Raw genomic sequence first — 72,089 nt, forward strand, 5'->3', positions numbered from 1 at the left:
AAGAAGAACTTATTCCCGGGGAATAATTAACTTAAGAGAAGCTTCCACGATAAGATCTACATCGTGTCCATGGGCATGAACACAAAGTTCAAGGTCGACTCCCACTTTTCCAATGCATAAACTTTCATTCACTTCTCGTTTTCGACGAAGTTGCGGTGTTGAAATTTTACCTGGCATAACACCAGTACAGTATGACCTGTAGAAGTTTCTGGGTTTACACAGGTTAGAAAAGGTATAGGTTCAACACATCGGTGCATCTTAGAATCATATACCACAATCTTTAGGAGTAATTTAACTCAAGCTCGAAGGCAGAGCATGGTCGAGAAAGCAGAGGATACAATTTACCAAAGGCATTATGTATCCGAGAATAGGCTCGCATGGTTATTGAATATGAAGGGCGTTGTCAGATAAAATCCAACAAAGGATCTGGTGGTCCATAAGGGATCTGATGTGAGCATCGGTACTCAACCAGAAGTATAAAGAATGCAAGGAGATCATATGATAGAAACAACTGACTAATTCAAAGCTCAATCACAAAGGATTTATGATTTCCAATTCAAGTGATCAGAAGCAAATGCTCTGATTAAGGAGGGAATAGTTGAATAGACTTAGGGGTACAACCGACGACAATTTAATTGGTTGAGAACCAGCTCATGTTCAAACTGACACTGAGCCGGAAGGATGAATTCTAGGATTCAGTTGAGGGATGCGAGCATCCTCAACATATTGAATCAATGGACTTAAAATGATAAAGACAAGGGATGCCAATAAGATTACTAGACTTATGGGATTAACCATAATGCAAGTAAGCAAGAATTTCAAGAGCAAAAGGCCCCTCAGGATTTTCGGAAGATCGAATGGTATTTTGAAGACTTATGTGAATTGCTTGAATCAACTGGGGATGAGCGGATACTCGACAAGTGTGAGGATTTATCCGTAGGGGTATTCACGTGACAAAGAACTGCAAGTCGGTAGGCACCAAGTATTCATCTAGAGTAAGGGGCTCTCCGGGAGAAAGTGTTTTCGAGAACCTAAAGTTAGATTTTAGAAATTCATTTAACCCGAACAGAAGAGAGATCAGAGTGCTAGAGTATAGACGAGGAATAAAAGATCCTAATACCACCCAATGGCGACGTGGGCCCATGGGCCGCGCAACCATGTTAGTCAAAACCTTTTCAATGACTAGACTCAACTTCGGCCAAGGAGTTGTAAAGGGGGGTTCCTACAGGCAGTCGGCTCTGATACCAACTTGTGACGCCCCCGATTCAATCGTACACTAATCATACACGCAAACGTGTACGATCAAGATCAGGGACTCACGGAAAGATATCACAACACAACTCTACAAATAAAATAAGTCATACACGCATCATATTACAAGCCAGGGGCCTCGAGGGCTCGAATACAAGAGCTCGATCATAGACGAGTCAGCCGAAGCAACAATATCTGAGTACAGACATAAGTTAAACAAGTTTGCCTTAAGAAGGCTAGCACAAACTGGGATACAGATCAAAAGAGGCGCAGGCCTCCTGCCTGGCATCCTCCTAAACTACTGGTCGCCGTCAGCGGGCTGCACGTAGTAGTAGGCACCTCCCGAGTAGTAGTAGTCGTCGTCGACGGTGGCGTCTGGCTCCTGGGCTCCAACGTTTGGTCGCAGCAATCAGGTATAGAAAGGGGGAAAAGAGGGAGCAAAGCAACCGTGAGTACTCATCCAAAGTACTCGCAAGCAAGGAGCTACCCTACATATGTATGCATTGGTATCAAATGGAATAAGGATATCATATGAGGACTGAACTGCAGAATGCCGGAATAAGAGGGGGATAGCTAGTCCTCCGAAGACTACGCTTCTGGCAGCCTCCGTCTTGCAGCATGTAGAAGAGAGTAGACTGAAGTCCTCCAAGTAGCATCGCATAGCATAATCCTACCCGGCGATCCTCTCCTCGTCGCCCTGTTAGAGAGCGATCACCGGTTGTATCTGGGACTTGGAAGGGTGTGTTTTATTAAGTATCTGGTTCTAGTTGTCATAAGGTCAAGGTACAACTCCAAGTCGTCCTGTTACCGAAGATCGCGGCTATTCGAATAGATTAATTTCCCTGCAGGGGTGCACCACATAACCCAACACGCTCGATCCCATTTGGCCAGACACACTTTCCTGGGTAATGCCCGGCCTCGGAAGATCAACACGTCGCAGCCCTACCTAGGTGTTGGGTTTCGTAGTAATTTCAAAAAAATTCCTACGCACACGCAAGATCATGTGATGCATAGCAACGAGAGGGGAGAGTGTTGTCTACGTACCCACGCAGACCGACTGCGGAAGCGTTGACGCAACGTAGAGGAAGTTGTCGTACGTCTTCACGATCCAACCGATCAAGCACCGAAACTACGGTACCTCCGAGTTCGAGCACACGTTCAGCTCGATGACGATCCCCGGACTCCGATCCAGCAAAGTGTCGGGGAAGAGCTCCGTCAGCACAACGGCGTGGTGACGATCTTGATGCACTACAGCAGCAGGGCTTCGCCTAAACTCCGCTACAGTATTATCGAGGACTATAGTGGCTGGGGGCACCGCACACGGCTAAGGAATAGATCACGTGGATCAACTTCTGTGTTTCTGGGGTGCCTCTGCCTCAGTATATAAAGGAGCCAAGGGGGAGGGGGGCGCCGGCCAGGAGGAGGGCGCAGGAGGAGTCCTACTCCTTCCGGGAGTAGGACTCCCCCCCAATCCTAGTTGGACTAGGATTCCCCGAGGGGGAAAGAGGGAGAGGGGGGCCGGCCACCTCTCCTAGTCCTAATAGGACTAGGGGAGGGGGAGGCACGCGGCCACCTTGGGCTGCCCCTTTCTCCTTTCCACTAAAGCCCATTAAGGCCCATATGGCTCCCGGGGGGTTCCGGTAACCTCCCGGTACTCCGGTAAAATCCCGATTTCACCCGGAACACTTCCGATGTCCAAATATAGGCTTCCAATATATCAATCTTTATGTCTCGACCATTTCGAGACTCCTCGTCATGTCCGTGATCACATCCGGGACTCTGAACAACCTTCGGTACATCAAAATGCATAAACTCATAATATAACTGTCATCGTAACCTTAAGCGTGCGGACCCTACAGGTTCGAGAACAATGTAGACATGACCGAGACACGTCTCTGGTCAATAACCAATAGCGGGACCTGGATGCCCATATTGGCTCCTACATATTCTACGAAGATCTTTATCGGTCAGACCGCATAACAACATACGTTGTTCCCTTTGTCATCGGTATGTTACTTGCCCGAGATTCGATCATCGGTATTCCAATACCTAGTTCAATCTCGTTACTGGCAAGTCTCTTTACTCGTTCTATAATACATCATCCCGCAACTAACTCATTTAGTTTCAATGCTTGCAAGGCTTAAGTGATGTGCATTACCGAGAGGGCCCAGAGATACCTCTCCGACAATCGGAGTGACAAATCCTAATCTCGAAATACGCCAACCCAACATCTACCTTTGGAGACACCTGTAATGCTCCTTTATAATCACCCAGTTACGTTGTGACGTTTGGTAGCACCCAAAGTGTTCCTCCGGCAAACGGGAGTTGCATAATCTCATAGTCATAGGAACATGTATAAGTCATGAAGAAAGCAATAGCAACATACTAAATGATCGTGTGCTAAGCTAATGGAATGGGTCATGTCAATCAGATCATTCTCTTAATGATGTGATCCCGTTAATCAAATAACAACTCATTGTTCATGGTTAGGAAACATAACCATCTTTGATTAACGAGCTAGTCAAGTAGAGGCATACTAGTGACACTTTGTTTGTCTATGTATTCACACATGTATTATGTTTCCGGTTAATACAATTCTAGCATGAATAATAAACATTTATCATGATTATAAGGAAATAAATAATAACTTTATTATTGCCTCTAGGGCATATTTCCTTCAGTCTCCCACTTGCACTAGAGTCAATAATCTAGATTACACTGTAATGATTCTAACACCCATGGAGCCTTGGTGCTGATCATGTTTTGCTCGTGGAAGAGGCTTAGTCAATGGGTCTGCAACATTCAGATCCGTATGTATCTTGCAAATTTCTATGTCTCCCACCTGGACTAGATCCCGGATGGAATTGAAGCGTCTCTCGATGTGCTTGGTTCTCTTCTGAAATCTGGATTCCTTTGCCAAGGCAATTGCACCAGTATTGTCACAAAAGATTTTCATTGGACCCGATGCACTAGGTATGACATCTAGATCGGATATGAACTCCTTCATCCAGACTCCTTCGTTCGCTGCTTCCGAAGCAGCTATGTACTCCGCTTCACATGTAGATCCCGCTACGACGCTTTGTTTAGAACTGCACCAACTGACAGCTCCACCGTTTAATGTAAACACGTATCCGGTTTGCGATTTAGAATCGTCCGGATCAGTGTCAAAGCTTGCATCAACGTAACCTTTTACGACGAGCTCTTTGTCACCTCCATATACGAGAAGCATATCCTTAGTCCTTCTCAGGTATTTCAGGATGTTCTTGACCGCTGTCCAGTGATCCACTCCTGGATTACTTTGGTACCTCCCTACTAGACTTATAGCAAGGCACACATCAGGTCTGGTACACAGCATTGCATACATGATAGATCCTATTGCTGATGCATAGGGAACATCTTTCATATTCTCTCTATCTTCTTCAGTGGTCGGGCATTGAGTCTTACTCAATTTCACACCTTGTAACACAGGCAAGAATCCTTTCTTTGCTTGATCCATTTTGAACTTCTTCAAAATTTTGTCAAGGTATGTTGTTTGTGAAAGTCCAATTAAGCGTCTTGATCTATCTCTATAGATCTTAATGCCTAATATGTAAGCAGCTTCACCGAGGTCTTTCATTGAAAAACTCTTATTCAAGTATCCCTTTATGCTATCCAGAAATTCTATATCATTTCCAATTAATAATATGTCATCCACATATAATATCAGAAATGCTACAGAGCTCCCACTCACTTTCTTGTAAATACAGGCTTCTCCAAAAGTCTGTATAAAACCAAATGCTTTGATCACACTATCAAAACGTTTATTCCAACTCCGAGAGGCTTGCACCAGTCCATAAATGGATCGCTGGAGCTTGCACACTTTGTTAGCTCCCTTTGGATCGACAAAACCTTCTGGTTGCATCATATACAACTCTTCTTCCAGAAATCCATTCAGGAATGCAGTTTTGACATCCATCTGCCAAATTTCATAATCATAAAATGCAGCAATTGCTAACATGATTCGGACAGACTTAAGCATCGCTACGGGTGAGAAGGTCTCATCGTAGTCAATCCCTTGAACTTGCCGAAAACCTTTCGCGACAAGTCGAGCTTTGTAGACAGTAACATTACCGTCAGCATCAGTTTTCTTCTTGAAGATCCATTTATTCTCAATTGCTTGCCGATCATCGGGCAAGTCAACCAAAGTCCATACTTTGTTCTCATACATGGATCCCATCTCAGATTTCATGGCTTTAAGCCACTTTGCGGAATCTCGGCTCACCATCGCTTCTTCATAGTTCGTAGGTTCATCATGATCTAGTAGCATGATTTTCAGAACAGGATTACCGTACCACTCTGGCGTGGATCTTACTCTGGTTGATCTACGAGGTTCAGTAGTATCTTGTTCTGAAGTTTCATGATCATTATCATTGACTTCCTCACTAACTGGTGTAGGTGTCACAGAAACAGTTTTCTGTGATGTACTACTTTCCAATAAGGGAGCAGGTACAGTTACCTCGTCAAGTTCTACTTTCCTCCCACTCACTTCTTTCGAGAGAAACTCCTTCTCCAGAAAGTTTCCGAATTTAGCAACAAAAGTCTTGCCTTCGGATCTGTGATAGAAGGTGTATCCAATAGTTTCCTTTGGATATCCTATGAAGACACATTTCTCCGATTTGGGTTCGAGCTTATCAGGTTGAAGCTTTTTCACATAAGCATCGCAGCCCCAAACTTTCAGAAATGACAACTTTGGTTTCTTGCCAAACCACAGTTCATAAGGCGTCGTCTCAACGGATTTTGATGGTGCCCTATTTAACGTGAATGCGGCCGTCTATAGAGCGTATCCCCAAAACGATAGCGGTAAATCAGTAAGAGACATCATAGATCGCACCATATCCAGTAAAGTACGATTACGATGTTCGGACACACCATTACGCTGAGGTGTTCCGGGTGGCGTGAGTTGCGAAACTATTCCACAATTTTTCAAATGTACACCAAACTCGTAACTCAAATATTCTCCTCCACGATCAGATCGTAGAAACTTTATTTTCTTGTTACGATGATTTTCAACTTCACTCTGAAATTCCTTGAACTTTTCAAATGTTTCAGACTTATGTTTCATTAAGTAGATATACCCATATCTGCTTAAATCATCTGTGAAGGTGAGAAAATAACGATATCCGCCACGAGCCTCAATATTCATCGGACCACATACATCTGTATGTATGATTTCCAACAAATCTGTTGCTCTCTCCATAGTACCGGAGAACGGCGTTTTGGTCATCTTGCCCAAGAGGCAGGTTCGCAAGTACCAAGTGATTCATAATCAAGTGGTTCCAAAAGTCCATCAGAATGGAGTTTCTTCATGCGCTTTACACCGATATGACCTAAACGGCAGTGCCACAAATAAGTTGCACTATCATTATCAACTCTGCATCTTTTGGCTTCAACATTATGAATATGTGTGTTACTACTATCGAGATTCAATAAGAATAGACCACTCTTCAAGGGTGCATGACATAAAAGATATTACTCATATAAATAGAACAACCATTATTCTCTGATTTAAATGAATAACCGTCTCGCATCAAACAAGATCCAGATATAATGTTCATGCTTAACGCTGGCACCAAATAACAATTATTTAGGTCTAATACTAATCCCGAAGGTAGATGTAGAGGTAGCGTGCCGACTGTGATCACATCGACTTTGGAACCGTTTCCCATGCGCATTGTCACCTCGTCCTTAACCAATCTTCGCTTGATCCGTAGTCCCTGTTTCGAGTTGCAAATATTAGCAACAGAACCAGTATCAAATACCCAGGTGCTACTGCGAGCATTAGTAAGGTACACATCAATAACATGTATATCACATATACCTTTGTTCACCTTGTCATCCTTCTTATCCGCCAAATAATTGGGGCAGTTCCGCTTCCAGTGACCAGTCTGCTTGCAATAGAAGCACTCAGTTTCAGGCTTAGGTCCAGGTTTGGGTTTCTTCTCTTGAGTAGCAACTTGCTTGCCGTTCTTTTTGAAGTTCCCCTTCTTCTTCCCTTTGCCCTTTTTCTTGAAACTAGTGGTCTTGTTGACCATCAACACTTGATGCTCCTTCTTGATTTCTACCTCCGCAGCTTTCAGCATCGCGAAGAGCTCGGGAATAGTCTTGTTCATCCCTTGCATATTATAGTTCATCACGAAGCTCTTGTAGCTTGGTGGCAGTGATTGAAGAATTCTGTCAATGACGCAATCATCTGGAAGATTAACTCCCAATTGAATCAAGTGATTATTATACCCAAACATTTTGAGTATATGCTCACTGACAGAACTGTTCTCCTCCATCTTGCAGCTATAGAACTTACTGGAGACTTCATATCTCTCAATCCGGGCATTTGCTTGAAATATTAACTTCAACTCCTGAAACATTTCATATGCTCCATGACGTTCAAAACGTCGTTGAAGTCCCGATTCTAAGCCGTAAAGCATGGCACACTGAACTATCGAGTAGTCATCAGCTTTGCTCTGCCAGACGTTCATAACATCCGGCGTTGCTCCTGCAGCAGGCCTGGCACCCAGCGGTGCTTCCAGGACGTAATTCTTCTGTGCAGCAATGAGGATAATCCTCAAGTTACGGACCCAGTCCGTGTAATTGCTACCATCATCTTTCAACTTTGCTTTCTCAAGGAACGCATTAAAATTCAACGGAACAACAGCACGAGCCATCTATCTACAATCAAACATAAACAAGCAAGATACTAATCAGGTACTAAGTTTCATGATAAATTTAAGTTCAGTTAATCAAATTAATTAAAGAACTCCCACTTAGATAGACATCCCTCTAATCCTCTAAGTGATTACGTGATCCAAATCAACTAAACCATAACCGATCATCACGTGAGATGGAGTAGTTTTCAATGGTGAACATCGTTATGTTGATCATATATACTATATGATTCATGCTCGACCTTTCGGTCTCCGTGTTCCGAGGCCATATCTATATATGCTTGGCTCGTCAAGTATAACCTGAGTATTCCGCGTGTGCAACTGTTTTGCACCCGTTGTATTTGAACATAGAACCTATCACACCCGATCATCACGTGGTGTCTCAGCACGAAGAACTTTCGCAACGGTGCATACTCAGGGAGAACACTCCTTGATAATTTAGTGAGAGATCATCTTATAATGCTACCGTCAATCAAAGCAAGATAAGATGCACAAAAGGATAAACATCACATGCAATCAATATAAGTGATATGATATGGCCATCATCATCTTGTGCTTGTGATGTCCATCTCCGAAGCACCATCGTGATCACCATCGTCACCGGCGTGACACCTTGATCTCCATCGTAGCATCGTTGTCGTCTCGCCAAGTTTGTGCTTCCACGACTATCACTACCGCTTAGTAATAAAGTAAAGCATTACATCGTGATTTCATTGCATACAATAAAACGACAACCATAAGGCTCCTGCCAGTTGCCGATAACTCGGTTACAAAACATGATCATCTCATACAATAAAATTCAGCATCATGTCTTGACCATATCACATCACAACATGCCCTGCAAAAACAAGTTAGACGTCCTCTACTTTGTTGTTGCAAGTTTTACGTGGCTGCTACGGGCTTAAGCAAGAACCAACCTCACCTACGCATCAAAACCACAACGATAGTTTGTCAAATAGACTCCGTTTTAACCTTCGCAAGGACCGGGCGTAGCCATACTTGGTTCAACTAAAGTTGGAGAGACAGTCGCCCGCAAGCCACCTATGTGCAAAGCACGTCTGGGAACCGGTCTCGCGTAAGCGTACGCGTAATGTTGGTCCGGGTCGTCTCGTCCAACAATGTCGCCGAACCAAAGTATGACATGCTGGTAGGCAGTATGACTTATATCGCCCACAACTCACTTGTGTTCTACTCGTGCATATAACATCAACATAAATAACCTAGGCTCTGATGCCACTGTTGGGTTTCGTAGTAATTCCAAAAAATTTCCTACGCACACGCAAGATCATGTGATGCATAGCAACGAGAGGGGAGAGTGTTGTCTACGTACCCACGCAGACCGACTGCGGAAGCGTTGACGCAACATAGAGGAAGTAGCCGTACGTCTTCACGATCCAACCGATCAAGCACCGAAACTACGGCACCTCCGAGTTCGAGCACACGTTCAGCTCGATGACGATCCCCGGACTCCGATCCAGCAAAGTGTCGGGGAAGAGCTCCATCAGCACGACGGCGTGGTGACGATCTTGATGCACTACAGCAGCAGGGCTTCGCCTAAACTCTGCTACAGTATTATCGAGGACTATGGTGGCTGGGGGCACCGCACACGGCTAAGGAATAGATCACGTGGATCAACTTCTGTGTTTCTGGGGTGCCTCTGCCTCAGTATATAAAGGAGCCAAGGGGGAGGGGGCGCCGGCCAGGAGGAGGGCGCAGGAGGAGTCCTACTCCTTCCGGGAGTAGGACCCCCCCCCCCAATCCTAGTTGGACTAGGATTCCCCGAGGGGGAAAGAGGGAGAGGGGGGCCGGCCACCTCTCCTAGTCCTAATAGGACTAGGGGAGGGGGGAGGCGCGCGGCCACCTTGAGCTGCCCCTTTCTCCTTTCCACTAAAGCCCATTAAGGCCCATATGGCTCCCGGGGGGTTCCGGTAACCTCCCGGTACTCCGGTAAAATCCCGATTTCACCCGGAACACTTCCGATGTCCAAATATAGCCTTCCAATATATCAATCTTTATGTCTCGACCATTTCGAGACTCCTCGTCATGTCCGTGATCACATCCGGGACTCCGAACAACCTTCGGTACATCAAAATGCATAAACTCATAATATAACTGTCATCGTAACCTTAAGCGTGCGGACCCTACGGGTTCGAGAACAATGTAGACATGACCGAGACACGTCTCTGGTCAATAACCAATAGCGGGACCTGGATGCCCATATTGGCTCCTACATATTCTACGAAGATCTTTATCGGTCAGACCGCATAACAACATACGTTGTTCCCTTTGTCATCGGTATGTTACTTGCCCGAGATTCGATCATCGGTATTCCAATACCTAGTTCAATCTCGTTACTGGCAAGTCTCTTTACTCGTTCTGTAATACATCATCCCGCAACTAACTCATTTAGTTTCAATGCTTGCAAGGCTTAAGTGATGTGCATTACCGAGAGGGCCCAGAGATACCTCTCCGACAATCGGAGTGACAAATCCTAATCTCGAAGTACGCCAACCCAACATCTACCTTTGGAGACACCTGTAATGCTCCTTTATAATCACCCAGTTACGTTGTGACGTTTGGTAGCACCCATAGTGTTCCTCCGGCAAACGGGAGTTGCATAATCTCATAGTCATAGGAACATGTATAAGTCATGAAGAAAGCAATAGCAACATACTAAACAATCGTGTGCTAAGCTAATGGAATGGTTCATGTCAATCAGATCATTCTCTTAATGATGTGATCCCGTTAATCAAATAACAACTCATTGTTCATGGTTAGGAAACATAACCATCTTTGATTAACGAGCTAGTCAAGTAGAGGCATACTAGTGACACTTTGTTTGTCTATGTATTCACACATGTATTATGTTTCCGGTTAATACAATTCTAGCATGAATAATAAACATTTATCATGATTATAAGGAAATAAATAATAACTTTATTATTGCCTCTACGGCATATTTCCTTCACTAGGCACAACAGAGAGGCCAGCACGCCGGTCTAAATCCTATGGCGTAGGGGTCTGGGCCCATCGCCCTTTGCACACCTGCACGTTGCGAACGCGGCCGGAAGCAGACCTAGCCTAGCAGGCGTTCCAGTCCAATCCGGCGCGCGCCGCTCAGTCGCTGACGTCACGAAGGCTTCGGCTGATACCACGACGTCGAGTGCCCATAACTGTCCCCGCGTAGATGGTTAGTGCGTATAGGCCAGTAGCCGAACTCAGATCAAATACCAAGATCTCGTTAAACGTGTTATCTTGAAATAACCGCGAACGCCGACCAGGGCCAGGCCCACCTCTCTCCTAGGTGGTCTCAACCTACCCTGTCGCTTCGCCACAAAGATCCACTCAGAGGGCCGTCGGGACAAACGTCCTTTCGGACCCAATCCGTGAATCACTCGTGGGTACTCCTATGAGCCGACACGTCTTTAGTCATCACAAGTATCATATATTATGTATAGGTATATATCCGTGATCAACTCCCGAGTGATCACGGCCCGATAGTATAGCATGGCAAACAGACACGAATGTATGGCCATTGATGGTAAACTAGCATCCTATACTAAGCATTAGGATTGCAGGTAAGGTATCAACAGTTGTAGAAACAATGACAGGCTATGCATCAGAATAGGAGTAACGAAAAGCAGTAACAGGCTACACTACTCTAATGCAAGCAGTATAGAGGAGAGTAGGCGATATCTGGTGATCAAGGGGGGGGGCTTGCCTGGTTGCTCTGGCAAGAGAGAGGGGTAGTCAACACCGTAGTCGTACTGGGTAGCAGCGGCGTCGGTCTCGGTGTCTAGCGAGAGAAGAGGGGGAAGAAACAATAAATATTTAAGCAAACAGATGCATAGCGATGCATGACATGACAAGTATCGGTGCTAGGGGTGCCCTAACGCGGTATGAGGTGATACCGGCGAAGGGGGGGAAACATCCGGGAAAGTATCCCCGGTGTTTCGCGTTTTCGGGCAAAGGAGCCGGAGGGGGAAAGTTGCGAGTTTGATAGGTTAGGGATGCGTGGCGGACGAACGGGCTGCGTATCCGGGTTTGTCTCGTCGTTCTGAGCAACTTTCATGTACAAAGTTTTTCCATACGAGCTACGGTTCATTTTATATTAATTTTAAAAGGTTTAAATCAATTTTAGCATTTATTTAATTAATTTAATTCAACATTATCCAGAACAGTGCACGCCGACGTCAGCATGATGTCAACCTGACGTGTGGGTCCAATGGGACCCACCTGTCATACACTGTTAGGTTGATTAGGGTTTAGGTTAAAGTAACTACTGCTTAATTAAACTAACAGGTTAATTAGATTAATTAAATACGATTAATTAACTTAATGAGTTCATTAATTAATTGTTTAATTAAATATTTTAAATATTTTTTATTTATTTATATATTTATTTATTTTTTATATTTTTTTCTTTCATTTTCGTTCTCGAGGGGGTGGGCCCCGTTTGTCATAGGGCCAGGGGCCTTAACGGGTTTTGGCGCTCGGGTGCGGGTGTCACCCGAGGGGGCGCTGGGCAGCGGGCGCTGTTGCAGGCGAGGCGCCCATCGGGCGGACGAGCACGGGGCGGCAGTGAGCCGCAGCGGCATAGCGGCAGGGGGCGCCGCGGTGGGGCAAAGCGGGCCCGCGACGTGCGCGTGAGAAGGAGGGCGCGGGCGGCGTGGTCAGAGAAGCGGGGCTGGCGCGCGACGAGGAAGATCCGGGGCGCGGGCGACGCACGAGTGCGCGCGTGCACAGTGCGGGGCGAGCGGCGACGCTTCGGGTGGAGGACGCGGGCAGGTACGGGGCGCGGCCAGCGCGCGCAGCCATGGCGAGGGCGCTCTCGGGCGCGGCAGCAGCGAGCAGAGGGCATGCCGCACGCAGGGGGAGGGCGCAGTGGTGAGCGCGACCACGGTGGGGTGGGCGCGCGGTCGACGCGAGGCTAGCTGAGTGGCAGCGAGCGCGGGTACGCTGGACGAGGCATGGTCCAGGGCGCGGCGATTGCGAGCGTGGCCGCGGGCGACGTCGAGCAGTGCGTGGGTGAGGGACAGAGGGGAGAGGAGGAGCGGGAGGTGCTCACGGCGGCCGTAGGGGACGGGCAGTGGGGCGTGGGGAGGACGACGGGGATGACCGGGCGACGGGGGAAGCAGTCCCGCGAAGGCGTCCGGCGAGGTGGCGTTGGCGACGGCGGAGCGGTCCTCGGGCGGCGGCGGTGTCCTGTGGTGGCGTTGGGGAGGACTACACGGTGTAGGAGGGAGACGAAGGAGACCGGGAGGGGCGGCGCCCGGTGACCAAGCTCAGCGGCGGGGCACGGGACCGGGTGCCGGAGACGACGAGCGGCGTGGGGAAGGGGGGTTGGGGCCCTCTGCCCCGATCCAGACGGGGAAGGGGAGAGAGGCGTGCGGAAGGGAACGAGTGAGGGAAGTGGGGTGGGTGGTTAGGGTTTCCCCCCAGTGGGGTGGATATGGGGGGTGTGGGGTACGGCTGGGCCGGCCTGGCGGCCCGATGGCCTGCTGGGCCGTGGCCCAGCGGGGGGGGGGTTCTTCTATTTCCTTTTTTATTCTTTGTTAGTTTTGTTTTCTGTTTTTTATATTTTCTTTTCTTTTTTTGTAGTTTCTTTTAGTTTTAGTTTTATAAAAATTACCACTAGTGCCTAAATTTGTATTTATCAACAAACTACTGTGAGATTAATTCATAACCCATAATAAAATAGTTTTAGCATTTTATAAATTCAATAGGCATTTGTTTAATTGTTTTCACTACTGTTTTAATTGTTTTAGAGCCTTTAAAGATTTTATCAAAGTTTGGTTTCTCCACCATAATTACTTACGATTTATTTGACACAATCCGAACATTTTAGTTTTGATATTTGAAAATTTTACTATTTGCCTTTAATTAAATTTGAATTTGAATTGGTTTCGAACTAACATGAGATTAGCGATAGTAATCGAAGTGACGTGGCATCATTAGCAGAGAATTACTCTAGCTTAATTATCCGGGCGTCACAGTCTCGTCGCCGGCGGCCGGGGTGCCCGAGAGGACCTCTCCTGTGCTCCGCTGTGACGTAGGCCGAGCAAATTTCCAGGTACCCTTCTCCAACGTCTAGAGGACGACTTCGATCCACCCATTCTCCACAGGTGGCTCCTTGATCTACTATTTGTCTTACCCCATCCAGCCATTCTCCACAGGTGGCTCCCCCTCCCCCTGCGTTCCTAGCTCCGACATCTGCTGGTGGCAGAGAAGAAACCTCGAGTCTTCAAGAATGCAGGTTTGCCATGCTCTAGATTGGTTCTGTCAATTTAGATGAAATTGGGAAAATAATACAATCAGCCATTCTTGTTCCATCATATAAGAATCTTGAGCTCTACTGCCCAACTTTTGTTAAACAAGGTATCCATTATAGTAGTATGAAATTGGTGCACAAGTCATTACTAACCATTCTAGTTTTTCTAATAGGAAAAATCACACATTTTTTTTCAGGATCTCTGGAGACCCCTGGTACATGTGATGGAATGTAGATCAAAAGAGCATGAAAAATAATAGAATGGAGTGTCATTTTTGGGCATAGAAGATCATTCAATGGGTAAGTATCTTCCAATTGGATCTGTGGGTGTTTTTTCTTATTCCCAGTCAGCTTGCTATAGTTTGCTTGGACTAGATTTTCAAACAATTCGGTATTGTGAAACTTTATTAACTTGCTAGAATTGTACATGAGAACAAACTAATCTCATCTACCTATTAAAGTACTTGAAAGTCAAGTGCTTGTCAGCACAAGACTGAAATTTACACTTGCAATATGTAGCACTTCACTGTTTTTTTAGAGTTTACTACTTCCTCTGTAAAGAAATATAAGAGCATGTAGATTACTTCTCTAGTGGTCTAAATGCTCTTATATTTCTTTACGGATGGAGTATCTATTTGTCCAGTAATGTTACTGAAACAAAACATCATGCTAGTTTTGCTGTTGTGAAACAATTGTGTTAGCTCTTTACTCTTCCTCATTCGGTTGTAATAAGTATAACACTCCGATTGTAAACTAAATGCAGCTTTGCTAGTTGTTCATTTGACTTTTTTGACTGTCATGTCGGCTATATGTGTAATGTGCTACTAAGAGATCGATGCTACTTAGGAGTTTCAAGTATGAAGGAGACATGTCTACTAGCGTATCAGGCATCCTGATCAAGTGGCTGAGCGAGTTTGTCTAGTACAAATTTTAGGTTAGTTTGCCCCTTGCAGAAATGAATTGCCCAGGCAAAAATTATCATGTTTGTTCTAGATAGTAACAATATCCAAATGATTTAGCATGGTTATATTGCATTGGAATGAGCTTTCCATTCACATATTCGAGAGAACGCTCTAAGAAATTTCATCTCCCCCTATGGCAGAAATTATACCTGATCAAATTGTTATTGCAAGTTTAGTGATGAAATTAAGTAAAGTGTACAAATGACTATATGCAGCATACAGTTCTCTTCCTCGATTCCCGCTAGTGAAACGGTATTGTTAATGCATACTCATTAGATTATCTCAGGAGCAAAATATTGAAGTATGGATGAGTGACACTCACACGGTCTTGTGCTCGAACTAATTCATATTTGTTTGGTGTCATCTTTCCAGCACATAAAGCTTGATGAACAAGAAGCACCAGCACCAGCACATAAATCAGGAACTTTTCTGTTATGTGCATTCACGATAGCAAATCACTGGAAATGCTCATGTGCAAGGGCAAAGCAGCCAAATTACGAGGAGAGAGCAAGTCTTGCTTGATGCCAAACCCCCTGTAATTGAGTGGTCTTTCCACTCTGCTTTGCACTTTGACTTTGTATAAGACTTGTAGATCATGGACCAGCCCTTGCTGTTTCGCTTCCGGAGAAATGAAATGAGAATAATGTAATTCTGCATATGGTAGTTGGTAACCTTCTGCAACATGATTTTGTATGCCGACTTGTTTTTATTGTCATGTGTGACCATTCTGATGCTTTTATTTCGCCTTTGTCTTTGCTTTTTGCTTAATTCTTCTTATAATAAGTGTAGATTAATGCCGGATCTTGGTTGCTTCGCTTCCTGCAAAGTTTTTGATGTTGGAAAGAAGTATTGTGTTCCTGCATATAGGAGCTTTGGATGATGCATGTTTTTTTAGCTTGGATGAGGCATGTGCCTACTTGCCTCAGTTTTGTTCATTTGGTTGCCGATTTTGCATTGGGTAGTTTTTTTTACAGTCAGTCACAAAAACATCTTATGAGTTGGGGCTCGGTCTGCAGGTAAGTTTGCTGAAATCTGAGCTACTACCAGCTTTTTTTTGAGAGAGAGAGAGAGCGAGAGGGAAGCTACTACTCTGGTTCTTGCTCAACGATTTGTGCCTGGGATGGTCCAATTGAATATATGCCTGAATGAGATGGCTTAAATTTCAAGTGTATACAAATATTGTGATAGATGTTGACAAAAAAAATTACAGGCCAAAATGTTCAATTTTTTTGGGTAATCAGTGATCTAGTAGAAGCCACTATTGTACTGTACTTAAGTATCATCAACGTTGAGAGGATTTGAAAGCTAGTGTTATTTACAGAGGACGAAACGACTGAATATGAGAAGGCTGAGGTGATTGCTATAAAAGTCATGTTTTACATATACATATTAGCAGGGGGGGTTTCCATAAAATGTCCATTATGTGGCCTGGGATGTCTCCACTAGAATCTGTACCATACATGTTCGATCCGGCGGTCCAGGATGATTTTTCTATTTTTCTTACCTAAGCCTGTTTTGTATTGTAGTTGCTCCCGATTGTTCCATACTATGATTTTATATCGGGCGTACACCAACTTGTGCGGCGAAAATATTTCTACTACACAAACTTACAATGTGAAATACTTTTTTTTGGCGGGTAATTTTTTTAAAATATTTTGAGCACACAAACTTGCAAAAAGCGATAAACCGGTGGGAAAACTTGCTAACCGGGTAGTACAAAACAGTCCAAATCACTATGAATCAATCATAATCGCACGCTTTTTTTTTTGCTAAAAGGGACTAAGCTAAAAAATCACTAACAAGGTCCGCGATTAGGCCAATTAGAATTTTCTATTTATTACCCCTTGGTTTTTCGTAAATCTCGCTTCCGCATGAGGCATTCGCTAGCCAGGTTGCTAACGATCAAAATGTAGATTTATTGAAAACAAAAAGGGCCAGTTTCAAAAATAGAAATATACAGCTACATACAACACGAGGGGTCGGCCGGGGGTATCAAGATTTTCGTATGGAGAGCATTGCATCATGCAGTTCCGGTGAAACCCATCCTAGTTAACGAGGAAATCGATAATGACGGTCAGTGTTCGATGCTGATTGTTTCATATGATTTTATATACACATTTGTTCTGCGGTTGCGGTCTGACACGGGAACTAACTCCTCGAACTTGAACCACTCAATGCTACTGCCTCGGGTTCGATAGATCGGGGTAAGCTATTTTGGAGGCCCTAAGTGACTCGGCCTCTGGTTATTATCCAAGTTTGTCACTAGTGAGATTATCGGAAGTTATTGTTGTTTCTATATGGTACCTTCTGTGGATTAGATGAATGGTCACACATGAAGATGGTACCTTTTGTGGATTAGACGAATGGTCACACATGAAGATGGTACCTTTTGTGGATTAGATGAATGGTCACACATGAAGATGGTACCTATTGTGGATTAGACGAATGGTCAAAGATTAAGATGGTACCCCCTCCAGTAGGAAACTGGAAACTATTTATATGAGCTATGTGCACTGACTTTGCAAAGACTGCTCCGAGAGCTAACACATGGAGAATGTCAAATGGTGTAAACCGAGGGTTGATCTGCTGAAACTCAATGTTGATGCATCTTTTCACATAGATGAAGGACTTGGATCGACTGGTGCCGTGATCCGAGATAATCATGGAAATTTAGTGGTCGCATCTTGCTCTTTTTGTTCCTTATGCATCGAAAGCTTCTGCCATGTAGGCACTTGCAATAAAAGAGGGACTTTCTCCGATGGTGTCCCTGGTATCATCAAATTATTGCTTAATCCAACTGCTTTGAAGTTATTGAGATCTTTGGGGGGAATGACTAAACGGTGGACCGAGAGGGGCAACATTGTTTTCCAATGGCACAGAACATGAGATAGCTGATAATGTTATGAGAATCATATTTCATGTAATTGGGTAGATGATTCTCCCTCTTTTATTCTTGCATCTATGTTCTGTAACTGTTTTGTGTTGATCATAAAGCAAGCCCTGATGACGTTCTCATAAAAAAGAAGCTAAATAAAATAATCAGTTGCTTCCAATAAAATGTAGACTAATAAGAAATGATAGTGACACTAGACATGAAAGTGAACAAATCTGAACCTTTTTTGAAACTTTAGCACAAAATGAACCGGATCCAAAAAACATCACAAAATAAATCCATTTGCATGACGCAAAGTCAGGGCACCATGCTAGATAGCACCACGCCCTCAGTAGAGGTAGCCCCATCTAGCATGACTCCCCGGGCGTCGTGTAAATAGGTCATTTTGTTTTTTATGCCACTCATTTTATGCTAAAGTTTTAGAAAAAAAATGCTAGATTTGTTCATTTTCACACACGCTAGACAGGAACAAAGCGCAGGGAAAGGCTAAATGCCTCGTTCGGTCCTTCCCAACTAACTGAGCCTGACAGGCACGAGCATTGGAGATGCATGCACATCAACCCTTCGTAGGTCAGGTCGCCATTAAAAGGGATCTGGCTCTGGCCTGCACAGTGCACATTGCTCTCTGCATGTGAACACTGAAAACGATCGAATGTAGAGGCATATGGTTATGGTCGAACCGAAGGGAACATTCCATCCACCCCAAATTTAACCAAAAGTTGATAGCCGCACACTAGAAAGCAGGTGGTGCAGGCATCAGCTTTACAGCAAGCTAGCAGCATTTTTCTAAAGGGAGCACAGTACATTCCTAATTCCTTGTACTAGATGCACACATGATATAAAGCAATTTAAGAGCACACATTACTCCCTGTTCCACAATGTAGTGCATATACATTTCTCTCAAAATTCAAACTTTACAAATTTTGATCAAGTTTGTGGTGAAAACATATATATCTAGAATACCAAATACATACCATTAGTTACATCGCAAGACGTACCTCCATATTGTACATATTTGGTATCGTAGAGATAAATAGTTTTATTTATAAACTTGATTAAAGTTTGCAAAGTTTGACTTTCCAGAAAAATCTATACGCACTACATTGTGGAACGGATGGAGTATTACATATAGGGCTCTTTTATGGTGCCAAGGAGTGAATATGGGCCTACTGTTTTTGTCAATTCGATGGATGATATTGAATGGTATCGATTTGCTCCAACACAAATAAGATGGAGTACCACCCCAAAAATAATAGGAGTACGTTGACTTTGGGGGTAAAAAAGGCAATTTCAATATTAAAAAGTGAAAAGCGAATCGGAATTAGTAAAAATATTTTGATATTTTATTATGCTCACATCACATTGCAATTAATTGAAAAAGTCCTCATGTCAAATCCCAAGAACCTATTTTAATCATGGATATCGATCTGCTCCGTCGGAAAGGAATGCCACTATTCTTTTCAGTTATTGCACATGGACAGCTGGCGACATCACCCAAGCCCATTTCGGCATGTGAGCGAATTTGGCACAAACCCACCCCATTTGTAAAGACTACCATTTATCATATATAGAAAGGTGGGGACGGGAGGGTGTTAATAGATGCTAACAAAGAGGAATTGGATGATGGCGGCGCCAATGGATAGAGAGGGGAAGACGAAGATCAATTCATCGATTCAAATGACTATCCCCCGACCACTTTCAATGGAGGCGACGGCGAGGACTCGCTCTGGATGGCAATGTAGATAGATAGATAGATAGATAGATAGATAGATAGAGATAGAGATAGAGATAGAGATAGATATTGGACAAAAGGAAGGGTGAGGCGATCCCAGCGCATTCCTTATCTGCAAGAATGAAGTACCTCGATTTCATGAATTGCGGCGATGGCGGATGGAGATGCAATCTCTGCGGAAGTTTTCGACTGTGCACTGCACGAGTTTGGCATGAAGCATATTGGTGGATAGGGCGGTGCACTGTGAACAATCTAGAATGGTTGGTGTCCAGTAAGGTGTCAAGCAAAGATGCGCCCGTGTGGGGAGGGGTAGGTAATTACCCCGGCAAGTGGGTCAAACCTGTTAGCATCACACACGGGCCACGACCAGCCGTGCGATGAAGGCATATCACACACGGACCGCAGCCCACCGTGTTTTGCTGGGCCGTGCGCATAAGCAACACTTCCATAGTGACTGGCCCGATACCTGTGTAAAATTAGTGCTTTTGCCCTTGCACGATTAAGGTATTATAGTTATATACTAGTTATCTATAGTTCTATACTAGTGCTACCAAATTTTATCTAGAATGTTGTGACCCAGTAAAAGAAATCAGATTCGAAGTTGATTGGAGTAATAAAAAACAAAGAGTCGAATGAGCTAGCTGTATGATCACCCCGATACTCTGCATATGCAGAATCTCAAACATATATATACATCCACAACAAATTAACCCTGCTAGGCTGCTAGCTAGCTAGAAAGTCATAAAAGTTTAGGTTAATACAATACTACCACTATCAAATTGCTACAGTACATGCCAAGGGTCAAGTAGATCAAACAGATAGGCTGAAGTTAATTAGTTGGGCATAAATTTTTGCCATGAGATCGAGAATTGCACGGGCCTGTCCAATAATGAGGCGCAGTGCAAAATCAATAGCAAATCCTATCATCAGGAGAAAGCGTTGTACTCCATGCATGTCTTTGATCAATACCGGCCTCAGCCTGTAATAGGCTGAAGATCCAGCTCGGTCTCAAGGGACTCTGCAGGAGAGTATCGGTCAATCAGCTGGAAACCCTAGCTATGGGTAGCTGCTTGGTTATCTGCCTTCCCTGATCTGAGACATGTCATGACTTCAGAGTTCAGATATAGACAGTAGGGAGATAATTCTGCATAAACGGAAGTAAAAATGAAATCAGAGTAGGTTAATTACACCATAGAAACATGCATACATGTGCATGATATGCATGTCTGAGATAAGAGAGAGAGAGAGAGAGAGAGAGAGAGAGGGAGAGAGAGAGAGAGAGAGAGAGAAAGAGAGAACAAACAGATCTATAAAAAGGGTGTAATTAAACACCAGAAAAACATTGGTGAAAACTTGGGACAGGATATGTTGTGCTTTAGTACACGGTACAACAACTATATACTACCTAGTGCATGGAATGGATAGTACATGCATGTATTTATGTAGTACACTATATATTATACGAACTTGTTGTCCAATCAATTAATTCACATGTACTATACATATTGAAGATCTCCGTGTAAATTGGTTGCAGCTGTATGCATATATACGTATCATCCATAAATACATGGCATGCCATATTGATCTGACAATATGTACATAGCTGGTCCCAGCTAGCTAGCTAGATACTGGAGTACAGTAGTACTCGTGAAGTCGTGATATATGCAACCGCAAGGAATTAAAGCCCTACTACACAAATGTATAATTCTATATCCAACCAACTACTAGTATATATCCATACATAACACGTAACCAAAGCCCTATTGCACAATTTAGTTGTTGGATGGGAATATTTGGTTTTCAGTGTGAAACATCACTGTAAATTTTGTGCAATAGAAGATGAAGTGACTAGCAAAATCTGGGCAAACAATTAGCATATCAGGAAGTCAAAAAAGAATTGAGGGAAATAGCCAACTAATCATTCATGTGTTAACTCAACTGAAGTATGTGACGATAAATATTTTAAAGCCTCCACCATGGAAAAAATAAATTAAAACATGTGCTTATATACATAAACTATCTCACAAGGTTGCACATTTTTCAAAGTTATTTCGGAGGATCCATTATCAGCTTCCTGGATTTTTCTTAAATCTCAGTCTTCTAAAATTGTGTACTAATTATTTGGCCTAAAATTGCAGTGCTCAAAGTGCAAGATTTTAAGAGAATTGAAATTGCTATAAACTTTAGTCTGTAGATGGAGGAAATATGTTTGGATGATCCAACTATTTACAAAGCTTGTAAACTCTTAATAATTACCATTATAGGTCGTCATCCATTTCTTACTCCTGGAGGCACGATGTCGCCAAGCAGTCCCATGTCAAACGAAACATCTGGAGGCACCAACGAGGACGGTGTCTGCGTCGCGGAGGCCATGGGGCTATAGCTAGTCGACCTTCGCAGTTCGTCGCCGCCGTTGAGCTGCTGCAAAGACGGCGGCACGGAGCTAACGGCGGATTCCGACGATGCAGGATTCATCTGTTGTCGGCGCAGGGGCGGCAGGTTGTACAGCTGCTGAGTTGACACGAACGACATCTGCTCCGCGAGCGCGACGGTGGCGCCGCCGTGGAAGTGCATGCCACCGCGCTGGAAGGAGGTCTGGTGGTGGCAGTGCTGGCCCTCGTAGGTGGTGATCACCACGGAGGGGTCCTCCGACGACCGCTCCACCCGCTTCTTCACGGTGCACTTGCTGTTGGTGCACCGGTAGTAGCTCCTGCTCAAGATCGAAAGCCAGCTCGGTGAGAAGAGAAAAGATGGAAATGAACCACCACAAGAAGATTGCATGCTTCCTATGCCTCATCTCAAATATCCTCACTCCTCATTAGTCACCCGTATCTACTCTTCAGATTCTGTAGCTACATTGGGTAAGCTCTTTGCCCTGCGGATTCTAGAGCTACATGGGGTAAAGCTCAGTTGGGAAAAAAAACATTCCATAGCTGCTACATGGGTTGGGCAATCAGACCTCTTTCCAGTACGGTAATTAACTGAAAATCTTATATATACTGTCTATATGGAATAACTGATCAGAGACAAAAAAAGTCCAAATTAATCGCCAACCGCATCTGATCAAACAGCAATTCCATGATCAGTCAAGGTCGATCGTTATAAATTGCTTGCGCATGATTTTCTCTTAGAAAATGCTTGTGGTTTTCTTTGAGAGAAAAAGGAAGTGCGCCGAAATAAGAAACCAAAAGCTTTACCCTTGCCCATGTGTGCAAATAACAAATACTATTAGAACACTATAAGCAACACAAGTGAAGTGATGGATAGATGTGGATCATGTACCTTGGGAAAGGGCTGTTCTTGACGGCTTTCTGCCCATACTTCCTCCATCTGTACCCATCCTCGAGGTGATCAACTTCGCTCTTGGTCACGAAGGCGAACCGTTGCTGCCGCGCCCGCTTCTGCCCCTTCTTCCCCGCCGTCGTCGGCTTCATGCTCCTGCGCGCACACATACATATCAACGCTTGATTTTTTAGGCAGAATTCTTCAAGATGGTTAGCTAGTACTCTCTCCGTAAAGAAATACCGGAATTACTGGCTAGCTAGCATGCTTTGCTCAACATGTATATTTCGAAATTAACATGTAGTAGTATGATCAAACGATCAGATCTAGAAGTGATGATGTATAGTACGCACGCGCAGTAATACATGCGTACGCGTATACGGATTGCGTACCAATACGTGAGGAAAGGGGACAGAAGAATAAACAAGGAACCAAGCGGCCGCTGTAGAGTAGAGAGTGTGGAGAGAGAGAGAGAAGAAAAAATAAAAGAGAAACCGCGTGAGAGTGAGACCGGGAACGATCTACTACGTAGTACGCACGCGAATCACGGCGGATCCGCGTGGACACGTCGCGGCCCGCCCGCGCTGCCGGAATTGCCCCTCGCGGACGCGCGATCCGCGTAACCATGTCGCAAGCAAAGATGAGAGGTGGACGGGCCGCTAGACTCACGCTGCGTCGGCGGCGCACTGCGGCTTGTCGGCGTTCTCCGCGGTGGCTGCGGCGCCGCCGTCGCCGCTGGAGCAGGAGGACGTGGCGCCGGCGGGCTCGCCTGACGCGGCCGGCATGACCTCGTCCGACGGCGCCAGCTGGACCTGCGCGGACGCGCTCGCCGCCGGCAGATCCAGCGGCGGCAGGTCCCCGGCGCCCGCGCCGAGGCCATCAGACCATCCGCCGAGCTCCGCGAACACCGACGACGAGTAATCCCCGAAGGCGTCGCCGGCGAACGGCGGCCAGTCCCCGCCTCCGCCCACCCCCTCCGGCCCGTCGCCCGCGGCGCCGGCCATGGCCCCCGACGACACCACGAGCACTCCGATCCGGCGGCGATCAAAGCTAGCTAGCTTCCGGGCTGTCGCTGCGAGAGAGAGAGAGACGAGCTACACTGGGTGTGCACTGCACCGGGGCTTGGGTTGGTTCTAGTTGTAGCGTGCGGCCGGGCCCTGGACGGTGGTGCGGCTGGCTGGGCTAGGACTAGGAGTAACAACTGGGGAGAGTAGGACTGGGGTCGCGCATCATTTTTGGTGCGGAGCGGAGCGGAGCAGACGCGTCGATAAGGAACGGATTTTTGGAACTTTCTCACGGTCTCGGTCTCCGTCGGTAACGTCTTGGTGGGTGGGTGACAGACGACTTGACGCTGGTGACCGCTGACAGAGAGAGCGCGCGCAAGTACCGGTACTTACTCAACGAATTACCGAAAATTACTGGATGGCATGGTAAAATCTCATGTAACAACCAATGGGATTGCACCAATCATCGGTGCGAGCCAGCCGTTGGTATCCCCGGACCCCGGACCACCTGGGTAAATATCCATGCCGGAGAAAGTTAGCACCCAGCAATGAAGTAGAGTCATATATACTACTCCCTCTGTTTTTATTTAGTTCGTATATTAGCTTTGGTCAAAGTCAAGCTTTACAAACTTTGACCAAGTTTATATACAAAAATATTAAGATATACAATAACAAATCAACAACATTAGATTTATTATTAAATGTACTTTCACATCATATAGATTTATTATGATAAATGTCTATATTGTTTTCTATAAACTTGGTCAAACTTTATGAAGCTTGACTTTAGTCAACTCTAATATGCAGAGTAAATAAAAACGAAGGGAGTACCTCTCTCTCAGTTTATAAGGCGTACGTGTGCTTCTAAGTCGTCAATTTGACCAACCTAATACAAGTCATATATTATAAAAAATATACCAATATAAACTTAAGATGTTCTATTTTCGAACCGTATAATTTTTGTGTTATATAGTTTATATGAAGGTGATAAAATTGGCAATCTAGGTATATGCGTAGGACTTGTAAACTGAAATGGAGGTAGTAGATTGCTCTTGATGTTTGGTTTAGTGTTTAAACTTTGATGAAAATATAAATTTGCGGTCACCTAACTTGACATTTACTTCATAATACATATACGGTCAGAAAATGCGTATGTGGACATATCTGCCATGTCACGTGTGTATGGCCCCACTATCAGCCAATGGTGCTGCTTGACGTAACATATTTTTACAGAAAACATCCTCGTCCTTTTTTTTCAGAAAAAGCCCTTGCGCATGGGAATCGGGTGGGAGGAAAAAAAGAAAAATGTGCTTGACGGGCTCGATTTCCCAACCTCGCACATGGACGCACATGAGCTAACCACTGCACTATTTACTTCTTTTTTTGGAAAGGTTATAATGACTAGCTTTATTAAATAAAACACGCATTACACCGTCCACGAGTTTTGCAGGGAAGACCATTTATTTGGTCATGTCTATAAAAAGGAAATATTAAATTTTATACTTTGGCAACGACGGCTGCTCGTATCTAAGCCAAGGTTTGTTTACTTGATTCTATTTTTTTTCTGTGAGGGACCGAAAAACCCGAGTTTCTGAAAATCTCGCTATTTTTCAAATTTCTTTGTTGAAAAATATTAAACAAATTTCAAATTCAAAAAGAATTAAGTAGTAAATATATTTGATCCAAGTGGTAGTTTAGCATGGAGAACTATCAGATAAAAACAATTTCCTCTTGTTTCCCCCTTAACCCAAGGCGGCTACGGCAAACTCTTCCTCCAGACTTCACCAACTAGCCCGTGGATTCGCCTCCCCTCTGCCTGCCGCTCTGGTGGCCGGTGGCAGGGATGGGAATCCAGATGCCTTCGCTCTGGTTAGTAGATTAGGTTAAGATTTTGTTTAGTCCTCGCAGGTGGCAGATGGTGGCGCTTCTTCTTCGAGTTTTTCTTCTGGGCTCTAATCCTCCTTGGGTTCGTTCATCTGGACGTAGTCGATGGAGTTCCAACGTAGATTCCTACCGTCTCTTTGGGGCAGTAAGGTTAGGATTCTCTCATGTGGCGAGATTTGATGTCAGGTGCTTCAGATCTATATATGCAAGGGTTCAACGGCGACGGCTGTGTCTCCAGGGCGTTGGTCCTTAGGGACACGTGTACGAAAATTTTCCGGCTGTCATCGACAAGGTGAAGCCGGCTCCGGTAGAGCAGTAGCGACAGGGGCGCGTCAGCGGCTCGTTCTGGCGGCAGTAGTGGTCGTTCGATGATTTTGAAATCTTGATGTGATTTTTGTTATGTTTGATACGCTTTGTACTTTCGGGTCAGTTATCAGCGCATGTTCTAGCTAGCCACATACACCGAACCTGCAAAATTAGTTCCAGAAACTGTCCCATAAAGCAGTGGAAGTCAGTTAATCCCACTAATTCTCTAGCAATTTATCCGCGGGTAGCCGGGCCCAAGTTTTTAAAGCGCCCCCAAAATTAAACCTACCTCTGTCGGCTGTTAGTTTAGTTTGATTTGTACAATTATATGCTAGTCAAGGAGCATCTGCATCCATCTAGTGATCTAGTACTACTAAGAGTAGTATAGTAATATCTGAATGAAGATATCATCAACAACTAGTAGGTTTATTCGAATCAGAGATCAACAACTAGTAGCTGGGGCTCGCCCAACTCGACTGTGGCCTTGGAAGGGACAACAGTAAAAGGTTGAGGCGCGTGGGCCCAGTGAGAATCCTTTTGCACCTAACTTGGTCCGCACGAAACCACCATCCCTGTCCCTATGTAGTGTTGGCTTCATGTGAGGTACTCCTTCTGATTTTATTTACTCCTCATATTAGGTTTATCTAAAGTCAAACTTTATATACATTCGACAAGTTTGTAGAAAGATGTATTAACATGTCCGCCATCAAATATATATTATTAGATTCATCATTGCATATATTTTCACATTCATATAAATTTGTTATTGTATATGTTCATATTGTTTTCTACAAACTTAGTCAAACTTTATATAGTTTGACTTCAGTCAAAACTGATATGTGTAGTAAATAAAAACGGAGGAAGTGCTAGTAAATATTTATGAGAATGAGAAGTAATTTCACATCACATTGTTCCTATTTGTTTGGTTCTTGATCATGTTAGAGCATCTCCAGCCGTTGGTCCACCTAGGACGCATAAAAATCGCCCTCTGGGGGCGAGCCGGCGACACAATCGGCGCTGGGGGCGGTTTTGCACCCAGTCGTCGCCCCCAGGCGTCGAAATTGGCTCACTTTTCAGCCCAATTTTGACGAATAAAGGGTCCATATGGGCAAGAATAGGTCCATATTCGGCATGGTTCGCCGTAGCTCGGCGTTCAATTATCAATGTAATTTTTTTTCTTATAACATATTTCATGACAAAAAATCAAATATTTCAACAAAATAGTACAACAACGAATAGTTCAATACAAATTATATAGTTCAACAAATAAAACTCATATTTCATCACACGTCGCGTCCGGCGTCCCCCTTGAGCCTCCATACGTGCTCAATCAGATCTTGCTGCAGTTGATGATGCACCTGTGGGTCTCGGATCTCCTGACGCATACTAAGATAGGCAGTCCAGGTTGTCGGGAGCTGGTGATCAACTTCGGCTAGAGGACCCTGCCTGTAGTATGGTTCAGTGTCAAACACTGGGTCTTCTTGCTCGCTCTCGATGATCATGTTGTGCAAGATGACACAGCAAGTCATAATCTCCCACATTTGGTCTTTCGACCAGGTCTGAGCGGGGTACTGGACAACAGCAAATCGAGATTGGAGCACACCAAATGCTCGCTCGACATCCTTCCCGCAAGCCTCCTGAATCTTCGCAAACCGGGCGTTCTTGCCTCCTGGCACAGGGTTTGAGGTCGTCTTCACAAATGTCGACCATCTCGGATAGATGCCATCAGCTAGATAGTACCCCTTGTTGTAGTGCCGCCCATTGATCTCGAAGTTCACCGGAGGAGAATGACCTTCAACAAGCTTGGCAAAGACAGGAGAGTACTGCAGCACATTGATGTCATTGTGAGTTCCTGCCATACCAAAGGAGTGCCAAATCCAGAGGTCCTGTGTGGCCACCGCCTCAAGTACCACACTGCAACCGCCTTTGGCGCCTTTGTACATCCCATGCCAAGCAAATGGGCAATTCTTGCATTTCCAATGCATGTAGTTGATGCTTCCAAGCATTCCAGGAAATCCTCTTGCTGCATTTTGTGCTAGGATCCGAGCAGTGTCTTCCGCATTGGGTGTTCTCAAGTATTGCGGTCCAAACACTGCCACCATTGCCCGACAGAACTTGTAGAAGCACTCTATGCTGGTGGACTCGGCCATGCGCCCATAGTCGTCAAGTGAATCACCGGGAGCTCTGTATGCAAGCATCCTCATCGCTGTCGTGCACTTCTGGATCGAGGTGAATCCAAGTTTGCCGGTGCAATCCATCTTGCACTTGAAGTAGTTGTCGAACTCCTGGATGGAATTCACAATTCCGAGGAAGAGCTTTCGGCTCATTCGATAACGGCGCCGAAATGTTTTGTCGCCGTGAAGTGGAGCATCGGCGAAGTAGTCGGAGTAGAGCATGCAGTAGCCTTCGAGATGATGCCGGTTTTTTGCTTTCACCCGCCCCGGCGCCGAGCCACCTCGCCGCGGCTTTTCATTGCTCGCCAGCAGCTGGGCGAGGGCGGCGAGCACCATCAGATGCTCTTCTTCCTGGACGTCGGCCTCGGCTTCCTCCTCCAGCAGCGCGGCGAGCGCTTCCTCGTCATCCGAGTCCATCGTCGAGGCAGGCAAATCGCCGAACACCTTACGCCCGGTGGGCGTGCACCCGCCGCTAAACTGCCCCTCTGCGGCCGGAAACGCCCAGCTGCTGTTGGAGGGGCTGCCGCGACGAACCTCTGCTAATTTTCCGGCGGGGAATGGCTATCTAGCGGTGAAGAGCGGCGGGCTTCGCCGGGATATAGCTAGTGGCAGCCGAGGGCGCGGGGGGTGGAAGGCGAGTCGCGGAAGAAAATCTTGACTTTTCACCTGAGGGTGTGGGCCAGCCGCGCTTTTCCCTTGCGTCGGAGCCCCCGATCGCCCCCCAGTGCGCCGGGTTCGGCCTGCTCGCGCCGGGCAGAAAAAAGTACCGAACCGGCGCTTTTCGTCGTCCTAGGGGCGCGACTAGAGCGTTTTTTTGGCGCCGGCGCCGAAAAAGTGGCCTAAAGGGGCCTGTTGAAGGCGCGGCTGGAGATGCTCTTACAGACAAGTATTGCAATGTGCAATATGATTGTCTATATCTTACCGAAGGAAGATAATGAATCGTATGATAAGGAAAATAAACAGTTACTTATATACTACTACTACTACTACTTAATTCGATGTCCCTCCTGACATTTTTTTTCCCGATGAAGATAGCTCACTCTTCGGTTTCATTTATCAGAAATCAACAGATGGTTAGGTTCTTTATGATGGAACAACCCACCAGGTTTTGATTCCAAACTTGGCATTGGTGATCGTATTTTATAGATTTATTTCAAGCCCTTCGGCACTGTGCATTCAATGGGAAAATATGTTTCCGTGACTCCATCGACTACGAAAGCGTAGTGGTGACTTCGTCAGTATCAAGATGTTGTGCCGGCTTAAGATTAAGTATATGTGCATGTATGTGAGCATCCGCCTTTGTACTATATTAAAAAAATCTATATCTCTCCTGAATTTATTTATTTTTGTTTTCGACAGAGAGAGCACCATCTTCGGTTTCATTTGTGAGAAACCAAATGACTTTTATAGCAACTACCTACAGCAAAAGCAAGAAAAACGAACAGCCATGACAGGAAAGGAGAATCCTTGGTGGCAAATAATAATTCTGATCTTTTCGTCCTCCCTGTAGCATGCGAAGTTATCCAAGCGTTAAAACAATGCAAAAAGAAAAAACATGCAAGATGGATCTCACGGCTCACATGCATGTGAGGCTAGTACGTGACGCCATCTCTCATTCAATGCCCACCTAATTAACTGTGCACTTACTCAATTTTGTATGGACAGAAGCTTGCTGGTTTGACATGATTTTTGTGGGGGTAAAAGAATTTTATTTCATAATTATAGGCTTACAGACGAGAAGGCAAAAGTGCATCAATACAAGGTGATACTCTCTGTAGTCATGCCGCAATGCTATAATCAGCACGATTGTATAATGCGAGATGATCTACTACCCTATTTTAATCTCTAGTAAGTTTCTGAGAAATTAAGCACCTGTCTTCTATCAACGATATATCTCCGTTGTAAGGGTATCTTCAATGGCAACCAAAAAAATTTCTTCTGTATCCATCCATGGGCAGAGGAGATCAGTCCGCGGATATGGATGTGGGCGGCCGCCATCCAAGTTTAGCAGCATATATTTCAAGCTCTTTTTTAACAAACCGGATGAATTTGTGCAAACAAGGCTGGATTTCATATAAACATAACGGATTTCATATAAACACGTCCGGATTTCATCATTTACATCAAGGGGTGATAGTCCGGCGCTAAAGGTATAATTAATACCTAATCTAAATGGTCGCCGGTGCCCGTTCCTCGTGTCCGACCATCAGCCCTGAGAACTGAAACTTCACCGTCTCCACTTCCCCTCGGCGTTCTCTAGGCCCGCCTCTGTAACCTCCGCCGCCGGAGGCCTGGGAAGTGAAGTTGTCCGCCTCCACATTGCCACCAAGCTTGGCGTCGACGGGAGGGAAGGAGCGGTGGCCTTCCCGCTAGACGAGCGGCTGCGGCCTACCGTGCACTACTCTTCCTCGCTGCCGGCGACGCCCGCGGATGTGTCGGCTTCATGGTCGCCGTGGCGGGGCGCAGACTTGGTGATGTCCTCCTCCTCGCCATCGGTCACCGAACACCGCCTCGCCCGCATCGTCGCTCTCCTTGTAGGCGGCCGCCACCTCCGCCACCTTCTGGCGGTACCGCCAGAGCGAGGCAGATCTCATGTGCGGAGCGGCTGGCGGCGAGCTGCTCCTCCGCCTGCACGCGCTCCTGCAGGAGGTGGTTGTTGTAGGAGGCGTCAGCCTGAGCCTTCCGGAACTGTTCCTCCCGCTCCTCCCACACCATGTCCATGTAATGGGCACGGGCCTCGCCGATGGTCAAGGTGTAATGCACCGACGAGGATGGCATGGAGGATGGTGGCAAGGAGGAAGGCTGCGCCGGTTCGTCGTCAGCAGCGTCCTCCATTGGATGTTGTCGTCCTCCGACTGCCTGCCGGCCAGCCAGCCGACGGCAATGGCGGCCATTTCCTTCTTCTGATCCGATGTCAACCCGTCCTAGAGAGCTTTGGCGAGGAAGGGATCCATGGTGGGAGTGGTGCGGAGATGGATCGAAGGTGGATGGTTGTGATTATGGCTGGGGTAGCGGTTTATATAGCAATGGCGGGCGCCAGAGGGACAGATGGGTGGCGCCGGAGAATATGCCTCGGCAACTGCGTGCCATCAATGTGGGCGGCAGGCGGATGGAGAGGTAGCCATCGTGTCATTTGAAAGCACGGCAGTCGCCTGCACCGGGAAGCGGCACGGGCGACGCTTTCTAGGCCGACGCGTCACTTTAATACCGGCGCCAGTGAGCAGTCGCGTCTGCTCTGGCCGAGCATTAATGCGGACGCTGACGCTGTGGAGCAGCGCTGACCGAAAACGTGCGGGACGGGAAAGGGGTTTTTTGTGGGCCAACGCGGCCAGAAACGGACTTGGGAGCGGTCCGAACTTCCGCAAACCTCCCCCACATTTGTCTCTGATTTGCGAGAGAAAAACACGTCCGGACCGCGTCACGGACTAATACAGGCCCGTGTTGAATGGCTTTTATGATTCAAACGGTTGTAGGAGATTTGAGAGTCGGTATTGAAGGTGTCCTAAACTGATCATACGTGGAGCGAGATAAGCCATCACTAAATAAAATTACCAACGCCTTAGAGGAGTCTAACTGGACAATGACCGGGTCATCTGGATAGCAAGAGCCATCCTTGCATCAATGAATTTGTAAGAATGTCATGTGGATACGATAGTGCAATTCTTTTTTTTTTTTGGAATACTTCAAATCTATTCGTCTTCAATCATGATAATACAACGAACAGAAAAAATAATAAAAATTATATCTAGATCTGTAGACTACTTAACTACGATTACAAACACTGAAGCAAGCCGAAGACATGCCACCGTCATCGTCCCTTCGTCGCTAGAGCCATGAAAAACTTGTTGTAGTAAAGAGTTGGAAAGTCGTTGTGTTAAGGTCCCATAGGATCAGCGCACCAAAACAGCAACCACCGCCGTTGAAGAGTAGCGTAGATCAAAAGGATCCACCCTGAAGACACACAAACGTAGATGAATTACGATCAGATCTGAGCAAATTCATCAAGGACAGATCTGTCGGAGACACACATTTACACACTTACCGACGACGTTGGATGCATCACCGAGACGGAGGCTAAGCAAAGATAACTTTATTCCATACGCAGGGAGCCATCACTGTCTCATCTTATCAAATTAATATGGCACAAACCCTAACAAAACTTGAAGAAACATATAAAAACGAAGTCCTTCTACTGGTAAGGGACTTGATCCACCAGGCCACCGTAGGCCCCGAAGCCACCAGAGACGAGACGGACGCTTGCTGTCTTTGGTTAGTACGCACTGCCGCTGTGATAGTATGAATTAATGAAGTACAAGCACTCCGATCAATTATTAACCTTGTGTAGCTCGTTATCAAAAATAAAATTAACCTTGTGTACGACAGTACGAGTAGCTTATAAACATTGATGGGTAACATGGCTGACGAGCCAGATTCCCAGCCGTTCGTTCGTCGGTTCTTGCTCTTACCAGTTACCACACATGGCGCGCGCTACATCTACCAACTATCATCGATCACCAACTTGCGACTGCTACGTGCTAGGAGCTAGCTAGCGATGCTACGTACGGCGATGGACAACAGTCCGGATCGACGGTGACGGAGACGTGCCACGCTCAGGAAAATCATGGGGTCGAGTTCTCAGATTTGGGGCAGTGAAATCGCTGAGGCATGCAAACGACACATACGCCAAGTTTTCTTAGGATAGATAGAGTGGGCACGAGAGCAGACAAATCCAAGCCCAATTAAGGGCCCTTTTCCGCTTTTCGCTCCTAAAAAAGCCGGAGACGGCGTACGTCGTCGGCAGATCCACCGGTGGTCCATAGGTGTCGATCGACCGACCGATCGGCCTCGTTATCACCCTATCCCTAATCCAAATCATCTTGCTTTTTTGGCCTATTATATATGTGAATGCGTTTGTCTACTCTATCCTATGCTATCTTTGACCGTGTCCATCATGCGTTTCTGTTTATATATTTATATGCCTTGCTTGTGATGTTGGAGAGAACATGGCTGTGTGATCTTGGAGGATTAGAAGATGTCGCGTGACTGGCTACACGACCCGGCACGTCGGTTGATGATCTCTTGACGGTAGTGGAGAATCTTGAGTTACATGTCATGCTAGCACTTTCCTCCCTTTTTCCTGAAAGACAAACCGAGGAGTGATGAGTGCTCATGAATAAAAAGAAAGATGACTGTTCAGACTTTTTTTTGGATTTCTTTTAGATATTTTCTATGTCTTCTTTTATATAGCATATTACTATGTATGCCATGAGGTATTGTTGCGCGGCTCTTTTTGTTTGACAAATTGCTTTTTAAAATCTTTTTTTACAAATTATTTTTTTGACAAATTGTTGCACGGCACTTATTTATCGTGTGCGTTGACAGTTAGCTATGTAACGTGTTGCGGGTATCACCCCCCTCCCCCCCCCCCCCCCCACACACACACATTCGAGTAGGTATGGGCCGGCCCAGCCCATATTAGAAAAATTCACGTGCCTCCTTTTTTCATTTTAAAATTGGAACCATTTTTAAAATTGGAACCATTTTTAAAATTTGAAACATTTTATGAAATTCACGAATAACTTTTGAATTCAGGAATATTTTATGTACCGATGATTTTTCTAAAAAAAGGGAACAACTTTTGTAATGCACAATTTGTTTTTGAAAGGCCGAACTTTTTTGAATTTTGGCACATTGTTTAATTTGTGCACATTTTTTGAATCAACGGACTGAAATTTGTGAACATTTTTTTGAATCAACGGACTGAAATTTGTGAACTTTTTTTGAAATGTAGGAACAATTTTTTTATCGAGATTTTTTTTCATAATTTCAAATAATTTTTAAATTCGTCAAGATTTTTTGAATTCATGAACTTTTTTGAATTCCTGAATATTTTTAATTGCATGAACTTTTTAAAGGTTGGAACATTTAAAAAATGAATATTTTCTAAATTTCATGAATATTTTCTAAATTTCTAAAATTTTAAAAATGATGAACATTTTTTGAAATCCCAAGCATTTTTAAGGAAGCAATAATAACCTAAAATAAAAATGATAGAAAAAAGAAGCAAAAAAACAGGGGAGCCCCGCTCCGCACATGGGCTGGCCCAAAATCACGCGGGGAGGGGGCTGGGGCATGGGTGTGGGTAGCTCGCTTTCCACCCTCCCTTTATGTGGTATTGCACTGACCTTGCAAAGTCAAAACCTACAAATTTCACTAAAATTTGCCCAAGCAATGCCTAGCCCAAAGTTCAGGCGAGATAGCAGTTCCAATTTGGAAACTAGCCTAGCCCACACGCTCCACCCACACGGGCAAGGCCTGTCCCATCGAACCAAACATGAAAATATTTGACCTAAAATCCTTTGTAAGTCGTTTCAAAAGGTACTTTGGTTCTAGGGTGAGTCAATTGTATGTGTTGCAGGTTTGTTGTGTCCAACCTCATAATTGTTCAGGTTTATGCCCTTGCAGATTCTTTCATATTTGATATGATGAGTTTGCGTTAGTGTTTTATATCATTTTTGTTAGTGTGTTCCATTGTTGTGATTATTGGGGTCCTACCTCAACGTTTTGGTGAAGATCCTATTGTTTGACGATTCGTCCTCCTGAGATCAAGTAGGCTCAACGTTCACGGTTTCCCATCATCTTGGACACAGTGGTGTTTCTGAGATCTTGAGTGATGATATTGTTGTTACGATGTGAGTGCCATCTCTTTACTAAGGTCGTACTATTGATATATCATGTTGCAACAATAATATATGAAGAAGATGGTTCCAAGAAACTCATTGTAGTTTTTAGTTATAGGAGTTATTTTGCAGTTTTTTCGATCTACTATCCAACCATTTCCATTGTAATTTTTATCAAGTTTTAATAAGGTTATAGGTCATTCTTAAAATAAAAAAATGATCACGGTGGAAGATCTCAGAAAAAATTTATTGCGAAGGAGGAAGCACAAATATTCAACATGCCAAGGCAGCCAGGTGATGACCGTGTAGCCAAACATTCTCGTCGCTGGCGAGGCACCTCTACTTTTTCATGGAGGAGTGGGAAGGGGCACACATCCGCAAGATTTGCAGGAGGACCAATGGACCATGATCTCGATACAAACAAGGAGCAGAAGCAAGTAAGCACCGCCTGATGCGATGCCGTGGTCGATAGGACCAAGCTTTTTCTTAATGAAAGAGGGGCCACCCCTCCGATTTCTATTGGAGAAGCCAGTTGGTTCATGTGTTAATACAAATACTAGCATATATCTTACAAAGAGCTTTTGGATCATGATGAATCCAAGCAAGGAGGAGCCAAAAGCAAAGAAAGCCTACAGTAAGGAAAGCCCAAGGTGAGCACAAACCACATCAACAGCCAACCCAGACTTCAGGCTATGTTTAAACTTCGAGTTACATAAGACCGGGAGCAACAATCAACATATATAATAAAACAAAAGAGGAAAAACTCAAAAGGTAGGTGAAGCTAGTGCAGAAACTCTCAAGGGATATAGCAGCAACAGAGCATCGGGCCTGGATTCCTAGCCACCAATCCACAAAACAACGTGCCTCCATCCCTGCGACGAACGATACACTTCATTGCTACTTGCTCGAGAAATCTTGCCCCCCGGCGTATTTTCCTTCTTTATTTGTAGAGTGGATTAGCCAAAAATATAGTATTAATCAAAGTCAAAGGGTCCTTAGTAAAAAAATATATCAAAATACACATCATTTCTTCATCTCCAAATGGACTAGAAAAACAACAGAGATCATACCAACACCTTTTTTTTTCATTTTTTAGAAAACTTTTAATCCAGTTTCCAAAGCATTCATTTAAGCTAGTAGGGATAGAGTGTAGAGTAAAGGCACATTTCGGAAGACTCCATGCAAATCCAACCGCTAAACATTGAAAAAATAGATAATCAACATTTCATCTTTGCCACAAAAGCACACATTTTATTTCATATCCGCCATCTCCTAAGTAGATTATCCTTGCTAAGGTTGTTTTTTCAAACCATAAGCCACAAGAACACTTTGATTTCATGGGAAGTTTAACTTTGCATAGAAATTTCTGAGGGAAATAACATCTAGGTTCGATTAGTTTCGTGTACAAAGCTTTAACTAATATTTTATCCGAAGTCAGCATTAACTTTGTCTTTTCCAATCCCCACTTCAATTTCCTCACATCTCAGTCTTAAACTTTCCCATAATTCCAAAGATTTCCCAAACGGAGTTCTCCCAAATTTAAAACCATGCCAACCTTTTTTATAGACTTGACAACCGTTATATTGTGGTCAAAGCTGAGCAAGTAGAGCCTAAGGTGCACCAGTTTGAGTGGTTATCATCAACCCACCAATCTTCCTAAAATCTAGTATTATTGCCGTCCCCAAGGTTGTTTTTGCAAAATCAGTAAAATATATTTTTAGCTTTGAGAATGCTAGTCCAAAACTGGGAATCCCCAACTTTATCTTGGCTCTAGATAAACATCCACCGGGAATTTTTTGTTCGAGAGAACAGATTGCCAGAGGGCAGACTCTGTTTTTATTTTCCAAAAGCATTTGTCTAACAAAACTTCGTTCATAGCTCAAGGTTTAGTATACCTAAACCCCGTGATATCTAGGATTACAACAAGTCTTCAAATTTACCAAATGATATTTCTGTTTATCATCATCACCTTGCCAGACCATTCTGGCTCTAAAATCGAACTCCCACTGGATGGGATAAAAAGACATCGTGAATAGAGGCATGTTGGTAAGACATGTCTGGACTGGAATAATTCTACCAGTAATGGAACCCAACAATTTACCGTGCCAACATCCACCATTCTTCTCTGTCTTATCTTCCACTCCTTTCAAATGCTTATTCCTGATTCTAATATGAGATAAAGTCATGCCAATTACTTCATAGGTAAATTTTCCAACTCACAAGTAAAAATCTTCTCATATAAATCAAGGTTATCATTAGCTCCCCAAACAGGAAGAGTTCACTTTTAGAAAATTGATAGTTCAATCAAACATTTTCTCAAAATTCGAGACATGAAGCTAATCAACATGACGTGCCTTACAGAATTACTCACATCTGACGATCAGATCGCATGAGGAAATCATCGGAGAAGACATAAAGATGTAGTGATAATGGCCTATTATAGCGCAGTAGTTGAAGCAACATTTTTGGCACAACGTAAAACAACTGTTTTCTTGTGGTCCTGAGTGGTTCGCCACTTGGAGCAAATTTTAGGGCAGCAGCCGAATAGTTGTACATTTACATCAGTTGGTGTTGCATTTTAGGGCTGTCCAACAAATTTTGAAGTAAATTTTACAAATAGGGCAGCCGTTGGAGCTGCATTTTTGGTTCAAAATGTGAGGGACCACTGCTACTGCTCTGTTATAGGTTTATAGGGCTGCTATTGGACATGCTCTATGACCGTGATGGAAGACTCTGAACTCTTGACGAATCCCGTTGCACTTTGGATGTAAACAAATGTTTTCGTAACTTCTGCATTCTCACTCCAAAGCTGGGGTGCTTTCAGCTTTGCACCCTCTCTGAAGAAACATGCTTCTACTACATGTGCACGCCAACGACACTTTTTGTTCAGTCACATGTACCATTTATTTATCATTACAGATACACCAAAGTATGTTTGTTTGATGACTCTGCTCCAACTTTATTCAGCGAAATACACACACCATAAGCCTGGGTAATACTGGCTAACTGACATGCAATATTGCTAAGGATGAACTACCCTGCATGCTCTCAGCACTCAGGTCCATGTCAGAACTTGCATATGCCTATACAAAACTGGGGGGAGAAATACATTCTCGCTGAATCAAGGCAAATCAGCGACCAATCGCGCCTCATAGACTCTCAAGGTTCCTGGAAGCTGCTTGAATTATTCAGGGCATGATGACGGGGCTGATACCCCATATGTCCTTGGCATACTCGTGGATCGTCCGGTCACTGCTGAACTTGGGGGAACCCGCTGTGTTGAGGATAGACATTCTTGTCCATAGCTGCAGGTCGAAACGGATATTATGTGATTAGGAGGGTCAAAACTCTGAAAATCTATTAGACTAATGTTTAGAGTAACAATGTAACGAATTAAAAATGTCACACATGAAACAGAGTGGAAATATCCACGGTAGCAAAATAATGTGTACAAATGGGATGCATATGGTGATCTGAGCTGTCACACGAAATGTCACGAAGCAATGAAAACAAATGGCTGAAGGAGAAACTTAACGGAGCAGTGCATCTTATACTCTTACAAAAATAAGACCACAGAATTCTTGGGGGCTCCAACAGAGGGAAACCAGACCCTCAGTTACCCCCTGATTTTCTTTTTCTTTTTCGAATTGAGGAGCTCCCCACTTCTGATTTTCATTTCAGAAAACAGATAACAAAAGGCCCCCTGGTGAGGTTCAACCTAATTGTTTTGTTTTGTTAAGTTATAAGTTATTTTTTTATTGGAATGCACAGAAGCACTTTCCTGAAGGTCTAGCTACATCAAAGCTCATGTATCAACACTCAACAGCCAACAGATGAGTAATATAGCACATCTAGCAACTATATTCTCTGATTGTTTATGATCTTCCAACACACCGATAGATACTTCAGTTTGAAACTTTAAACTAAGAAATATTCCTTCCTACGAATCAATGAAGTCGTTCACAGTGAAACACTGATGTCAGCCATCACATATCAGAAAGTTTGCATAATCACTGTGAGCATTTCAGCCAGAAAACAAACAGCGTCAGTTATACAACTTACCTTCTGATCTCGGTATGCTTCATCAACTTTTTCCTGGCATTCAATGTAACTGGGAAAATCCTTGCCAACAAGAAAATAATCTGCACGTCCATAACCTTCATTTCCTTCCAAAGAACCCATCAATTCATCATAGTTGCCAGTCCCAAAGATGCCACTGCGGACGTATTCCTTAACCTCTTCAAATCTCGGGTCAGGCACAAACTACAAGTGCAAAGGAAACTTGTAAAGTTATGATTTTCCTTCAGCTAAACTATTTGGACAGCACATATGGGAGAGATCTTTACTAGTTTGATAGTAGGCACAGCTATATAAACAAGTGTGGTACCTTCCCTTCAGCTCTCTCTTGCCTCAAACCAGCGATTTCAGGTGCATGTGCACCAAAGAGGAAAAAGTTCTCCTCTCCAACCTCTTCTCTGATCTCCACATTCGCACCATCCAAAGTTCCAATAAGAATACAGCCATTCATTGCAAACTTCATGTTGCTGGTTCCACTAGCTTCCATTCCAGCGGTACTGAATGGATAGTAATACTGTTAAAAATGCACGTCTTATACAGAAATAGAAACTGGGGTGGCACTTCTGGATGGCACTATCCCAGTAAGACTCCAGGTACATATTATAGCAAACAAAAAGGCACATGAAAAATTCCATGTCAGCCAACTCCAGGTAATATTCTTTTTTTATGTATTCACATACTATATAAGAGTAGGCAGAATATTACCTGATATGCTGGGACAATTCACTGGCAGGAATGAGCGTCTCAGCAACGCTAACATTATAATCTGGGACAAATACAACCTGGATAACAAACAAAAATCCTCAGACTTAACCTGTCACCTTATATTTACCTCATCTAGTTATCAGTAATATCAGCATCAGATGCTGATAGCAATAAAAGTGTCAAAAAAATTTGTGGCTATATTGTTCTCTAAAAAACCTGTGGCTATTCAGTTGCTCAGTTTTACAAGCACCGACATTAAGAACATTCACTGCTCTGTTTTCCTTTGAAACTCTGAACATTCAATGCTTTTCAGTCGGAGTCAACTTGCCAGTGACAGAACATGAAAATTAAGACTGATAAGTGGCATCAAAGACACAAATTTACCTTCAGTAGATCTCCAATATCAGGATCATAATTTACAGTAGCTGCGACATCTGTGATAAACTTCACAATCCTCTTTGCCTGTACGTAAGTGGCAAAAGCTTTCCCGCCAAATATGCATACCCTTGGAACAAAGCTCTTTATTCTATCTTTTGCACTCATTTCTTTCATCTTCTTGTAGCGGTAAACGATACCAAGGATATTTAGAAGCTGCCGCTTATATTCATGTATTCTTTTCACCTAAGTGTCCAGTACCAAGAGCTGAGTTAAACCATATTTATAAGAAGACACATGTTTTCTAGTACAAAATATACCTGCACATCAAACATTGCATCTGGGCTGACAACATATCCAGTCTTGTCTCTTATCAGCGAAACTACCTTCATCTTGTTATTCCTTTTAGCAGTACGCCATTCTGATTGCAGATCCTCATCATCAGCAAACTGTTACAGGATGAACACACATCAATGTAAAAACAATGCACAGTTAACATTGAAGTGAAGGAAGCATTAGATTACTGATTATTGGGGAATAAAACTACTGGAAGTACCTTCTTCAGTCCTGCAAGTTTATCAGTGTTCAGAATCCAGTCATCAGAGCCTATCCATTTTGAAATTATTGTACTTAATTCAGGATTACAAAACCGGATCCAACGCCTGGGGGTCACTCCATTTGTTTTGTTTTGGAACTTAGTAGGCCACATCTGGCAAAGAACACAAGAAAATGGCAGATGGTGAATACCATATCACCTGACGATTATAGCAGCCATTGGAAAATAAGATCACGGTTTCCAAATCATCATGCAAATACCTCATAAAAGCTATTGAACACATCTTGCTTAACAATTTCACTGTGAATCTCAGCCACACCATTAACTGAATGTCCACCAACAACGCAGAGGTTCGCCATTCGAACAACTCTAGGTAACTGAGGATCGTATTTTGTAAATGGATCTAACTCATACTCAGGATCCTCCTTTTCTGCATCAGGAGCTTCTTCAGAGTCAGATTCGCCCTTTTTCTCTGTTGTCTCGGATAGAATGTTTTCCTCCTCTTCTGACTCAGTTTTCTCGTCAGCTTCAGCAATAGACTCCAAAGATTCAACAAGCAACTTCCCCTTTTTCTCTTTTGGTTTAATAAACAGTTTAGCAACAGAGGCTGGAAGATCAACGTTGTCTAAGATCCTCATATCTTTAAGCTTCTGTTTTAACAGTGAAATATCTGCCGTTCCATATTTTGAGACGATGGTGTTCATCAGCTGTTTAAAATCAACGATGAAGACAAATAAACCATAAGTTGAACTACAGAGCATGAAATTAATTGTATAATATTATCTGCACATTTGATACCTCCTCATCTATTCTTTCTATAATCTCAACATGTCGAGGTAGAAGTTTCTGCATAATGTCCAAGCTCCACTTCTCCAGAGCTTCAGGAAGTACTGTGTGGTTAGTGTATGCAACGGTTCTACAAATGATGTGGATATCAGAAAATCAGTACATGATTGAATGGAAGACAGATGAGGAAATAAAATTAGTTAACTGGAACTGGAGGAACAGCATAACACATCAAACTGCAGTACCCTTCTGTGATACCTTTCCGTGATACTCCAAGACTCATTCCAGCTCAATCCCTTAACATCCATCAGTATTCTCATTAACTCGGGAATGCACAGTGTTGGATGGGTGTCATTCATCTGAACTGCAACTTTAGAGGGGAAGTCCTCCCAGTTGAGAGAATCACCAGCCCTCGACTCAAAACGAGAAATAATGTCCTGCAGGGAGGCCGAGCATAGTGTATATTGTTGTTTCAGGCGAAGAATTTTCCCCTCTGATGATTCGTCCCCTGGATACAATACGTGGCATATCTGGCATGATGAGAAGACCAGTGATAAAGTTAAGTTAGACATAATAAATTTTGTCCACAGTGGTCGCAAATGTAAGTATTACTAAAAGTTTGTACTGTATCACAAAAAGAAAACTTTAGTATAAATATAATAGATAGTACTCCTACTACTGAACAAGCGAGGACAAGTCGACAATTTAACCCATGCACGGGATTGGAACAAATCCGTCCAACTGAGCTGCTTCAGAAGTGAGTGCAATTGTATGTATCTTGTTCGGTCAAGTTGTTTAGCTAGTTCAAAAAAATTAATACACAAACAGTGGCGGCTTTTGCACAGTTTGGGATAAACCATTTTTGAGCACCCATACTTAATGGTGTATGTACACAATGCACAAACACTCAAAAGGTATAATTAAAATTATAAGGGTAAGGCTTCCATGTGAAAAGTTCTTCCATGCTGTGCCATCTACGAACTACTGGACTGCAACCATATATCATCAGACTTATTTTTTATAGACACAGAGGAGCAATGTAGCCTGATGCATATGCTGAGATTAGTTAAGGCAGAGCAGGAGAAAACGCAAACACAACCTAGAGAACTGCAAACACCAGATGAAAATATTATGTGTGCACAAACTCTGTTCATTTTGACACACAAACCTCTGAACATCAGCTTTTCTATTTACATGGAAATACAATAAGTATGTTTATGAAAAATCTAGTGTCAATCAAAGTTTCTGTATATTATCATATTATTACAATAAAAGTTATCAAACATTTGACTGTGCACATTCTAAAATGACATTGAGGGACACCACAGTGACTACTAGCTAGACAATGTTTAGTGTTTACCATTTAAATCAATAGTTATTGAGATTTAATGATTTATATTCAAAATAAATGCAGACAAAGGAATACCTTTTCAGCATTTAGATGTGCTTCGTTGGCCTTGACATGATCCCCAGCATTAAAAGCTCCCAAATCAAAGTTTTGTGATGGTACTGTTGTTGACCAAAGACGAAGATTATTAGTAGTTTTAGTCTTGTAGCCAGGAATAGGAACATCATGTGCCACAGCCTTGATATTCTCTCCTCCAATCCAGTGTTTTCTCCCATCAGTGCCTTCAACCACTTTGCCATAGAATTTCACAGGATAAGAGACATCATTTCTTACAATCTCCCATGGATTTCCCATCTGGAGATACAGCATCAGTTATAAATGGCAAAAGAAGCTAACATGCAGATCATTAAAACAGAAACCAACATAATCAACGCTTCCAAACAGTAAACAAGTAGAAGACATATCACTACCTCTAGCCAATTCTCAGCTACCTCCTCCTGACCATCCTTTGTTATGATTTGCTTAAAGAGGCCATATCTGTACCGAAGTCCATATCCCCATGCTGGATAATTTAGGGTTGCCATAGAATCCAGAAAACAGGACGCTAGACGGCCTAGTCCACCATTGCCAAGGGCAGGATCCGGTTCCTGTTTCATTGTAATAGAAAAGTAACATATCCAATCTTAACATTTCTAAAACTACAGGGCACTCTAGGCAATGCTCGTGTTTTGGCGTAATTTCATAGTCAATCACTCTGAAAACTGCATAACAAATATAAGTCAGATGGTGGAACCCCCAGGAAAAAAACTTCTCCTTTTGCAGATTTGAAAAAAATATGGAAGTTCATGAATAATAATAAAATGTTATTTAAAAAAATGGCTCGGCAATAATTTTGATATGGACTAAAAACCATTCTCTGACAAAAATGGCTTACCTGACTAGCAACATCCTCTAGGTTCTGTCCAAGTTGTTTTAACGCTTCTGCATATTGTCCTGTTAGCTCTAGGTTGCCAATAGCATTTGTAAGAGCTCTTCCCTGCAGTACAAAAAAAAACATATAACATCATAACGCAGTTACCAAAAGGTATGAGATAAGGCTGAAGAAAGTATATTGCGAGACCTGCAAAAATTCCATGGATAGGTAATAAGCTTGCTTTGCATTCACTTTGTTGTAATAGTCATATGTTGCATTCCAATTCAATATCAGAGAATCAAAAACACTTTTGGCAGTTGCATGGTAAGCCTTTAGGGGTGAAGAGTGCTCTGGCGAGAATAACGGTGTGAAGTCTGCATGGTGCTGGATGTTTGATGCGATGGCGGATGAATCAATGGAAGTTAGCACGGCTGAAAGCTCTGAGTTGCAAGACAGATGACATTAGAATCCAAAATCTTAAAAAGAGTAGGTATTAAACAGTCAAGAGTCAAAACTAAAACCACGTGACACATGTGGTAAGCAATCCAAACAATTCAAAAAGAGTCAAAACTGGCTACAGGCTCTGCGTGGGTAGAACAAAGCTGCATGTAACATGGCATGGGGGGGTCGCCCCCTGCCTCTCTCTCTGCTGCCGCCCCGGCATTTGTACTATTGTACTGTATGTTGGGTTCGAGAAATATATTCAGGTGGGGGAGTAATTCAAAAAAAAAGAGTCAAAACTAAAAACTGCATGGAATATTGTTTTAGTGTGAAAATTCTTGCACAAAATCGTAGATAATATACTGTATCACCATTTGCATATGTTACTACTAGAACCCTGTACCTCTCTTTTTATCCATTAATAAATACTCCCTCTGTCCCATAATATAAGAACGTTTTTGGTACTACACTAATGTCAAAAACGTTCTTATATTATGGGACGGAGGGAGTACAAGGCAGCTTGAGAGCCTTTTCATAAAAGAAAGTCAGGTTGAATTGTGCCATGTTTCATCGTTTCCCGTGAAAAGCAGTTTTTGTTACCAAATCTTACGCCTTAATTCAATGATTATAAAATTCATACCGGTATTCCAACCACCTTCAGAAAAAAATTGCGTCAGTATACTGATCCTGCTTGGTTGCCAGTTTGAAATGCTATACTGTTCCAATCACCTTCAGAAATATTGATACTGTGTAATCTTCAGCAAAAATCTCAAACGATTTATCTCACTAGTTCAGATTCGAAGGATTTTGTTACAGCTACAGATACTAGCAAGTACTAGCAAACACTGTGTTAGCACTTGCTGCATCATCCACGAGGGGTGGCTGTCCACGCACAGAAGAAGTTTTCAGAATTTGCTACCATAAATACATCAGTCTATCTTGACGCGCCAAACTAAGCTAGTTTCAGTAAATTCAGACTACATTCGTCGAAGTGTATTCGCGAATTTAAGATTGCTCTGAGCCCTAACAAATCCTAGAGAAGTAGATTAGCAATGCGCGCGCACAAAATCAACAGCCCGAAACCCGGGGAACACATAGGCCGTCAGTCAGAGGATCACAAATTCAGGTCGCACCAGCGAAAATCCGAACCACATTACAGCCGACCAGCATTCCAGGTCGTGGCAGCCAATGGGAGCGCGCGGCCGCTTACCTTCCTCGGTCGGGGCGGGCCCCCGCACCTCCCGATCGCTCGCCACGCTCCGCACCACGAACCCCCGCCGCCCCCGCCTCGGCGGTACCACGGCCCTGGCACCCACGACGAGTCCGCCGCTACCTCCGGCGACGGCGAGCGGGCGGAAGGGGGTGGCGAGCGGCGGCGAGGCGGTCGCCATTGGCGGCAGTGGTCGCGCTGACGGTGGTGTGCAGCGCGCGCGATGCGACGACGCGAGAGTCACGCGGCCCGCTGCGCTCTGTACCCGAGTGAGTGATGGGGGAGCTTCTGAATTGGAAGGCGTTAAAATATCTCTCCGTCGCCGTGCCGTGCCGTGTAATTGTGGCCGCCGGTACACGTGTGGGGACGCTGGCCAGTGGGCCCACCGCCGGTGCACGGTGCATGGTACGAGTTGTGGCTCATGTGCCGCCGTGTCGGGGAGCGCTGGTTCCATTGCAGCGCATTTCGACGGCTGGGAATTGCCCCCGTGCTGTAAAGCGTTTTGTCGTGTTTATTGGACGGCTGGGAATGGCTCTTCTCTTCGTGTAATGGTTTAGTTTTTTTTTCCCTTGCAAAAGGCAAAAGGCAATATATTAAAAGTAGCACAAATCCTCAAAAAACACTTACAAAGATTAAAAATTACATCTTCATAGTTTTAGGGGTGTCGAATCTCTTCTTTCTCTTGCATCCGCCGGCAGTGTGCCGTGAGCAAAGCCATTGCCTGGACTTCCATCTCAATGAAGGAGACTTGTTGAAAATAAGGAGTTTGTAGAAGTGGCGGTCGGAAAAGTCGCCGATGTGGACTAGAAGATCCGACGACCATGATTTGTGTAACAGACTACTGTCCAGGAGAAAAAAAAATACATGAGAGGGTCTACATAATGCCACAGGTCCGACCAGATGGAGTCAAAAAACACAAATCTCATACGCTCCCCGACGAGGCTGAAGTTGGTCAACCTTCATCTGCCGGAATTAGAGCGCAGAGGACCAAGACGCATAGTCGCGTCATCTGCTTCACGTGACACTACCACTGAGATAAACCTGCCATAGAAAAAACCCAACCGAGAGAACAAGATCCGGGGACACACCACCCTCCACACGCCTCCTTGAGATGACAAGAAGCAGCATCCAAACAAGGACGAGGCGGCAAGGATTTATTCCTTGCCAAGGGTGGCACCATCATCCTGATACTGTTGCCCCCCCCCCCCCCCCCCCCCCTCCTCCTCCCAAAGTGAAAGGGTTTGTAGCAAGTAGCATTTTTTCTCAAAGTGGATGACTTTAACGTTTATCGAACCAATAAGAGTTTGCTAAGCGGCCAATGATTAATAATTGCACACACAAAAATATAACTACCTTGGCCTTGAACGAAACTAGTAAGATTTTCGCTCCCAAGGTGATCGGAGATTCCATCTTGAGCTATTTTGATCAAAGCTCGATGGTTTTCATTAGGTGGTCTCTGACACCTGGAATTCTGGCGTGCATGACCCCGATCCTTTCCGGCGAATCTACGCAAAGCACAAGCTGACAATGCACTAACGGCAGAGTTGGAGCTCCAGAACGCTCGGTAACATCTCCACTCAGATGCTTCTCGCTCGGTAATTGATTGCTCGTCTCGGCGGCTCAAGATCACCACCCGCTTGCTCCTCCAGAAGTACGGTTACTCTGCGAGCTGAAGCGCGCCTACCTAGGACTTGCTTTGCTGGAGAGGTCGATTGCGCGTCAACCTGCCAAGTTCTCCTGGTTACGTGAGGGCGACACAAATTCCGCCTTCTTCAAGATCCATTCCGCGCACCGCCGACATAAGTTAATAATCCTGGGGCTGGAGTCTGATGGTGGGAACATTCTGATGAGCCCGATATGGACAGGGCGGCATATGATCACTTCTCTTCCATTCTTGGCACTTTATCAAACGTATCTAAATTTATGAAGTATTCTAGTTATATTTATATCATTTGTATATGGTTTGGGCACAATTTTTGATAATATTGATTTGGACTAACCTATCAATCTAGTGTCAGAGGCCAATTCTTCTTTTCTATTGTTTTTGGGTTTTTACCAAAAAAATAGGAAGCCGGAAAACATGAAAAATTATATGGATTATTTTGGACCAAGGCCCCACTAGCGAGAAGATGGGGTCCAAGGGAGCCACCGGGGCTCCAGATGGCCAGACGGTGCCCCTAGGCTGCGTGGTGGGTCTGCGTGGAGGATCCCTAAGTTGATTGATGATCTTCTTTTTGCAAGAGCAATCCTAAAATAAGAAAAGAATGTGCAAAATCTGCCTGATCGGAGATATGGATCTTCGCTTACAAAAGAAACGGCGTTTCACCAAAAAAATTATACCAAAAACAGGAGATACAAAACATATATCTCTAGTTCTAATGTCTCAGTTGGTAGGTCGCATTTCAGGTTTTATTTTTGTCCCACCTCACCCGGTCTTTTTTGGTACTTCTTTGATATTTCCTCCCACCTCCCCTCGTACGTTAAAACAACCGAACAAACCTACGTTATCAGGGAGCGATGCCTGCAGGCACTCCCCTCGCAGGCAAAGTAGATCGAACGAAAATAAACCGACGAAAGAAAACCAGCGAAAAAAAATCGTCTTGGACTCGCAACGTGCGGTCGAGCGAGCGAAGCCTCCGGTAGTCCGGTGCCCTCGAGCGACACCACACCAGATCCCTTCGCCGCCGCCCTCGCACATCAATCCCACCAGATTCTTCTGCATGCGCCACTGCCTCCCTTGCGAGGACGCCCGGTCATGGGTATCCATCGGCGCCATGACGGCCGCGGCCTCCCCGCCGCCGACGCTCCAGATCCACCCATCGTTGACCCCTTCTGCATCAGTGATCAAGGCAAGGGGCGTGGTGATATCCATCTTTCCGCGTGTACGACGGTCGGTGCCCGCGTCCGTGTATCCTGCGCCAAGGGTGTCATAATAATCTCAAGGAGGTCCTCTCAATCCTTGCCGGTGACCACGCTGAGCCGGGATTCCTCCTCCCACAGATCCGTTGATCCATGGTCAGATCTCAAGGAGGAGGGGCATGCGGCGATTGCCATAGTTGGTGCCTGCACTGGAAGGTCTCCGACGCCCGCTCCAACCAGATCCAGCCGGACCCGTCCTGCGTCTGCCATCCCATTGCGGTAATAAATCTCAAGCCATGTCCTTTTCATTGAGTTGAACTACAAAACTCATGTGTGCTGCTCTTGTTGTGCATTTGCTGGTTAAGCCGCTGCTTGTGCAAAATATGCCTACTGCTACTCGGGCTCACATGACCCAGAGGAGGAAGGGAGCTGCGCAAGGAATCACTGCCAGAAGACTCAATACGAGTTTGAAGAGTCCTGGTCTCTAGGCCAAGTTCCGCAAGGAAGTAGCAATGCGAGCTAGCCGAGGGTTCAGACTGATGTGCGCATTGATTCTCGCTGATTCATGATTTTGATCCAATCAAGCAGTTTTGGCGCTCACGGAGGAGAACCCGCTATTCCTAGAGGCCTGACGCGCGGTCGATCACAAGTCCTCCAACAGGTGGAGCTGGTTCAGGTACCATGAGCACCCTCCACGACAAGCAGGTTCCATTGTGCAAAGTCTGCCTGCTACGGCTCACACTTCTGCAAGTCACCCATTTATTTAGTGTTAGTCTGGGGAATTACAAGTCCTCCAACGGGTGGAGCTGGTTCAGGTACCATGAGCACCCTCCACGACAAGCAGGTTCCATTGTGCAAAGTCTGCCTGCTACGGCTCACACTTCTGCAAGTCACCCATTTATTTAGTGTTGGTCTGGGGAATTTTTTATGTTGTTGTCTATACATTCATGTTTTTCTTGTGAAATATCTTCATGTTTTTTAGATTACATAAATTTCTGAACACTTGATTTTTGTATCTTGGTTTCTACATTTCTGAAACTGAAAGCTATTCGGACAGAAATATAATTTCTTTTGTTGCTATCACGTGTTTAATCCTTCCGTCCTAAAATAAGTCTTGCTCAAGAGGGAGTAGTTGTTTCCCACAAACAGTGCTATTTCAGTTTCAGAATCTAAACCATCTTCTAAGGTTCTAACAAACTCTGATCACCACCTTTATGATCTTTATTACCTTGTCTTTTTTAGTTCACTGTTTGCAGCCTCACCAATTTTGGCGCCCCCAACAATTATGTTCCAAAAATTACAGTTGGTTGCTCAATTGAAAACCTTACCTGAAGTAATAGAACTAAATTGTAATATTGTGACTATGGTGTTGCTAGAGAACTGATCGACAATAGTGTCAACTAGGTATGTATTTTTTTCTAGAGTAAAGACAAGTATGCTTCCTCCTCCCTGCAGCTTAAGTCATTTAGTTCATATTTATATGTTAAGAGCCTAGAGACGAGAACGGAATGTTTTTGTGGGAAACGTTTTACAACCAATATCCTATAACCTGTATTTGACACTATAATCCGAGTCTGCAAATCATGTTTCAGGGTTAAAATAGTATTTACCGTTTCTGCCACATAATTAATGGTTGCTTTTATTGTTCGAAACTTACATTAGTAGTTGATATAGTGATTATATCAACCTTGCAATACTAATGAGCTCCTTTTAACCTTGCTTATATGGTTAGGTTTTGGAAATAATTGATCATGTTTTCCTCCCTTGGATCAGAAAACTAGAAGTAGGATATGTCTAAGCTGAGAGTGGTTTTAGATCTTAGCATCACACAAGAAAGGCTCCGAACCCCTTCTAGATATACATGTTTGTCCTATATGTTCTCTTCGTAATTCTAATGATTTTTAGTAGAATAGAAAGTTCTCAAGCCTTCGAATTAGCATGTGTGGACATTTGATTGAATCAACTCCTCCTTTTAGTTGAAAGAGGAAGCATAGTAAATGCGTTTTTTGCGTCTTCTACTTAATTAGACTTGCTCAATCCTAACTTGATGATTTTCTAGGATTTGACACATCTCCACCTTCAAGGCTACAACAAGATATAATCGTTAGGTTGATTAATTACAGACACGTACATGGAAATATATCACTTGAAATGTGTGATTTGCATCGAGAAGAACACCGAGATAGCATCAGAGAACGCACACTGCTTTATAGTCTACATCAACAAACCGTTGGCGAGCATGTTGAGACCATGAGCCCACGTGGGACCTCCAAAGAACTTGAAAATCCCCGACATTGCAAGCAAGGCTGTGGTGAATTAAAGGTATGTACAATTTGCATTGGCGCTTGCGTATATTTTCTCTGAAGATGACCATAATTGTGGCATTCCACTTGTTGTTCTTCAGCAGAGATTTAATCAATCCAGAGATGTTGTAAATTGACACAGTTGAACCACATACTTGGAGAGACGATGTCGTTGACTTCCGCAACGATGATCAAGGTGGCGAATACCCGCTAGAGAGAGTGGGAGAACTTCTAGCACCACTCGACAGCCAGATCATTAACCATGTAAGGTATGGGGGCATAGAACACCCATGATTGTTTTTTCTGTATTCGTCCGTTCTTCTCAATCGTGTATTACTAGGCAAGTACTTTTTTTCTATATTACAATATTTTGGAAAATATAAGAAGACGCCAGTAATTCAACACATGCAACTTCTATTGTATAAAAGCTTCATATATTTGAACAGACTGCACAAGGACCTCCACACTGTCTGCACGAAGCTAAGGTTCAGCTCGCCATTATCGCTGCCGCTAGCCATTAAATAGTTCGCTAGGATGTCCTTCACACCCGTCGTTCCTCGCACCTACTTAGCCTGATATATCAAATTATAGTATTAGTGCTTTGTGTGGTCTCACATCGCAGTTTTCTCTAACGAAACTGTAGGAGGCATGAAGAGATTGGCTATAGACTAGGCAAATCATGTTTCAGAGTTAAAATAGTATTTACAGTTTCTGCCACATAATGGTTGGTTTTATTGTTCGAAACTTACATTAGTAGTTGATATAGTGATTATATCAACCTTGCAATACTAATGAGCTCCTTTTAGCCTTGCCTATATGGTTAGGTTTTGGAAATAATTGATCATGTTATCCTCCGTTGGATCAGAAAACTAGAAGTAGGATATGTCTAAGCTGAGAGTGGTTTTAGATCTTAGCATCACACAAGAAAGGCTCCGATCCCCTTCTAGATATACATGTTTGTCCTATATGTTCTCTTCGTAATTCTAATGATTTTTAGTTGAATAGAGAGTTCTTAAGCCTTCGAATTAGCATGTGTGGACATTTGATTGAATCAACTCCTCCTTTTAGTTGAAAGAGGAAGCAAGGCTGTGGTGAATTAAAGGTATGTACAATTTGCATTGGTGCTTGCGTATATTTTCTCTGAAGATGACCATAATTGTTTCATGCCACTTGTTGTTCTTCAGCAGAGATTTAATCAATCCAGAGATGTTGTAAATTGACACAGTTGAACCACATATTTGGAGAGATGATGCCGTTGACTTCCGCAACGATGAGCAAGGTGGCGAATACCCGCTAGAGAGAGTGGGAGAACTTCTAGCACCACTCGACAGCCAGATTATCAACCATGTAAGGTATGGGGCAAACAACACCCATGATTGTTTTTTCTGTATTCGTCTGTTCTTCTCAGCAGCAAGCCGGCAACTTAGCCAATGATGTTGGACGATCCAATTTTTTTGGACTCAAACTCTTGGATTGTTGCTGTATATTCTGAATTTCTTTTGTAAACAAAAGCGAGGAGTTTGAGAGGAGCTGCAATTGTAAAATTTACTTGTTTTCATTCGAATTGTTTACTTTATTATGAAATGATTTTTATTTCTTCTGGATTTGATATACTATTCTTTGGCTCATGGGATTGCCTGACATGGTGAAGAGCTAACTGTTGGTGTTGTTTTACATCAGTACTGCTTGTTTTATTTCAATGTTAGACGTGGTTCTGACAAAAAATGAGGGCTGGTTTTCAATTTCTTGTGAGGCAGCATGCTACTGATACAAAGGAAACTGCCGCCCTAAGCACTTAGCCCCTCTAGAGGATTACATGATGATTAATTGTGAAGCAGCTCGTGATCATGAAGTTGGCCTGGTCTTTGCCGCGGCTAGATATCTGAGCCATGCAAGCCATGCAAGTCAAGCTATGCGTGCTGAAGTAATCATGGTGAAAAGGGCATTGTTTTTGGCAGAGCTGAGGGGGATTGGAAGGATCATTCTTGCAACTGATTGCAATAACCTAATCAGGGTTGTGTCATTCAATGCCTACGACAGTTGAAGCCTCGGTCAGCTATTTTTCAGAGATCAAATACATGCTCATTTTGTCCTTTGTCCAGTACCGAGTTGAATTTTCCTGAGGGTGTGCAATCAGGTAGCCCATTTACTAGCAACAAATGGTGCAGGGGAGGGCCACAGTTTCCTTGCTACCATTTGTTGGCAGGTGATTTAATTGGGCCTTGATAGAATATGAATGTGCCATTAAAAAATGTTGGACGTTCGACGCCAAATTGCATTTCACGGCGTGGGCTCCCTACTCCCTGGACAAGTTTCCTACTCCCTGGACAAGTTTAGTGATGGGAAGTCATCGAGGTATACACCACCCTTGCGGTATATCATAATTGCCACTCCCAAATGTTATATTGACTTCATCCATTAGTTACATTGTTTTGCCCGTAGCAACGCACGGGCATTTAACTAGATAGAATAAAACACGACTATAACAAGTTCGATTGTTGCGATGAGATCTGGTTGTTTTTATCTCTGGCTAAGAACATCTCCAATAGATGGTCTAAATTTTGGTGGTCCAAATCGGTGATGGTGCAAATTTTTGGAGCACCAAAAAGTGCTTTTTACAACTCCAATAGATGGTCCAAAACGGAGATATAAAAAAAGAGCAACTCCAACAGATGGTCCAAAATGAATATTAAAACAGCCAACTACTACTTCATCTCAACATAGTTCAAACATGAAAGTCAACATAGTTTTATACACAAATTCAACTACTACTTATTTGAACTACTAGATGAAACTACTCGTCGTCGGAGCTACGGAACTGCTCCCAGAACTCGTCCTTGGTCGGGTCATCGCACCCCTCGTCCTCCTCCTCGGTGTCACCCTGGTCCTCATCCAACGACTCGATAGGGATCACAGTCGAGGGGCCGGCCTCGTCCTCCTTCTTCACTCCCTTCTTTTTCGCCTCGATGTCGCACTTTCAGTAGTGCTCCAGCTCGGCCTGGACGTACTACGGATGCTCTCACGCAAACCAAGCCATCACCGCCTCGTCGCTCTCGCCGAGAGCGACAACAACCGCCGGTCTCTTCTTCGCCTTCTTAGCCGGCATCTCCTCCATCTGGATGCCCTGCGGCATGAGCCAACCGCCTGGGACTCGACCTCTGGGAAGTTTAGGTCCGTCTTCGGCCGTCCGGCACACCACACCGCTACGTCGTAGGCACACGCGACCTCATCGGCGGTGGCATACATGCCAAGCCACCTACGCTGCCCGACGTTGGAGAACTCCAGTCCGAAGTTCCCAGAGGGCGTCGCCCTCATGCCGAAGAAACCGGACTTGCCCTTCAGCGTCTTCATCGGCGCCATCGGGGAGCGGGTGGCGGCCGAGCTGGGCGGTGACGTGCGGCGCGGGGCGGAGGCAGACGTAGCGGGGCGGCGGCGTGCGGCGCGGGGAGGAGGCGGACGGAGCGGGGCGGCGGACGAACCGGAGAGGAGGCAGACGGAGCAGGGCCGGAGAGGAGGCGGACGGAGCGGAGCTGGGCGGAGGATGGACCGAAGGCGGAGGTAGCCGGAGAGGAGGTGGGCGGGGGCGGGGCGGGGCAGAGGCGAACGCGATGGGGCGGCGCGGCGGCAGGCGGCGGCCTAGGCGGGGTGGAATCAGTGGAGGGGGTCTGGATCTACGACGGGGCAAGGCCTTAGAAAGTTAACATGTAACTCTTGCAAACTATTTTAAGAGCCCATGGCAACGCACGGGCACTCTACTAGTCCAATCTAGGGGAGAGGTGCCTTTCTCCATGCAAGGCCAAGGAGGAAGAAGAAGGAGGAGGAGGAGGAGGAGGGGGGGGCCTTCCCCCTCTCCTCCGGTGGCTCCGGACGCTGCCGGGGACATCTCCGTCATCACCATCGCCAACAACTCATTCTCTCTGTTCTCATAGTGATGTGTGAGTAGTTCATCCTCGGAGCTGAGAGTACGTACTAGTAGATATGTGTTCAATCTCTTTCCCTCATTTTCTTAAAAAGTTCGATCTTAATTGTATCACGAGCTTTATTAATATAGTTGGATCTTATGATGTTCAAGCCTCTCTATTATTTTTGTGGTGAACTGGGTCTTGCTCCTTCAAATTTCTTTTTGTTAGATTGAATATTTTGGGTTTGAGATTAATTGATGCATGTCTAGTAATTAATGTGGATACCCGTGATGAAATTGGGGTACTCTATGCATAAGTTGAATGATGGTATCATATGGTGTTGTCGTTGTACAATTTTTGGGGCTACATGTGGCAATAATCTATATCAATATAAAAAGACTCAAAGGACATATCCAACTGATCTCTGTCATCAAACTAAGTCAATCCAACGACCTAAACTACTCCAATGGCGAACGTTCGACGTATTTAACGTGCAATTAATATCATACGAAATACTGCACTAATCACAAAATTAACACACAAACAATAGCATACGTAATATCCGCGTGCAATTAATATATTGCCTAAATATTAACGTGCAACACATGCAATTAATATATTGCCTAAATATTTATGTGTGTTGCACATGCGCATTTACTAGTAGTATTAAGTGCACCTACACGGTTTCATCCTACTTTCTTCGATAAAAATAGAAACTTTTGAGCTGCACTTTTTGATGGCTTATCATGATGTTCAATGATGTTAATGATGTTGAGAGTTGACACTACTGAAAGTATGAACCCTATGCCTTATTTTCAAGCATTGAGACACTGTTTAATTTACTTTTATTACTTGTTACCTTGTTGTCCATATTTTTTCAGATTATAAAAAGCTATTTCTACCATTCATATTGCGCATATATCACCATCTTTTCGCCGAATTAGTGCAATGATAGCAACCATACCTTCGCGTGTAGCCCATCAGGCCTCTATCGAAGTGTGCGAGCAACCATCACAGGAACCAGATTCGATGTCGCCTGAAACCGAGTACCGGAACCACCGCCCCTACACACCCCTGCATGCCGCTCGGGAGCGCATCGGTGCGTGAGCAGGGGCCAAAGCAGGCGCCCCGAATTGTCAACGAAGACAGACACGGGTTGTAGGGCACACCACCTCGGAGACCCCCAAGGGTGGCCGGACGAGGACGCAACCAGTGCACTGACTAACGAGCAGTGGAGCTGGCGATTGGATCTGAGGGAGAGGTTAGGTGTCGCTCCCAGCCGTGCCCGAGAGCCTCAGTGCGCCGAGAGAGTAGTCCTCGCCGCCGCATCAGCGGTGTAGCTTTACCTTGTAGTGGCGGCTAGGAATGTTGTTCCGCCCAAGCCGCTCGCACGGGAGCGATGCGGGGGTCCTCCCCCCCATCCCGAGGAAACCATGTGTTCACATAAATCCCTTTTATTTTTGCCTTGAGAATGCTTCCTTTTGACCAAGATGATCTGCGTTAGTGTTGGTCTGTGCGAAATAGAGAGCCCCTTTGTTAGCCTGGCGTGCACGTGCTGGTGTTCGGACAATACTTAGCGGCGAACCTAGGGTAGGGTTCTTGACACCTTTTGGGATTGGAGGTCGCAATACAAGTGAAAGGGGGGTCGACTATTAGGGCCTCTCTAGATTGAAGGATTTTCATAGGAATATTAGAGGATTCCAATCCATTGGATTTTTTTTCTAAGGAAACCCTTTGGACCAAAGAAATGACACCTCCAAAATTCTTATGGATTGCATTCCTACACCTCAATTCTATAGGAATTTCAACATCCACTTTGACCACTTTTTTACACTGGTGTAGGATCGGGGCACTTTTTCCTGTGTTCCATCCAAATGACCATTCCTGCAGTTTTCCTCTATTTTATAATTATCTGTTTTGCACCTGCAATCCCGTCAAATTCATGTGTTTTTCGAATTCCCGTGTTTTCTAATCATGTGATCCAAAAAAGCCATTTTTTGCATGGTAATACGTGTCTCGTTCATATCATAAAGATCAAAGTACAAGTCACGTAAGGACCGACATGACAAAAATGAAAAGATAACATAACATCTCTGAGTTTAACACCAACACCCGTCACCTGCCTCCGGCACCACCATAGCAGCCACCGAAGAAAAGAATGACAAATCACCTCCTCACCCGAGCTCGATGCGGCTCCATCGCTGATATGCACCTTTGCGGACCTCCAAGGTGGCTCACCAAAAGTGAAGCCCTTGTCGTTGAATGAATCAGACCGGGGCAACACCCCGGACATGCCATCGGACTCCAGATCTGGCACCCCACCACGACTAAGACACCAAAGGAGAAAACCATACCCGCCATCCACGAACCACGAACCCAACACACATTTTGTATTCTAGATGTCGTCGATGCAGACCACAATCTGCATCCGCTCTTGGACTACCTCCCAAGCTCCACGCCGACGCTGGAGCAAACGTCGTCGCAATGAGGGAGCCCGAGGACACATGTCTACCATGAGGATGCCGCCGTCACGCCATCCTTGCTTGAACAGACTGTTTTCCAAATCCATCCCCAACCATAGGACCAATGGCCTTGTCAGGGAAAGATTTGAAGAATCTTTATTCAGCGTTGTCACCGTCATCGACGAAGCCAACACTGACGATGCCATGTGCCTAGGGTAGGACAATAGACCTGATCTAAGCACCCCTCCCAAGTACATTGCCCTACAGTCAAAGACGATCAAAGGACAGCAAATTCTACCGACTGGAATCGCCTGAGTGCATACCCACTCGACCAACATCTCCACTCGGATATCCCAATTCCATTCGACCAGTATATCATCAATCGACCATACAAGAAACCACTCGGAGTACAGAAGGCCTAAAGTCACCCCGGATAGCAACGGTCAGGCATTCACTCCATAGTCTTAAGGATCATTTATATCACTTTAATGCTGATGTTACAAGTAACGTCCCCTCTTTATGTACATTGAACTCTGTGTAACGGGGATGACTGGGGTCCTGGCGCACTCTATATAAGTCACCCCCCTCCTCTGGGACAAGGGTGCGCACCCCCTGTAACTTCACGCATAATCCAATCGACTGAGCCTCTAGGCACCGAGACGTAGGATTGTTACTTCCACCACGAAGGGCCTGAACTCGTACATCTTGCGTGCACAATCTCACCGTAGCTAGGATCTTGCCTCTACATTCCTACCCCCTATTCTACTGTCATACTTAGAACCACGACAGTTGGCGCCCACCTTGGGGCAGGTGTCTTAGCAATATTCCGGCGAGGTTGCGATTTCTCTGAGTCCTTTCATCATGGTTTACGGCGGAGGCTTGGCTGAGGGCCGTGAGATCTGTCTCGGCATGCTCGTCTTCATCGCTGACGACTCCGCTTGGCTTCAGGAAGCTCCTCTCGACATCGAGGTGCTCACCGTCCGCGGGGCGCCGCACTTTCGCGCGTGCGTTCGCGACGTCCTTCTGCGGCAGCCGTCGACTCAGTATCGGCCGGCTCCCGAGGCATCTTCGCTCCCCGTTGTTCACCGTCACAAGCGATCTGGTCGGTCGCGAGTCCAGCGATGGGTGAAGCATGCGGTGGCACATCAGTCGGCCACCCCTCAAGTTGCGGCAATCGAGCCCGACGAATCTCTCTACGGCATGTTCGACCTGTCAACTGGCTCCATCGAGATCTTGTCCGAGTGTGATAGCAAGGACCCCGTGACGGAGGTCCTGATGGTTGACACGCCTTGCAGCCCGCCTGGCATGCGTCGCAACGGCGGCGGCGACGGCGGAGGCGATCCGTCATGCGTTCATGAAGAATATCACCCCGAAACTCTCTCTTCTCAGCAGAGGGGGGAACTTCACCGCCGCAACATGGAGGCCCTCCACATGTCCGTTGTCGGAGAGACCTCTGAGGCTCGAGCCTTGGAGGCTGCGCGATTGGCCACTTTGGCTGAGCGCACTCGACTGGAGAACCTTCAGCATGCACTCGACGACCGTGCTCGGCGACAAATCCCCGAGTCCAGTTGACGACAACGGCAGCTATTTCCACCTGAACCACAGGTATACCGCACTCCGATTCAGAATCTTACCACTGCAACCCGTATAGCAGAATCTATTCAGCCGTCCCAGTCGGAAGCTGGTAGAGGTTTGATGCAGATCAGAGCGATGCTCTGAGCAGCAGGAGAGTAGAACACTGCAGTGTCTCAGTCGCGTAACAGAATTCATAGTAGATCCGTAGTAGCTAACACCGTTAAGTCGGCTCATAGCCCAAGATCGCCTCCGTGGCATCAAAGGGCGAGGGCATCGCCAAGGGCAGTACTTGGGTAGGAACCACGAGCAGCACGATCATTGGCTCGACCGTGATGACCGTCGTCGAGTGCCTACGCCCCCTCCGAGGGGCGAATCATATGTGCCCCGACATTATGATGATAGGCGCCAGTACATCAAAGAGCGGAGGAGGCCAGTCGACCCAAGAGAACCAGGGTTTGATGCAAGGTCAATTTTGGTGCAAGGTTTGGTGGACAGGAATCGAGCATATAGAGAAGGGCAAGACAGAGATCGCCCGACTGGAAGCAGAGTGCATGTTTCTGGTCCCGAGTGTTTTAGCAGGGCCATCAGGGCTGCAGAGATCCCTCCCAACTTCAGGTTGGCGACTGGGGTCAGTAAAGTTCACTGGTGAATCGAAGCCTGACACCTGGCTTGAGGATTACCGAGTAGTTGTGCAAATCGGTGGAGGAAATGATGAAGTGGCCATGAAGCACCTTCCCCTAATGCTTGAAGGGTCAGCTAGAGCTTGGTTGAATCAGTTGGCTCCGGGAAGTATATTCAGCTAGGAGGAGTTGCCCTGAGTGTTCGTCACAACGTTTGAGGACACGTGCAAACGACTAGCAGGATTGACAGAATTGCAACATTGCATGCAAAAACCGAATGAAACTTTGAGGGATTATATCCAGAGGTGGACCACTTTGCATCACACTGTGGAGAATGTGTCTCAGCATCAAGCGGTTTGCGCCTTCAAGGAGGGTGTTCGCTATCGGGAGCTCAACCTGAAATTCAGTCGGACAGGAGACATGTCCCTGACCCAAATGATGGAGATAGCCACTCGGTACGCAAACGGTGAAGAATAAGAAGACCGACTCCGCAGCGGCAAGAGCAAATCAGTTGGCCAAGACACTGGAGGAGGTAATTCCAATCGGAAGCAGAAGCGCAAAGCAAAACCTGTGGGTCCTGGAGAGGTTGCATTTGCAACCCAAGGAAAATCTAAAGGGAAACCTAAAGGGCCCTGGACCCCCAAGAAGGTGAAAGATTCAGCCGGGAACGACGTGTTGGATTTGCCATGTCACATTCACATCAAGAAGGATGAAGAGGGTAATCTTATCTATCCCAAGAATACCACTTGACAGTGCCGAGTCCTTATACAGTAGTTCCGAGAAAAGCAACCCAGTGAGAAAGAGAAGGAACCTGATAAGGATGAGGACAAAGATGAGGATGATGAAGGATTTCCCAATGTCAATTCCACTTTGGTGATTTTTGCTAACGTCGAAAGCAAAAGTCGACTGAAGGTCATCAACAGAGAAGTAAACATGGTTGCTCCGGCAACGCCGATGTATCTGAAATGGTCAAAGACTCCTACACATTCGACCAGTCAGATCACCCGCCGCACGTTGTTGCCACCCCTGGGAGGCAAGCGTTGGTGGTCGACCCGGTCGTTGGGGGCACCCAATTGACCAAAGTCTTGATGGATGGTCGCATCGGATTGAACATTTTATATGCTGGGACCCTCCAAGGGATGAGCATTCCGATGTACAAACTCAGCGAGAGCAACATGCGGTTCCACGGAGTTATACCAGGAAAGAAAGCCGATTCACTCGGCTAGATCACTCTTGACGTGGCTTTCGGTGATTCAAAGAATTATCGTAACAAAAAGTTGACATTTGAAGTCATGGATTTTCACAGTGCCTATCATGCTATCCTGGGCAGAACTGCGTATGCCCATTTCATGGCTCGACCGTGTTATGTGTATCTCATACTCAAGATGCTTGGCCCTAGGGGCGCGATTACAGTCACTGGTAATCGGCAGCGAGCAAAAGAGTGCTTACAAAAGGGCTTGAAGATTGCCGATGAACAGATGGCAGCAATAGAAATGGAAGAATACAAGAAGACGACAGATCCGAGTGATTTGTTGAGAGCTAAGAAGCCTGCTTCAGAGTCTGCATTTAAGTCATCTCATGAAACAAAGTCAGTTCATATTCACCCGACTGATCCCAATGCTGCTCCGACTCATATATCAACAACACTCGACAACAAATAGGAGGAAGCGCTCATCCAGTTCTTCCATGAGAACTGGGACATCTTCGCATGGAAACCTTATGACATGCCAGGTGTACCCAGAGGACGGGCTGAGCACCGTTTGTGAGTCGACCCAAAAGCAAGACCTGTCAAAGAGCACCTCCGACGGTCCGCCGTGGAGAAGAGAAAGGCAATTGGCGAGGAAGTGGCTCGGCTTCTGGCAGCTGAGTTCATCCGAGAGATTTACCACTCCGAGTGGCTCACCAATGTCGTCATGGTTCCCAAGAAGGATGATTCACTCTGTATGTGTATTGAATTCAAGCATACCTGCTCGAAAGATCACTTCCTCTTCCCCGCATCGATCAAATAGTCGACTCGACTGCGGGATGTGAGCGACTGTACTTTCTGGACGCGTACTCCGGGTACCATCAGATCCGACTATATGGACCTGACGAAATAAAAACAGCTTTTATCACCCCATTCGGGTGCTTTTGCTATGTTACCATGCCCTTTGGTCTCAAGAATGCTGGCGCCACATTCATGCATATGATACAGAAGTGCTTGCTCACTCAAATCAGTTGGAATGTGGAAGCATACATGGATGAGATCGTGGTTAAGTCGTGTAAAGGTTCCGACCTGCTGATTGACCTCGCCGAAACCTTTGTCAATCTAAGAAGATATGATATCAAGCTTAACCCGTCGAAGTGTACATTCGGAGTTCCAGGCGGAAAGTTACTCGGTTTCCTCGTTTCTGAACGTGGGATCGACGCTAACCCAGAGAAAGTTGGCGCAATACTCCGAATGAAAAGCCATGTGCGCATACACGACGTTTAGAAGCTTACTGGTTGTTTGGCCACCTTGAGTCGATTCATCTCTCGTCTCGGTGAAAAGGCATTGCCTCTTTACCGATTGATGAAGAAATCTGATAAGTTTGAGTGGACTCCTGAAGCTGACGCATCGTTTGCAGAGCTCAAAACCCTGCTTTCCACCCAGTCGGTGCTTGCTGCTCCAATCAGCAAAGAGCCTTTACTGCTTTATATTGCAGCCACTGGACAAGTTGTCAGTATAGTACTCACAGGCGAGCGGGAAGAAGAAGGTAAAGCCTATAAGGTTCTGTGCCCGGTGTACTATATTTCTGAAGTCTTAACTCCGTCCAAGCAGAGATATCCGCATTATCAGAAGCTTGTCTATGGAATTTACTTGACTTCGAAGAAGGTGGCACAATATTTCTCAGATCACTCCATCACAGTCGTCAGCGATGCTCCATTGTCGGAAATTCTGAACAACAGAGATGCAACTGGTCGAGTGGCAAAGTGGGCGATTGAACTCCTTCCGTTGGATATCAAGTTTGAGGCAAAGAAAGCAATCAAATCCCAAGCAATAGCAGATTTCCTCGTCGAGTGGATTGAATGGCAGCAACCGACTCAAGTTCAGTCGGAACGTTGGACTATGTTCTTTGATGGATCCAAGATGTTGAGTGGTTCTGGCGCTGGAGTTGTTCTAGTATCCCCGCAAGGTGACAAACTCAGTTATGTCCTTCAGATTCACTTTGATTCCTCTAACAATGAAGTTGAATATGAAGCACTTCTATATGGGTTGTGAGTGGCCATTTCACTCGGCGTCCGTTGCCTAATGGTCTACGGCGACTCGGATTTGGTGGTTAATCAAGTGATGAAGGAGTGGGACGTCAGAAGCCCAGCTATGACTGGCTATTGCAATGCAGTGAGAAAGTCAGAAAAGAAGATTGAAGGGCTAGAGCTTCACCACATTCCCTGACTGAAGAATCAGGCAGCAGATGACCTGGCAAAAATAGGGTCCAAGCAAGAGCCTGTTCCCAGCAATGTGTTTTTGGAGCATCTTCACACACCATCAGTCCAGGAGGATCCCTTCACAGAAGAGCCCCCACAGCCTAAGAGTTCTAATGATCCGACTGAATATAAAGTCCCAGCCGTGGTCGACTTAGTCATGGAAGTTTTGGTCGTCATTCCTGACTAGACAGTGCCGTATATCGCATATATTCTCAGGAAAGAGCTTCCAGAAGATGAAGATGAGGCAAGACAGATCGTCCGTCGATCCAAAGCCTTTGCTGTGATAAGTGGTCGACTGTACAGGGAGAGTGTGACTGGAGTTGCTCAACGATGCATTACCCCAGAGGAAGGTTGAATGATCCTCAATGATATCCACTCGGGGACCTGTGGTCACCATGCGTCCTCTCGCACAATCATGGCCAAAGCCTATTGATACGTCTCCAACGTATCTATAATTTTTGATTGCTCCATGCTATATTATCTACTGTTTTGGACATTATTGAGCTTTATTATCCACTTTTATATTACTTTTGGGACTAACCTATTAACCGGAGGCCCAGCCCAGAATTGTTGTTTTTGCCTATTTCAGAGTTTCGCAGAAAAGGAATATCAAATGGAGTCTAAACAGAATGAAACCTTCGGGAACGTGATTTTCGGAACGAACATGATCCAGGAGACTTGGACCCTACGGCAAGAAACAAAGGAGGAGGCCAAGAGGTAGGGGGCGCACCTACCCCCCTAGGTGCGCCTGCCACCCTCATGGGCCCCCTGTTGCTCCATCGACGTACTCCTTCCTCCTATATATACCTACGTACCCCCAAACGATCAAATACGGAGCCAAAAACCTAATTCCACCGCCACAGCTTTCTGTATCCACGAGATCCCATCTTGGGGCCTGTTCCGGAGCTCCGCCGGGGGGGGGGGGCATCCATCACGGAGGGCTTCTACATCAACACCATAGCCTCTCCGATGAAGTGTGAGTAGTTTACCTCAGACCTTCGGGTCCATAGTTATTAGCTAGATGGCTTCTTCTCTCTTTTTGGATCACAATACAAAGTTCTCCCCCTCTCTTGTGGAGATCTATTCGATGTAATCTTCTTTTTGCGGTGTGTTTGTTGAGACTGATGAATTGTGGGTTTTTGATCAAGATTATCTATGAACAATATTTGAATCTTCTCTGAATTCTTTTATGTATGATTGGTTATCTTTGCAAGTCTCTTTGAATTATCAGTTTGGTTTGGCCTACTAGATTGATCTTTCTTGCAATGGGAGAAGTGCTTAGCTTTGGGTTCAATCTTGAGGTGTCCTTTCCCAGTGACAGTAGGGGCAGCAAGGCACGTATTGTATTGTTGCCATCGAGGATAACAAGATGGGGTTTTTATCATATCGCATGAATTTATCCCTCTACATCGTGTCATCTTGCTTAAGGCGTTACTCTATTTCCATGAACTTAATACTCTAGATGCATGCTGGATAGCGGTCGATGAGTGGAGTAATAGTAGTAGATGCAGGCAGGAGTCGGTCTACTTGTCTCGGACGTGATGCCTATATGCATGATCATACCTAGATACTCTCATAACTATGCTCAATTCTGTCAGTTTCTCAACAGTAATTCGTTCACCCACCGTAAAATACTTATGCTCTTGAGAGAAGCCACTAGTGAAACCTATGGCCCCCGGGTCTATCTTCATCATATTAATATTCCAATACTTATTTATTTCCTTTGCTTTTTACTTTGCTTTTATTTTACTTTGCATCTTTATCACAAAAATATCAAAAATATTATCTTATCATATCTATCAGATCTCACTCTCGTAAGTGACCGTGAAGGGATTGACAACCCCTTATCGCGTTGGTTGCGAGGAGTTATTTGTTTTGTGCAGGTATGAGGGACTCGCGCGTAGCCTCCTACTGGATTAATACCTTGGTTCTCAAAAAATGAGGGAAATACTTATGCTACTTTGCTGCATCATCCTTTCCTCTTCAAGGAAATCCAACACAGTGCTCAAGAGGTAGCAAGAATATTTCTAGCGCCGTTGCCGGGGAGTCTACGCAAAAGTCAACATACCAAATACCCATTACATACCCTTATCTCTTGCATTACATTATTTGCCATTTGCCTCTCGTTTTCCTCTCCCCCACTGCACCCTTGCCGTTTTATTCGCCCTCTCTCTCTATCCTCTCTCTTTCTCTATTTGCCTCTTTTTGCCCATTTCTTGTTTGCTTGTGTGTTGGATTGCTTGTTTGTCCCAATGGCTCTACCTAGATTGGGTGATCTTCACCTTAAAAGGTTAGAAGAGATCGAAAGCAATGTCAGGAGTTTTATGGTTTTGCAATTTGAGCATAATAATTTCTTCAGAAATGAGCTTAATGAATAGAAAAGTTTTATGAGTTTTATGAATAAAGAGCTGGATGATATGTCTAAAGAATTTGATGGTTTAAGATCCCAAATTGTTCGTCTTGAGAAATTGACTGCCGAAATTTCGGATAAGCAGGCTACCTTAGTTAATAGGATGGCCACTAAACTGGATTTCTATGAAAATAAAGATGAAGATCTAAAAGTTATTGATGTGTCCCCTATTAAATCTTTGTTTTGCAATATGAATCTTGATAATGATGGGACTGAATATGATCCACCTTTACCTAGAAGGCGTTCCAAAAATTCGGAGTTTTTAGATCTTGATGCTAAATTTGATGAAAGTGGGATTGAAGAAATCAAAACCCTAGATGCTGCTAAACCCACTATTATGGATTTCAAGGAATTTAATTATGAAAATTGCTCTTTGATTGATTGTGTTTCCTTGTTGCAATCCATGCTAAATTCTCCTCATGCTTATAGTCAAAATAAAGCATTTACTAAACATATCGTTGATGCCTTGATGCAATCTTATGAAGAAAAACTTGAGTTGGAAGTTTCTATCCCTAGAAAACTTTATGATGAGTGGGAACCAACTATTAAAATTAAGATTAAAGATCATGAGTTCTATGCTTTGTGTGATTTGGGTGCTAGTGTTTCAACGATTCCAAAGACTTTGTGTGATTTGTTAGGTTTCCGTGATTTTGATGATTGCTCTTTAAACTTGCACCTTGCGGATTCCACTATTAAGAAACCTATGGGAAGAATCAATGATGTTCTTATTGTTGCAAATAGGAATTATGTGCCCGTAGATTTTATTGTTCTTGACATATATTGCAATCCTTCATGTCCTATTATTCTTGGTAGACCTTTCCTTAGAACGATTGGTGCAATTATTGATATGAAGGAAGGAAATACTAGATTCCAATTTCCGTTAAGGAAAGGCATGGAACACTTTCCTAGAAAGAAAATTAAATTACCTTATGAATCTATTATGAGAGCCACTTATGGATTGCCTACCAAAGATGGCAATACCTAGATCTATCCTTGCTTTTTATGGCTAGCTAGGGGCGTTAAACGATAGCGCTTGTTGGGAGGCAACCCAATTTTATTTTTATTCCTTGCTTTTTGCTCCTGTTTAGTAATAAATAATTTATCTAGCCTCTGTTTTGGTTGTTTTTTTGTGTTTAATTAGTGTTTGTGCCAAGTAGAACCGTTGGGAAGACTTGGGGAAAGTCTTGTTAATCTTGCTGTAAAAAACAGAAACTTTAGCGCTCACGAGAACTGCTGCCATTTTTATTTGGAAAGTTCTATTTACTTAATTATTTTTGCATATTATTAATAGATAAATTAATCACTTCCAGCAATTTATTTTAGAATTTTTGGGGTTCCAGATCTTGCGCTAGCTACAGATTACTACAGACTGTTCTGCTTTTGACAGATTCTATTTTTCGTGTGTTGTTTGCTTATTTTGATGAATCTATGGCTAGTAAAATAGTTTATAAACCATAGAGAAGTTGGAATACAGTAGGTTTAACGCCTATATAAATAAAGAATGAGTTCCTTACAGTACCTTGAAGTGGTCTTTTGTTTTCTTTCATTAACGGAGCTCACGAGATTTTCTACTTTAAGTTTTGTGTTGTGAAGTTTTCAAGTTTTGGGTAAAGATTTGATGGACTATGGAACAAGGAGTGGAAAGAGCCTAAGCTTGGGGATTCCCATGGAACCCCTAATATAATCTAAGGACACCTAAAATCCAAAGCTTGGGGATGCCCCGGAAGGCATCCCCTCTTTCGTCTACTTCTATCGGTAACTTTACTTGGAGCTATATTTTTATTCACCACATGATATGTGTTTTGCTTGGAGCGTCTTGTATGATTTGAGTCTTTGCTTTTTAGTTTACCACAATCATCCTTGCTGTACACACCTTTTGAGAGAGCCATACATGATTTGGAATTTGTTAGAATACTCTATGTGCTTCGCTTATATCTTTTGAGTTATATAGTTTTGCTCTAGTACTGCACTTATATTTTTAGAGCACGGTGGTGGATTTGTTTTATAGAAACTATTGATCTCTCGTGCTTCACTTAGATTATTTTGAGAGTCTTAAATAGCATGGTAATTTTCTTAAATAATCATAATATGCTTGGTATGCAAGAATAGTAAAAACTTTCTTATGAGTGTGTTGAATACTATGAGAAGTTTGATGCTTGATAATTGTTTTGAGATATGAAGATGGTGATATTAAAGTTGTGCTAGTATAGTAGTTGTGAATTTGAGAAATACTTGTGTTAAAGTTTTTGATTCTCGTAGCATGCACGTATGGTGAACCGTTATGTGATGAAGTCGGAGCATGATTTATTTTTTGACTGTCTTCCTTATGAGTAGCGGTCTGGGACGAGCGATGGTCTTTTCCTACCAATCTATCTCCATAGGAGCATGCGCGTAATACTTTGCTTTGATAACTTTTAGATTTTTGCAATAAGTATATGAGTTCTTTATGACTAATGTTGAATCCATGGATTATACGCACTTTTCTTCCTTCCACCATTGCTAGCCTCTCTAATACCGCGCACCTTTCGCCAGTATCATACACCCACCATATACCTTCCTCCAAACAGGCACCATACCAACCTATTATGGCATTTCCATAGCCATTCCGAGATATATTACCATGCAACTTTCCATCGTTCCGTTTATTATGACACGCTCCATCATTGTCATATTGCTTAGCATGATCATGTAGTTGACATCGTATTTGTGGCAAAGTCACCGTTCATAATTCTTTCATACATGTCACTCATGAGTCATTGCACATCCCGGTATACCGCCGGAGGCATTCATATAGAGTCATATCTTGTTCTAAGTATTGAGTTGTAATTCTTGAGTTGTAAGTAAATAAAAGTGTGATGATCATCATTATTAGAGCATTGTCCCAGTGAGGAAAGGATGATGGATACTATGATTCCCCCATAAGTTGGGATGAGACTCCGGACGAAAATAAATAAATAAAAGAGGCCAAAGAAGCCCAAATAAAAAAATGAAAATGAGAGAAAAAGAGAGTAGGGGAAATGCTACTATCCTTTTACCACACTTGTGCTTCAAAGTAGCACCATGATCTTCATGATAGAGAGTCTTCTATGTTGTCACTTTCATATACTAGTGGGAATTTTAACCTTCGGGAACGTGATTTTCGGAACGAACATGATCCAGGAGACTTGGACCCTACGTCAAGAAACAAAGGAGGAGGCCACGAGGTAGGGGCGCGCCTAACCCCCCCTCCCAGGCGCGGCCTCCACCCTCGTGGGCCCCCTGTTGCTCCACCGATGTACTCCTTCCTCCTATATATACCTACATACACCCAAACGATTAGATACGGAGCCAAAAACCTAATTCCACCGCCGCAACTTTCTGTATCCACGAGATCCCATCTTGGGGCCTATTCCGGAGCTCCGCCGAAGGGGACAACCATCACGGAGGGCTTCTACATCAACGAAGACCTAGGGAATTTTGAGGAAGCCCATCATTGGAATATACAAGCCAAGTTCTATCTTGCGGTGTCCTTTCCCAGTGATAGTAGGGGAAGCAAGGCATGTATTGTATTGTTGCCATCGAGGATAACACGATGGGTTTTTTATCATATTGCATGAATTTATCCCTCTACATCATGTCATCTTGCTTAAGGCGTTACTCTGTTTCCATGAACTTAATACTCTAGATGCATGCTGGATAGCGGTCGATGAGTGGAGTAATAGTAGTAGATGCAAGCAGGAGTCGGTCTACTTGTCTCGGACGTGATGCCTATATACATGATCATACCTAGATACTCTCATAACAATGCTTAATTCTGTCAATTGCTCAACAGTAATTCGTTCACCCACCGTAAAATACTTATGCTCTTGAGAGAAGCACTAGTGAAACCTATGGCCCCCGGGTCTATCTTCATTATATTAATCTTTCAATACTTATTTATTTCCTTTGCTTTTTACTTTGCTTTTATTTTACTTTGCATCTTTATCACAAAAATACCAAAAATATTATTTTATCATATCTATCAGATCTCACTCTCGTAAGTGACCGTGAAGGGATTGACAACCCCTTATCGCGTTAGTTGCAAGGAGTTATTTGTTTTGTGCAGGTACGAGGGACTCGCGCGTAGCCTCCTACTAGATTGATACCTTGGTTCTCAAAAACTGAGGGAAATACTTATGCTACTTTGCTGCATCATCCTTTCCTCTTCAAGGAAATCCAACGCAGTGCTCAAGAGGTAGCACTTACCGAGCTGGTTTTTTCTGGCTGCGAGCAAACGAAATGGCAAAAGAAATAGTTGACAAGTGTGAGGGTTTCCAATTGTACTCCAACATGTCTCACAAGCCCGCTTCAGCTTTGAAGACTATCCCACTTGGCTAGTCGTTTGCCGTTTGGGCCCCCGAAATGGTCGGACCCTTGAGGATTGGCACAAGTGGTTTCACCCACCTACTTGTTCCAGTCAACAATTTCACTAAATGGATTGAAGCCAAGCCCATCAAGAGCCTCGATTCAAGTATCGCCGACAGTTTCATCAGGGGGTTAACATTCAGATATGGAGTCCCACACAACATCATCATAGACAATGGTTCAAACTTTGATTCAGATGAGTTCAGAGCTTTCTATGCTTCCCAAGGCACTCGGGTCGATTATGCTTCAGTCGCTCACCCACAGTCGAATGGACAAGCAGAAAGAGCAAATGGTTTGATCCTCCAAGGGTTGAAGCCCATATTAATGCGTGACCTCAAGCATGCGGCTGGTGCCTGGGTAGATGAGTTACCATCAGTACTGTGGGGTCTGAGAACAACGCCAAATCAGTCGACTGGCCGGACTCCCTTCTTCATGGTTTATGGAGCCGAGGCCGTGCTGCCGACTGATTTACTCCATAATGCCTTGCGAGTGGAGCTCTTCTCAGAAGCAAAAGCAGAACAAGCACATCAAGACACTGTTGATCTTTTAGAAGAAGAGAGAGAGAGATGGCCCTGATCTGATCGACCATCTATCAGCAAGACCTTCATTGATTCCATGCTAGGAATGTAAGAGGTCGAACATTCCAGGAGGGGGACCTGGTTCTCTGAGTGGATCAGCAACGTCCACACAAGCTTGCTCCCGCCTGGGAGGGCCACTTCATCATCACCAAAGTGCTCCACAACGGTGTGTATCACCTGTACGATGTGGAACACAAGAAAGACGAGTCGCACGCTTGGAATGCGGAGCTTCTCCGCCATTTTAATACTTAAGCATTCAGACTGTCGAGATGTAATAAGAAGTACCTTTCAGTTTGTTTATCAAAGACATGGTTTTGCAGTCTCCTAAATGATTGTTATTACTTTTGCATATGTCCAAAATCCCCCAGTGGATGGCTTAGCCGCGAACCCGATTTGCCTAAGTTTCAGAAAACAAAATCCTACCGAGTGGAGAGCAACCTTCCCACTCGGGGCTTAGCTACGAATCCTATTCGCCTAAGTTTAAAAAATCCTATTGAGTGGAGAGCAACCCTCCCACTCGGGGGCTTAGCTGTGAATCCGATTCGCCTAAGTTTAAAAAATCCTACCAAGTGGAGAGCAACCCTCCCACTCGGGGGCTTAGCTGCAGTCCAATACTCGCCTAAGTTTCAAAATTCCTACCGAGTGGAGAGCAACCCTCCCACTCGGGGGCTTAGCTGCAGTCCGGTACTCGCCTAAGTTTCAAAAATCCTACCGAGTGGAGAGCAACCCTCCCACTCGGGGGCTTAGCTACAGTCCAGTGCTCGCCTAAGTTTCAAAAATCCTACCGAGTGGAGAGCAACCCTCCCACTCGGGGGCTTAGCTGCAGTCCAGTGCTCGCCTAAGTTTCAAAAATCCTATCGAGTGGAGAGCAACCCTCCCACTCGGGGGCTTAGCTGCAGTCCAGTACTCGCCTAAGTTTCAGAAAATCTTACCGAGTGGAGAGTAGTCCTCCCACTCGGGGGCTTAGCTGCAGTCTCGTACTCGCCTAAGTTTAAAACACGCTCAGAGCTGCAGCACAAATACAATGTCTGCTCCATCCTTATCCGCAAGGACGACGACGTACAGGTTGTCCGTGACCTTATCCTCGAAGCTGCGACACAAATACAACGTCCGCTCCATCCCGATCCGCAAGGACGACGAGGTATAGGTCGACTGCGGCCTTGTCCTTAGAGCTGCGGCACAAATACAACGTCCGCTCCATCCCGATCCGCAAGGACGACGAGGAGTAGATCATGGACTGCACCAAGTGCCCTTGTCCATGGTTCACTCTGAAGGGAATATGCCTTAGAGGCAATAATAAAGTTGTTATTTATATTTCCTTATATCATGATAAATGTTTATTATTCATGCTAGAATTGTATTAAACGGAAACTTAGTACATGTGTGAATACATAGACAAGCAGAGTGTCACTAGTATGCCTCTACTTGACTAGCTCGTTGAATCAAAGATGGTTAAGTTTCCTAGCCATAGACATGAGTTGTCATTTGATTAACGGGATTGCATCATTAGAGAATGATGTGATTGACTTGACCCATCCGTTAGCTTAGCACGATGATCGTTTACTTTGTTGCTATTGCTTTCTTCATGACTTATACATGTTCCTATGACTATGAGATTATGCAACTCCCGAATACCGGAGGAACACTTTGTGTGCTACCAAATGTCACAACGTAACTGGGTGATTATAAAGGTGCTCTACGGGTGTCTCCGGTGGTACTTGTTGAGTTGGCATAGATCAAGATTAGGATTTGTCACTCCGATTGTCGGAGAGGTATCTCTGGGCCCTCTCGATAATGCACATCACTATAAGCCTTGCAAGCAATGTAACTGATGATTTAGTTGCGGGATGATGCATTACGGAACGAGTAAAGAGACTTTCCGGTAACGAGATTGAACTAGGTATTGAGATACCGACGATCGAATCTCGGGCAAGTAACATACCGATGACAAAGGGAACAACGTATGTTGTTATGCGGTTTGACCGATAAAGATCTTCGTAGA

The 72,089-nt window shown here is 44.6% G+C and overlaps 2 protein-coding genes and 1 pseudogene across 2 annotated transcripts; all 3 read right to left on the reverse strand.

The window, feature by feature from the left end:
- Nucleotides 1-20,440: 20,440 nt before the first annotated feature.
- On the reverse strand, nucleotides 20,441-24,315 carry LOC125510649 (putative WRKY transcription factor 57). The gene is made up of 4 exons (XM_048675891.2): nucleotides 23,759-24,315; nucleotides 23,090-23,245; nucleotides 22,064-22,517; nucleotides 20,441-20,951 (listed from the first exon to the last, which is right to left on the reverse strand). Exons 1-3 carry the CDS (start codon nucleotides 24,091-24,093, stop codon nucleotides 22,076-22,078), a joined length of 933 nt encoding a protein of 310 aa, XP_048531848.2. The 5' UTR covers nucleotides 24,094-24,315; the 3' UTR covers nucleotides 20,441-20,951; nucleotides 22,064-22,075.
- A 13,683-nt stretch (nucleotides 24,316-37,998) lies between these two features.
- On the reverse strand, nucleotides 37,999-45,835 carry LOC125510650 (Glycosyl transferase, family 35). The gene is made up of 15 exons (XM_048675892.2): nucleotides 45,549-45,835; nucleotides 44,105-44,337; nucleotides 43,919-44,020; nucleotides 43,455-43,631; nucleotides 43,063-43,338; nucleotides 41,895-42,166; nucleotides 41,649-41,766; nucleotides 41,111-41,557; nucleotides 40,851-41,003; nucleotides 40,615-40,743; nucleotides 40,304-40,540; nucleotides 39,920-39,996; nucleotides 39,525-39,711; nucleotides 39,200-39,400; nucleotides 37,999-38,442 (listed from the first exon to the last, which is right to left on the reverse strand). Exons 1-15 carry the CDS (start codon nucleotides 45,727-45,729, stop codon nucleotides 38,326-38,328), a joined length of 2,907 nt encoding a protein of 968 aa, XP_048531849.1. The 5' UTR covers nucleotides 45,730-45,835; the 3' UTR covers nucleotides 37,999-38,325.
- Nucleotides 45,836-53,504: 7,669 nt separating this feature from the next.
- Nucleotides 53,505-55,593, reverse strand: LOC147972965 (uncharacterized; annotated as a pseudogene).
- Between the last annotated feature and the right edge of the window lie 16,496 nt (nucleotides 55,594-72,089).

Source organism: Triticum urartu, chromosome 5A (genome assembly GCF_056163025.1).
Source record: "Triticum urartu cultivar PI428250 chromosome 5A, HENAU_Tu73, whole genome shotgun sequence".
NCBI classification, from domain to species: Eukaryota; Viridiplantae; Streptophyta; class Magnoliopsida; order Poales; family Poaceae; genus Triticum; species Triticum urartu.

Bases quoted from the DNA above. Each gene is read 5' to 3' on its own strand.
- LOC125510649 (XM_048675891.2), bottom strand. From the start codon at position 24,093: ATGGCCGGCGCCGCGGGCGACGGGCCGGAGGGGGTGGGCGGAGGCGGG. The intron at 23,246-23,758 runs GTGAGTCTAGCG...GTGTGCGCGCAG, and splicing joins CAGTGCGCCGCCGACGCAGC to GAGCATGAAGCCGACGACGG. The intron at 22,518-23,089 runs GTACATGATCCA...GATCTTGAGCAG, and splicing joins AAGAACAGCCCTTTCCCAAG to GAGCTACTACCGGTGCACCA.
- LOC125510650 (XM_048675892.2), bottom strand. From the start codon at position 45,729: ATGGCGACCGCCTCGCCGCCGCTCGCCACCCCCTTCCGCCCGCTCGCC. The intron at 44,021-44,104 runs GTCTCGCAATAT...TTTGTACTGCAG, and splicing joins TATCCATGGAATTTTTGCAG to GGAAGAGCTCTTACAAATGC. The intron at 42,167-43,062 runs GTATTCCTTTGT...TCATCATGCCAG, and splicing joins CACATCTAAATGCTGAAAAG to ATATGCCACGTATTGTATCC.